The 72,089-nt window shown below is 43.2% G+C and overlaps 1 protein-coding gene across 2 annotated transcripts; it reads right to left on the bottom strand.

The window, feature by feature from the left end:
• Window positions 1-16,706: 16,706 nt before the first annotated feature.
• GPATCH2L (G-patch domain containing 2 like) lies at window positions 16,707-47,031 on the bottom strand (the record flags this gene model as incomplete). Of its 2 annotated transcripts, none has more annotated exons than XM_079536918.1 (9): window positions 16,707-16,903; window positions 21,847-21,938; window positions 31,495-31,580; window positions 33,731-33,785; window positions 34,554-34,618; window positions 36,549-36,628; window positions 36,970-37,146; window positions 40,008-40,072; window positions 46,370-47,031. In XM_079536918.1, the coding sequence occupies 9 exons, from the start codon at window positions 47,026-47,028 to the stop codon at window positions 16,707-16,709; spliced, it is 1,476 nt and encodes a 491-aa protein (XP_079393044.1). The 2 variants fall into 2 exon arrangements, with proteins under 2 accessions (XP_079393044.1, XP_079393043.1); XM_079536917.1 differs by lacking the exon at window positions 16,707-16,903 and adding an exon at window positions 19,523-19,644 and having other exon boundaries at window positions 46,370-47,028.
• Between the last annotated feature and the right edge of the window lie 25,058 nt (window positions 47,032-72,089).

Here is a 72,089-nt window from a genome sequence, read left to right as displayed (position 1 = left end):
TGGAAGTGGAAATAATAAACAGAAAAACACATGGTTGCAACACGTGAAAGTGAGAACATTTTGTATAGTAAACCATCCTGCTGGAGGTCTAAATAAAAAAAATATATGGTCTGATTTCAGGCTCCTTCCAAAAACCCAGGAGCAGACATGGCAACTGCAGTCATGCCTCTCAGAATCACTCAGCACAGCTCACTCCCCAGTCTGGCTCCCCTGAATGTGGCGGACAGGTGAATACAAAGATTTTGATAGGTTTGAGTGCACATCTTAATCAGCTGGGCCTATCTGGAGTTTGGCTGTAGATTTTTTTTGTTTGTTTTAAATGATTATTATTTCTCTTCGGGACTTCTGGACTCTTTGGGACTCCAGAGTATTTCAGCATCCTCCATCTCATCATTTTTCTTCCACTTTACTTAATAATGGACAAGAAGAAAAAATGTCACTGCTTACCAGGGAAGATGGATTTGTAAAGCTGGAGGGATTAGGGCAAGCTGAAAGCTGACTCTTGATATGACCACAAACATGACTGTGGGCTCAGAGACAAAACAGTGAGAAAGAACGATCAGTGTGTCCCTCATTTCCTTTGAGACAAGTTCCTCACATGTGTTATTTCCTCACCAGATATCTTGTCCCTCTTTAGCGATCTGAGCACTCAGCAAGTTTCCCCGTTAGCAAACACTCAGCCTCCCTCCTTTTCTCAGCAGGCTGCTGTAGAAGGCAACAGTACACAGTAGAGAGAAAATTCCTGTAAGCAGATTCCTTGTGACTGAAGCATCAACCTTGACCAGTCACTTCAGAGTCCCGTTACATCCATAATGATACTGTCTCCACCTTTCCCTTCCCCCAGCATGAAAGATGAGTGGTTGTGTGGAACGAGTCCCCGAGCTGTGATGGGAATCCGTCTCGCTTGGCTGCAAAAAATATATATATCCTGCTATGGCTGTGATGAATCCTTTCATTATTCATCTGCAATTGCCCTGCTACTGCTGCTGTTCCGTTCTCTCTCTCTTTCTTTTATAAATAAAAATGGAAACAGATTAATGACAAATGTTGACAGTGATTGCTTTTAAATAGCCATACCTGAACACAGACTATGGGAGAGAAGCAGTGGTACGGCAACATTAGAGGGTTGGAAAGATCAGGAAAGACTAAGTAAGAAATGGGGAAAATAGAGGTACTTGTTCCAAGTGGGCAAGTTGAGCAGCAGCCAGAGGAAAGTAGCTTGCTAGTGGTGACAGCCTCAATTTACTTCAACAAGTGAGCTCTGGATTACCAGAGCTATGTACCCAAAATACATAAAATAACTAACAGCAGTCACTTTTGCAGTTAAAGATAGTCTGGAGAGATGCTTGCAGTGACTCCATCAGATTATTCCCAGGATTACATGGTAATATGCAGAGGGACAGTTACACCCAGCAGACCTCAACACATAAATAGTAGCTGATAACTCAGCTCATCCTACTCTACTCCTGGAGACCAGGGAACATCAAGGTCTCTGCAGCCCCTGAAGCCACTTGCATTTTAGGAATGAGGCTCAGACAGGCAAACACAGCCTGCAACCAGTCAGGCCACATGTTAGCAGTTAGCGAGTGCATTCCAGAGAGACAAGCTATCCTCATGACATCCTTCTTTGTCCGTTCCCACTGCATGAAGAAACATGCCAAATCTTTTGCTCTAGTAGCTCTCTAGGAAGCTACGTTAATTATTACCAGCTAATGTTCCACTTCCTTACTGAAGAGAGGAGAGGAGAAGTGGAAGAGGTGGCCTTAGAAAAAGAAAAAAAAAAATAGCTCCCCTTTTCAAAATTTATTATCTTAACAAACTCCCTTGCAACCATTCTGAGCAGATGGGCTGTGATGACATAGGGCTCTCAAGATGCTGGCTCCTCATAATCAAACTATACAAATCCATGCACATTTTCTCTTGATTGAGTTCTCTTTGAATTCTCTCTTACAGGTGCACGGGAGACCTCCAATCTCCAAAAGGGCCAACTAAGGATGTGTGGCATTCCACACACAGCTCAGCATTGCAAAGCAGGGCAGGAAGCCGCAGCACATGCCTTAGTATTTAACCCAGATGTTGCACCTTAGACCCTCTAGGTGCTTTGTGAACCCTGCACAAGGAATCAGTCTCCTCTCCCCCATGGTAGGAACAGAGCCCATTTTCTTGTCTGTTACACCTACAATGCTCTTCAAGCCGGCTATGGATTCAGCTTATATTCACTATTTCCCTTCTTCTCTCTGCTTTAATTTCTTCCTCTTCCTCCTATGTATACAGCCCACATTCTCTTATCATTTCTGCATGCCCCTCTACCCTTCTGGTCATCTCCAGCAATTGCAGTCTCCTGGCCTAGGTGCCACACTTACTACCTCAAACACCACCTGTTCAGCCAAACATACCATGTCTGCTAAAAGCACCCTCTGTCAACACCATTTCCATGGCTAGCTCATCCCCCTGCCTTCAATTACACCTTCTACCTAGCTCCTCATCCCCCTCAAAATATTTGGCATCACACTTGAGCACAGAGATGCACACAGAGGCATTGACATCTACTCCTTGCCAGGCTCCCACTTAACAAAACCCATTTTCATCCTTCCCTCAGAATTGCTCCTGCAGTCTGTGCCAAGTCACCCCCATCCTTCTCAAAGCACACTGTTACTTGGACTTCTTTCAACAGCAGCTAATGCAAGACATTACAGCACAGAAGCTTATAGCAACAACCAATGCAGAAACAAAATCCAGATACATGAGAGAATACACTGTCAGCATTTAATAATGAACACTGATTGCAAATAGGGGGATGGAGTTCTCCATTCCTGTTTTTTCAGCAGCCAAAAGCCATCCAAGCCAAGAGACGCGGCCATTCACAAACCAGGATCCGCTAATAACTGAATGGACCTCACTCAGGGGCTGACTGCCTGCCCCAGGCCTGCTTAGTATCCATCTTACCCACCAAACAGACAGCCTGTTGGAGCATTCTGTCATACAAATACAAGGGCCTTAGAGAAGCAGGTTCAAAAGCCCTTTGGGCTTGCTGTGGATTTGCTCTGCAACCTTTGCAAAGTTCTAACTTCTGGAAATATCTTGTTTCTTGCCTTAAATCCCATCCCAAAATACTGTGGATCATGCTGGCGAGGGGCCTCAACATCCCAGTAACTCTAGAGAAAGCTACTGCAAAGGACAAAAGGCTTCATACAGTCACTGGAGTTGGAAGGAGCCCTTACAGGCCACCTGGTCCACCTTCCCTGCAACGAACAGGGACATCTACAGTTCTATCAGGTTGCTCAGAGCCTGGTCCAGTATGGCCTTGACTGTCTTCAGGGACGGGGCATCCACCACATCTTTGGGCAACCTGTTCCAGGCCTTCAATACTTTTATTGAAAAAACTTCTTCCTTACACCCAACCTAAATCTCCCGTTCTAATTTAAAACCACTTCCTCTTGTCCTATCTCCACAGACCTTGGTAAACAGTCTGTCCCCTTCTTTCTTATTGCCCACCTTTAGATATTGAAAGGCTGCTCCCAGGTCTCCCCAGAGCCTTCCCCTCCCCACGCTGAACAGCCCCAGCTCTCTCAGCCTGTCCTCACAGGAGAGGCATTCCATCCTTTGGATCATTTTTGTGGCCCCCTTCTGGACAAGTTCCAACAGGCCCGTGTTTCTCCTGTACTGAGGACTCACTGACTTCTTCAGGCAACATTCTCACTCACCAGAAAGGCTGGTTCTCATCATATACATTTCTTTCACTTTGCCCATCACCCATTACTCTGAACAGACAAATCATCCCCTAAGAGATCCACCAGAAAGACACTTGGGGTTCTCTAAAGCAGACCAGCTCTATCCAGCCGCAGTCCCTTTTTAGGAAACACATGCAGTTATCTCACAGGAAATGTCCCTTCTTACCTGAGCTAGAGATGGTGTAAAACCCCATCAGGAGCACCTGGGAGATGAGGAGCACACAGCTGCTGGTGTGACTTACAAGCCCGGCAAAGCACTTCTCGCAGCCTTGGACTGTTCAGCAAGTTGCTGAACCCCTTGAGAAAGTGGGGTAGCAGCCACAAGCCTGCAAGCAACTGAGCCAAAACGAAGTGGAGCTGCCTGCTGAGGGAGCCTTCCTCGCGGCCAGGCAGCCCCTCCCCCAGCCCTCAGGCCTGCTCTGCCTCTGGCACTCCTCATGCACACCAGCTGAGCCAATCAACTGATCACACCAGCAGAAAGCAAGGTTTTTGTGTTTGAGGTTTTGTTGTTGCTTGTTGTTTTCCTCCTGTTAAGAGGCTACTGCTACTCAGAGGGGTGACCCCGAGGAGTGCCAGGGAGACAGCAGGATGTTACAACCAGGCCTGGGAAGACAGGGTGGGAATGGTGGTAGAAAGTTTCCTCTTTCAGCTGTGATGACCTTCCATTTCACTTCATGGCACTACGCTTCACATTTCCAAAAAATATAACGTCCCTAATTTTACAGTCAGCTGTGAAGACTTTGCAAGATGTATTTGGATAAGAAAATAGCAACAAAATGGAAAGTCAACACCCTTCCAAGTTTCTACTTTCTGCAGGGTTTCAGCTCCAGCACAAACATTCCAGGTGTCGGAAGCCCTCTGAGTGCCCTGCAGCTGAGCTTCCTGACCCCATCTGTCTAGCTGCATATGCAGTCTACACTGCATGCTGCTGTAGTCTCCACTGTACTCCTCAAGTGGATCTTAACCTACACACCCTATTCCATCTCTCAGTCCCCCTCAGTACCCATCCTTCCCCTTTTGAGCCAGGTGTTGCAGTTACTGAGGACAGCCTCCAGAGAGTTCTAGCTTTTGCCTGGCTTTGGGAACTCTTAGTTCTGATGTTTGTTGTTTTTCAAACAAGAACACTGCTTTAACCATGAGATTTTAGCCTCACCAACATCGACCAGATTTGCACTCTAGGGATAAAGACAGAAGAACTGTGATCTACTGACCTTCATACTACATTGCAAAGTCCACCTTTCACTCAGGTTTATGTTTAATGAGATGACACAAAGAGCTAAGTAATGAGATATAGTATTCATGTGGATATAAACTGCATAAGCAAAGGCCTTGTCCAGCCTGTCTTTTCCTCCCTACTCTGCCCCTTGCGCCTCACAGCCAAACCCCTTTGCCCTTGTTCTGACTCTTCCCTGATCCTCCCATCAGGTGACAATTTGAATTTTAAAGCCATTTACACTCCAAAAGGGGCATAATCAGATTTTTATCCCATACTTTTCTGATGTGACTTTTTTATTATGACATCAAGTACTGACCCATAATAAGGATCTAAATGCCCGGTTTAATATCTATTACCAGTATATGCAGATGCATATAAAATTATAGTATCACCACATAACTACACATTAACCTCTTAAGCTCCATGACAGACAAACTCTCCAGGGAACACTGTATTCCAATTTTCATTTACCAGCAGTTGCTCAGTGACAAGCAGTAGAAGTTGTACTCATCTGTACCCCAAAACTCAAAGTACTTGCAGAATGACAGGGAATACTCACGTTCTGAATATACTAGGTCTGCTGCCTCCAGTTCCCAGCTTTTTGTGATAAGCATTTGATACTTTCCCATGAGAAACACCACAGTTGCATTTAAGTATGTATACACAAGTAGGTTGTAGCTTACCCAAAAACAACTTCCAGGTGTCAGCAGAGTTGTGTCTGAGCCACGTGGTAGCCACAATTATTGCTTTAGAAGAGAAGGAATAGGGTGTACAACATCATATCACGTGCCATCTTAAATGCTTCTGTAGCACAAAATATGCACTTTTGTTCAGGAAGAGCCCATTTAGCACAGGCGTATAGGTGCAGTGTGTAAGCAAGGGATAACGTGGTCCACAAAGCTTTATAGCAATGATACGGATACAAGTGCAGCTACCTGCCCCATCTCAAGATGTTTTTTGTGGAAATTCAAACATTCTGATTTCTGTGTTTCAGGTCCATTGCATCTGTTTACATCAGAAATTGGGAATTCAGCTGCAAATAGAGCCTGTTAACCAGATCTGACACAAGAATTCTAATAAACATTGGAGAAAGGTGGAGATTTTTTTGGTTTAAGTTTTAAGAAAAAGAAGAAGGAAAAGTGCTGATTTCTTAACAAGATTTAAACCTGGGATTCAAAGGAGAAAACAGAACAAAATACAGGACAGGCAAAAATCAACACTGTTCTTAATGCCTTTCTCCTTCCGATACAGTTCAGATTATTGACTCTGGTTCCAAAGATGACCTTAGGGCAAAAACACACAACAAAACTTCTGAGATGTCACTTTCTACTGACCTGGGCACTGACAGGCAACTCCTTAAATAACAGTTGGTTTTCTGCACTGTATAGTCATTGCTTTGGAGTTTAGGGAAGAGAATCAGAGAGTAACACTTGAAATGTCCATGCAAGACATTAGCCAACAGTCATATTGGCCTGTGGTGTTCAGGTAAAAGTATATGAAGTGTAACTGCTCAAGACCAAGTTTTCACCTACCTATTGTTCTTTCTCAAGTTGTAGTAGATTAGCTACTTCACAGCAGATCTTCTGCCATACTGTGCATTTGGTCTGCTCTTCCTTTTTCAACTCCTTTGAAGTCCAGGACCCAGAGAGAAAGCATATTTTTGGAAGCTAAACTATCCTGTGAAGAAATCCCAACACAAAGGGAATACATACCAACAACCCCTAGTGTAAAAATAAATTTTATAGTTGTATATGTACATACATACACATATGCATCTGGATACATATAGAAATATTCAAAATTGAAGAAACAATCTGTTATCCTAATTCATCCCTTTGTGCATAACATTACAATGTTAATTCAAATGATCACACAGTTTATTTTCAATCAGAATCAAGCTTCACAGAGCACCAAACACACACCTCTGGGGAGAGGAAGGTCAAGAACTGGATGAGATGGGATCTTACTCATTTACTGCTAAAGGCAGAAAAACCAAAGCAGGAGACTGTCAAAACAAAGCTATTGTGATGAATGCAAGTGACCAACAGCCTTGAAGATATGCTTGCCTGTTGCCATCTCTATGATGCCTGATCTCTATGATGCCATCTCTATGGTGCACTTGTATTCCTGTACATTTTCATGAGGTGTATATTCTCTGAGGTGCAAAAGTATGAAACAAAAAACAGAGAGACTCCAGCAATGAGCACAGTGTTCCTCACCTCACTGGTATGTTGTGACTGAATTTCCAGAATCTCTGGGCACTCACAGCTGTCACAGAAGTTAGAAAAAATTATTTGAATCTACAAAATTTACCAGTTCATTGGTAGCACATCCTGGGCCTCCCAAATTCAGAGACAATTCCTAATTATTGTTTAGATCTCAATGACTGAAACTCTTCTGTAAAATAAGGGTGACAATAATATCCAAATTTCTAGTGCATAAATAAATCCATTAACATTTTATATTACCATAGCAGGAGGCACCCTGAAGACACTAACAAGGAAATTACTTCTTCCCTCTTCAGAGTACAGTCTGGATGCTGTGCAATGAATACAGCCTGAAGTGTCTAAATGAAGAAAAAACAAACCCATGCAGCTGTACACTGAGTGAACCTAAGCTCTCCCACACTGATCGAGGCAGGAACCCAATGTGAAAGAGAAGAACCCCAACTTTTGCAACTGCTTGACTACACTGTACTGTGCATACAGAAGGGCTGGCTGTACTAATTAGAGCAACAAAGTCCACCTGAATTATAACCTGGTTTGCCAACATGTGCAAGCATGAATCATTTTTTTTTCTTCTTTCCCTTGTTAAAGAATACACTTGCTTAAATATCTAAACAAATGGAAACCCAGGAAGTTGATGTCTGGAGTCATGCAGCACTCTTACTGATGTGGTAAGGAGAATGGCCACCGGTTCCAGGGTAGCTCCATGGCAGCCCCTGTGCTGGCTGAGTGCAGAGCAGGGGCAGTCCCATGGATCCTGGAAATCTGTTCCACTACTCCACATTCCTACTCCCTGTTGTGTCCACAATATCCAAAAGAAGTAGAAAAGTAGAAAAGGTGCATGAAAGCCCCTCTGGAAGCTCCCTTTCTTAGGCTCTTTTGTGGAGACACCGGATAGTCAAGAAAGAAACCACAGAATTTCTTTCATTCTCCACACAGCATTCAGCATTAAGAGAATCTTCATCTCTGGCCTTCTGAAAACAGGAATGCAGGTGTCCCCAGGGACATGGGGAGACTGAGTGAAGTCCACATGTTTGCAAAGCATAGAGTGAAGCATGATGAAGAAAACTCCTAAGGCAATGTTGGTGAACCTTTTATGAAGGTCTCCAGCTCTTCAAATATGATGCTATTTTAAGGGTGTTTTATACATTCCATGTGTTTTTGTCTTCCTAAGGGCAGACCCCCTGTCTAAAACGTGCATAAGCTCTCCTCTTGTTCTCATCCTCAGATATCTCCCTGTTGTTCCCTCACCTGGATTGAATGAAATGAATGTCATTTAGCAGTCTGAAATTCTATTTCTCTTCAATCAAAAGCAACTACCAAGTATCCACCTTTACTGGAAAACTGCTTGACTTTAGTAGAGAACAAATCTTGCACTCCCAAATTTGAAATATCATTTATATAGGTGAGAAATCTCCATAAGTACATAGTTAGTCTACTTGTATTCCTGTGTATTTTCATGAGGTGTAAATTCTCTGAGGTGCAAAACGAGCATGATCTGAAAAATACCAGTAGCAGAATAAAGCCACCACTTCGATAGGACCCAACAGCCAGCCCTGCTACTGAAGTAGCAGGCTGTTACTAGCAGCCCTTAGCCCTAGCTGTAACCTAGTTACAGCTAGTTACCAGCAGCCCTTCAAATAAGAAGTTATTGCCCCATGCCTGCAAAACTAAGGGAGTGACAAAAGAAAAAAACAAAAAACAAAAAGTCAGCTTAAACAAAAAAAAAAAAAAAAAAGAGTTAAGAAATGCCCCAATTATCAAATGAAATATTTATTACTAAGAAACAAATGCAGATAGGTGGAAGACTGAAGCTGCTCTTAACTAACTGTGAATATCTGACTATATTTTGATTATTACCCACAGCTGATCACGTTTGCTGAACTGGGGTGCTTCTCCTAAGAAATTCTATTCTTAAGAGCTCTTTTCTCCTTTCTCCCAGCAAAAATCAGCACATTTCACCAGAAACACTTCTCAGTTCTCACAGGTGCAGCTTGAAGGCGAGAGAGGAAAATCACCAGCTTTACAAACTGGAAAACAAATCAAATAAACAACAAACAACCCACATGTAAGATTAAGAATTGGAAGTGGCTTCCAATGGATCTTGACCACTGTTTTAAAAATGTACCATCAGCTTGGGTTCCTGGGAACAGTTAATGTAGAAGGAGCTCTGTTTCATTCCTCGCACAAGCATGCAAGCTATCAATTTAGGGACACAAATGCATGCATGAGAAAATTCAACGTCCGCTGCTAATTTGATCTTTGAAGCTGCTGCTATTACTGGAAAATACAATGATGTAAATCAGTCTTAAAAGGATGCTACTTTTGGCAAAATGAATATATATCCATTAAAATATCAGTTGAGACTGACCACTCATTTAAATGAAATCTTTTTTTGGGACTTGGCAAATCCAAAGTGGTGACTTGGAAGTGAAAGGATACTTAAGAAACTCTGGAATCATTTCAAGCTCCAAACAGTGAGCATCACCATTGCCTAGACATGACATCATGGCAAATTAGGAAAAAAACAAAAATTACTGAGCAAAGAATGGACATGATGAGTTACCTCAAATCTTCACCCAAGCTTGCGATTCAAAGGAAAAAAATGCAATTCCTACAGACTCTCAGGTTGCTGTTTGTATTCAAGGTATTTAAAGAAACAGATGAGGAAGCAAAAAGATTATGAACCATGCCAATTCTGTAAATCTACTTGGATATCACTGAACCTTTTTCCACCTCTCAGCTCTCTTTGTATCAGATACAACAAATCTTTCATATATTGATTTATTTCCAGTTTCTATAATCAGAACAGAGATTCTGCAAGTCCCTTTTTCAGATAATACATCTTAAAGGCAAAAGAATACAAACAATCTTATTTACATTTCCCCCAAAACAGACTCCTAAGAATGCAGAATCCAATACTTATTAAACAGTTAAATGTTGTGACCGCATAAAACAGTTTTGACATATACTATGTGGCTCTTTAGAGTACAGCTGTTTGTGAACCTCTGAGTAAGTCTGGGACAGAAGGAAGCTACAATGAAACTGATGGTGCTATGGCAAACTGTCTGCTGTTGCCAGACTTGAAAGAAAATTCAAAGGCTTCACCAGTGTGTGGGGGCTCTCAGGTCAGGCCAGAGCAGTCTCGAGTCACTGCACTCTCACGTAGAATTCTGGCCAACAACAAAAAAATGCTAGCATGAGACATTAACATTACGTCCCCTTGGATGGGGGATGACTTGGGATGTGAATCATATAATCATAGAACAGTGTGGGTTGGAAAGGACCTTAAACATGTAAGCAACAACTCAAATGCGGCACTGTGCTATCATTGGAACATTACGTTTATTTTGGAAAAGTGATAGTGTGAAATATTTTAAAGTTGCACCCTCTCTACAAGGTCACTGCTCCCTACCATTATAGAATATATTTCCAGAAAATTGTTTCTTGCAGATGCACCATCTTCTCTCTCAGACGAGTGAGGCACGGCTCCTCCATGAGAAGAACCCTTCCATCTTGGTCTTTTAGTATGATAAAGTTACCAGCCATCACAGAAGGAAACCAAACAGACTAAGCTTTGAAGTATTCTGAATTACAAGAACTTTTTATCCAACACTGCACAGTAATACAGCTAAAGGAAACACAATGCATTTTGGAATTGAAAAAAATGGGTATTATTCTTACTTTATAGGAGCCCATGTGTTGAAAAGCAAAACTTCAGATTCAGGGTCAGCTGACTGAATATTTTATTGCAGTTATGGCACTGTTTGGGCAGCAAGGACTATGATATTTGGCTATACAAATATATGAAGCATGAATAGCAACAGGGAAGCAAGATTTCCTACTTCTGTAAAGAATACACTAGAACACAAGGCAGATTAATGTGGAATACTGGAGATGTTCATGGAGGAAAGGAACTAACAGGCTGAATGACAAGTTTTATACTGTGAGAATTACATGGGTTAATGGATTAATCAGCACTTGCTGACTGTCAACAGATAGTTGTACACAACAAAGAAGCTAGTTGTAAAGGAAGAATAGGACTCTTCAACCTTGCTGAAAAAAGCATAACAAGAAAAAGTGTCAGGCTGTTGACACTTAGAGAAAAGCACTATTCCAAGAGAAGATGCAATTTCCTAACTGAGGGGACAATTAATAAGAAAAATGACTACCAAGGAAAATGATCTAATCCTTGAAGTTTCTGAAGTCAGATTACACGTCCCTCCAAAATTATAATTAAACTCAGTTGCAGGAAAAGTACTATTGCTAAAAGGTTCACAGAAGTTTTCTTCAGTCTTGAAAAAACTTTATATTTTTTGAGACCAGACACTGGGGCTAACAGAATGTAAAAGGGACATATCACCATACAACTCATTTGTTTTTAAGTAACCTCTATGCATACAAATTTGGCACTGTGAGGAACAGAATACCAAGCGAGGCAGACCTCTGACCTGACCTAGTGCTGCTTCTCTTACACTCTTCATCCCAATTTCTTCAGAGATTACAATTAAATTAGAACAGCTCTGCAAAACCTCATGGTCATAATATGATCACACTCACAACACTGGCAGCTCTGCTTTAAAGACAATGAATGTACTGGATCACACATGCAGGGGTAAGCAATACTTTTTTGTGATTATTGTTTGCAGGTATATATATTTTGCATCTTTCTTTGATATAACAGAATGTATCGGTCCATCTTCCAATTTTACCAGTTCTCTGAGTTGGTACAAGACGTCTCCTTTCCAGGTATTCCAGCTGAATATCAACACACTGAAATCACACTAACAGCCACGTCTGCACTTGAGATGGAATTCCACCCTCATCAAAGCCAGGAAGCACATTTTGTCTCCACAAGTTGGTATGTCACCTGACCGCAGGCTAGACATGCATGGGTGTCCAGTGACGGTTCAGTCTCATATGCCTGTGACACAGTTCACTTCCTTAAAGAACAAGATGCTTTGGTGTAGTTAAGATTCTCTGTTCTCTCTCTGTGCTGAATTCAATTCTTGTACTGGGTAAATATTAATGGCCTCTGATAATTTTGCTTTCTCTACAGCAAATAGTCCGTTACGTTTTTTGCCCTAAGCAGCAGCATCATATTTTTCCTGTATTTTGTAGTACAAAACCAGAATGCCTCAATGCAAACACGAACAGGACTAGAATGCAGGAGACAAAGACAGAACAGTACAGTATCAAAGTGAGAACAGAAATTCATTCTCCCTTGATGGTCTCCTATCCAGGGCTGTTAAATCACATTTTTTGAACAAATGACATGTAACGGGTTTACTTTTGCTTCACTGAGATGCTCTCTGGCTAAGAAACTGTTCCTGAAGACATCAAAGCAAAGTCCTTATCTGCTTGACATAATTCCTTCTCAATTTCCAGTCACATACATCATGGCATCTTCTTTCTTCAGTACAGAAGGCAATTACAATAAAGAAGATTCTCAACGACTGTTCTTCACCAATTTCCTTCTCATTCTCTGCCCACTGAGCAGCTGACTGCAACATCCACCAAGTAACAGAGCGAGCTTCTACAGTTTGAAGGGCAGCACTAAGCACCTCAATATCATTATTCAGGAATGCTAGCAAGACACACCTCTGCATAGTACAATCATGAAGCTAATTTATCATTCAGGAGCACTAGTCCCAGCCTCCTAGGAGTTTCTCTCCAACTACTGTTTTCCTGCCTCCTTCACTCTTCACTGTACCTTACCTTAAAATCATAAATTCATTCCTTAATTTGCACCCTCCCCCCCCCCGGTATCTACCAAACTGGAATGTAAGCCTCACAAAAGCTCACTGGGCTACAAGAAATGTGCAAAGAATAACTACTGAATGTTCTCCTCCCAGCTCTGGCTTTCTCTTCCATATACATATTACATATAAACGTTCTTGTACATAAATAAAGCCCTCTTTGCATAAGAATGTCATTATGAGCTGGTCTTTATCACTTTGCAAACCTGTAGCAATTGCATGATGTTCCCAGTAACAGACGCAGGAAGCAGAATACATTATGCCGCTTTATAGAAATGCAACGAGGAGGAAATGGGATTGATAGGCTAGTCAGCCTTACCTCTGCCCCTCCTAGGTTTATCGAGCAAGTTCTGCAAGCCATTTCCAAGCTTCAAAGGACAAGAAGGTGGCTAGGAGAGGCAGTCAGATTTATGAGGTACGAATTTGACTGCCTTCTAGAATGAAATGCCAGCGGAGGGCAGTGAATGCTGCTTACTTTGATTTCAGCAAACCTCTTGATGCAGTTTCTCACAGCATCATTATAAGCTGTACTGGGGAGCTCTGCATGCACCCCAGTGAGGTTGGTGACAAACTGGTTGACCTGTCAAGCCCAAGGAATGACCAATGGTTTGAAATCTACATGGTAGCAAGGTATGAAAAGTGTGCCTCAGAAGACAATACTGGGATTGATGCTATTCTGTGTTTTCATGAGTGATGCGGAGAAAGAGACAGAACAAACTCTCAACAATAACAGAAAAACAGACATACTGGAGAGAGTTGCTGACATGCAAGAGGTACCACCCAGAGGGACCTTGAGAGACTGAACGAGTAAGCAGACAAAAACCTCCTGAATCTCACCCAAAGGCAGGTAGAGATTCTTGCATCTGGGACAGATTAGCCCTATATAAGACACTGGCTACTGGAACATCAACTAGAGAGGAAGACAGATCTGGAAATAAGTGGGGAGTCCTGGTGGACAAGAAATGGAATACAAGTGAGTATTGCGAAACAACACAACTACTTCATTCATCAAAGAATGCTGCAAATATTGAAATCTGAATCAAGCTACTGAAGTATGACAATGAATTTAGATAAACCCTGGAGTAATAAGATGGAACATGACATGTGATTCATTTAGGTTGTCTGCCAGTCAGGAGAATCAAATTTGATCAAGAACCTGATTGACCTACAAATGGAGTCTAACACAGAAATACTGAAGAGAGGGCAGCTGCAGGAATTTGAGTCTCCCCTCACTTTCAGGAAGTTGCAGTGGCAGGAAACACTATTTATCAAGACAAGGCCTGCTACGGTTGCTCTTCAGTAGTGCCACAGGTACATTCAAACTTTAAAGGCAAGTAAGACCTCCTAGGGAGCTTACAGTCTAAGCAAGGGCTTAACAAGATGAACAGCACTACTGACCTCAATAGGAAAATCTGATAATTTATCTTGCAGCGCCCCCAGAGAAAAATCATGTCAAGTCTGGTGTCTCTCCCAAGAGTGAAAGGCCATTAATTCCCTAAAACCTTACAACAACTTTCATAAAAGTTTTAAAATTGTCCTTAGATTACTGAAAAAGCAGAACTACTCCAAACAATCCTCAGAATATATCATACAATATCAGAATTGTTTTAAAAAGGGGGAGCACAAAAGGCCACCAATTAAAATTTCAACTAAATTGAAACATAAGTGCATCTGTTGAACAGACTCAAATCAAGTGAAGTTTTAGAAGATCCTTCTTGAGATAAAAGCGTCTGAATTGCACAAATGCTCTTTTAGGGAGACTACTCCTTGTCACTGAAACTGGCTGCAGGTTAGGTTACAAGGTTCCCAAAACTAAAATTTATCTGCACACTGTCATAAGAAGGTGATCACCCTTGCCTTGAACATGCTCACAAGTCCTAGGCAGACAAGACACTACTTTTCAGTTCCAGACTATAGACCTCTCCCACTAACCCCAAGCACCACTGAACCAAGCGCTTAAAGTACAAAATAAGACAATCCAGTAACTTTAAAACAGGAATACTCCTCTCTCCACAAAACCCCCACAGCCTGTCTCATAATCTGAACTGACCCCTGTACTCCTTTAGCAAGATAAAAGGGCTTTTCTTGATTTACATAGTTCCAAAATGTACCGCAAACAACAACAACAAAAAAACGTTTTGAGAGGGATTTGCATGGACAGATCTGACAGTTTGCTTGGGCTGCGAAACATAAATCCAATTTGGATCTCTCCCCAGGAATAAGCAGGTATTAGGGGATCAGAGATAGGCAGGATGTCTGTAATAGAACTGTATTTGTCAATCTGCATTTAGACTGAGCCATTCCATTTTTGTTTTGTATACGTTATGACCATTTAACATTTTAATACATAATTAAATATAAAATACCACCATATAGCCTTGCTATCAAATCTGTCCCTCAGCTACTCATTTATAAAATAGAGGTAAACATGGCAAAACAATTAAAACCACTGCAAAAACAGTAAAAACAGTTCTAGGTGAACTTCCACATTCAAAATGAATTTTAGAAGCTTTAACAGTCCTGTCTGAAAGCTCCACCCAGTGAGGAAAGTAAAAACAACGGTATGCATACAAATATATCCTATTGTTAAAAGACTTGAGAACCCGTGAGGTCACCGGTCCCTTGATACATCCTATACAGTTATATATTTTAAAAATGAACTTCAAAATATGCTGCAAATGGAATAATTGAAGTGTAATATGATACAGAATACAAAAAAAGTAGGGAGAAATCACTACCCATATATACTGCAACACAGAAGGTAACTGAGTATGAAGTGCAAGCATTACGTAGAGAACAGAATCTCTTCTGTGTATGCTGCAGAGTAAAGTACAATCATCAGCAGGTGGAGACACTTCCAACAGATAGAGCAGACTATACTTTCTGAAGGGAGCGAGAACATGAGACAGCTGTGGTCTGAACAAGGCCAAAAGCGCTCTGAATAGAAGTGATTCTTTGTTTTTTCATTCAGCTATCTGTTAACTTCAGTTGAAAATGTGCTGGGAAACGCTGACAATCACTTCTGAAGTTAAACACCAAGAAACAGAAGTTTGGTTTATCCTCTAACATACTTCAAATGTGTTGGAGGTCCAAGTTCCTTTCCATGACATCAGTTTGCACATTTATGTCCAACTGGTTCTCCCAAATCCTTGTCCAGGAAATTTAGGAAAGAACATGCAATACACAAGCAAGACAGAAGACATTCAGAAAAAGACAGAAGGAAAAGGTCAAAGGGACCACGCTGCTAGTGGGCCAATGGCAATTTCTGAATTGACATGCACTGTACTCGTTTCATTAGAAGGAACATGGTTCAAGTTCATACACACAGCCTGAAACATTCCGCAAACACAGAATTCTGCTTACGTATTTCAACTTGTTATCACTCTCATTACCCAGCCAAGAAATCCTCCTGGCCTAGAAGAAATCAGGGGATGACTTCTGCCTCCTTCAGTAGCAGTGGGAACTTTCACCCAGAAAATGCCAAATGCAGCAAACAAGCACAGAGTGCACAAAGATCCAAGATCTGAAACCCAAAAGATTCTGTACACAATCCATATGAATGAGTTGGCATCAGGTAAGGAGATGAACGCATAATAAATACAGCAATAGCAGGAACATTTTAAACAGTCACTGCAGTCCCAACGCTCGTTACCTGTTTTTAAACACAGATTCTGCCTGGATAATGGCGCACATCACGCACCAATACTGAGGATATCTCTATTGCCAAACAAGGTGTTTGGTGGAGAGTCAAACACGTCCAAAATCCAGCATGCTTTTACAGCTGCAATGCTTCCTTTTGGCTGTATCCATGGCTCTTCTCTGGCGGCATTTTAAAAAAGTTAGCGGAGGCAGCAGTTGTGGCTTTCTCAGCTGCTGGTATTTTCCCTGTCCACTCAGGGTTCTGGGACCTCAGGGATGGTGGTGTTGCTGGTAGGTCCGACTCTGCAGCATCCATGTGCACAGATAAAGTTGCTGGAATATAAAATTGCAGAAAAGGGGGAACAGAGGAGGAGAGTAGGAAAAGGAAATAAAAAATGTTAGAACAAGAGACTTCATGGCAAACTCCTCATATACTGAATTCAGTACTTATATATATATGAGGGTTTTATTTATTGAGTTCCTGCAAGTTCTGCTCCCTGCAAGTTCTTTGACGTATAAATACTTGATGGCATTAGCATCGTGGCCCTGATGATTTCCACATTCTGAACTTTCAGTTCCATTAGTCAAAGTTCTTACTGAAAAATCGAGAATTTCAAAGTCTCTGAAACATCGGCCATTTCCAGATTGCAAAGCTCAGAGAAGAGCTTTGAAAAGAAAACAGAGCTCACTGGTACTGACAATACCATGAACTTCCACATATATTCAACATGGTAAATCAGTTTATTAGAGCAAGAAGCTGCCTGCTATGCTAGGCTGGAATCCATTCTCATTTTCTCAACACGATCACTGGTTCAAAATGGAACAAGATACAACTAGCAGAAAAGATTCGCAGATCCACAGCTCAACTGAACTGTAACCCAAATTTCTAGAATGATTATAAGAAACCTGGAGATGTGACAGTTTACTTCCATTCTCAGTATTCTGAATCGCAAGCAGAACAGAGGAAGATAAAAACAAGAAATTGTCAGAAGAGTCTTTTGGGCAACCACAGGTTTTTCTGAACAAGCAACTGCTTCAGTACCCAACGCATCATTTTTGCCTTGTATTCTCCCAACAGATAATAACTGCTTGTGTACTTTCATTACAAGCTGATTCTGCTGCTCTGTAGTGGATGAATGATAAAAAAAGGCCACAGCAAGCCTCAACTAGAACACTGACTGCTTTGAAGTTTACATAAAAAGCCAGTATCAGTGGCTGAGGTTAGCAGTTAATGCACTTGGTAGACCTTGGAACCCAACAGTCTTGGTCATCTAAAACAGTGAGTCATTCATGCATCTACAACAACACAGCTGATAACACTACATGGCATGTTTTACTTTGAGCCTATTGATCTTCACCTGGAGGCAAGAGGAAATATGCAGAAAAAAACAGTAACAAAACAAGTGAAAAATCCTTAAATATTAATTACCACCAAAACTACACAAAGGACACTCACTAGCTGTCTCCCCACCTTTGGCTTCTCCTTATGAGGTACCATCACACTATGAGTAAATGTATTAGCATTAGCAAGAAACTGAGCAGCAAGAGTCACTAACCTGCTGCTACTCAGACTGTTCTCTGATAAGCAGTTTCAGAAGCTGCTGACACCTTTACAAATTTTTTAATTAATTTATTTTACAAGTATGAACGCATACAAAGAGAAACAAAATCTATTTAAGAAGATTTTTCATCCAGATTCATCAGTGGGATGCCTGAATAAAATGTTGGTTATTTGGTTACCATGTGCACTGCTACATATACAGGTGGCTGAAACACACAACCACAAACACTAAACACATCAATATAAAGTTGGACAGTTGTTCGCTATGTGTTTCATGACCACACACACTTGTGGTCTACTCTAACAAATGGAAGACAGACACAACAATCTTCTTGAGATCCCTTTCAAGACAGAGAATAATTACAATGAGAATAAGGAAATACTGTTTCTCAGACCACAATGCCACTGAGGAATTCACACAAAAAATATACCACAATGGAGTCTAACAGAATACAAGGACACTATCAACAAATTCTGATGCCCCTAATCTTAGATCACTGAAAGTTTGAAGGCCCTTCATCACCACAGACTTTCCTGCTGTCTAGGCACTGGCTTTTGGTCCCTGAATTGGACAAACTTTTGATCTAATCTAGTACAGCCAATGTTTCTCCAGATCTCCTTATTCCTTGGCCAAATTACATCAGTTAGACTTTTGATCTTACCCTGTTAAAGCATTACGCATTAGGAGTCACACACAGAGGTATCACGTAGTATAGAAAGCACTAACTTCATTTTCAGTCTCTCTCAACACTCACACAAGTGTATCAACTTATTTTTGATTACAATTGTCACTTCCTGAAAAACAAATGAATTTTCTGCCCTTTTCTTCCTTTGTCTCCACATGCAGGTCTTTTCCCAAAATGCTACTTTTCAACAACTCATTTGTGATATTCAGGCTAGTTAGCCTCAAACTGTGGCAAATAATGGAGGTTTAATGCTATAATGACAAAGATTGTGGCATTGCTGCGACAGTAGTTTATGTTCTTTGACATTCGTACAGAGGTCTCTAACAAAACGTAACTACAAACCCTCAAGTATTGTCAGAAAAACATGTGAGAAGACAACGGAATAAACTTAGTTTGCTTGGGTCTCAAATAAACACATCTCCAGCTCCTTTCTCTCATTCCTGCAACTAGAAAGAAGCCGACATCCGCACCCCATATTCCTTTTATTAGCATCTTCTGATTTCAGCCAAATTCAACTCAAAACTTTCAGTGGATGACGGCGGCGGGGGAGGTGACAGGGGAAGATTTGTAGCTGCATGTTTAAGAAAGAAGCTAAATTCATCACAATGACAGGGGAGAGTGTTGGCAGAGATTTGAGCTATTTATTCTTTTAGGAAAATCCTATAAAGAATGACACGAGGAAGCCTCTATCTGCAGTCTTGTTCATCACACTGGTGAGGAGTCCGATAACAGATGTATGCAGTAGTGTGATTTAGTGCCGGGAGCTGGCCCCTGATGTGTATTAATACAGCGGCAAAGCGGAACGAGCCCCTCTTCATCACTCATCTCTATAAAAGAGGTGGAATCTGAGATGGCCCGATGTTCGGCAGAGCAAGCCCATTTGTTCTGCTGACTGATGGAGCCAGCTCAGGCTGTGTCCTTCACCTCCATGGGGCACTCAGGTTGCAAAAAAGGAGATCACTGAAGCAGGAACTGGTCAACAAGTGAGACGAGAGCAGTTGGACTCTGCTAAGAAGCTATTTAAAAGTGAAGAAATCCAGCGCCGTGTATTTCTGCAGTGACAGGCATGGGCCTGAATTTTGATCTGCCCGTGTTCCATCTTTTGCAAAAGGAATAAGGCACCACAAACAGAAAGAGCTTCTGCAGTGAGAAAATGAGGCTGCCATGATTCCTCAGGGACAGGAAATTCAGCATATGGCATCTATGCAGTGATGTGTAGGTGTAGAAGGCAGAAAAGTCTGCATCTGTCCCACCAACATCCAGCAAGCATAAGATGATTCAGTTAATTCTGCATTACTGCAGAGTAATTCTGTGTTATTTCTTTGGGCATCAGTAATTCTGCAGTCAGAGCATCTTTAACAGAAATACCACCAAACTTCAGAAATTTCCAAGTTATGTGCCCAGGTTGTGCTCCAGCTGCAACTGAGAGAACGCTGTAGAAAGTCAGCAAGGATGCAGCTTCAGTTACCCAATCACAAGAGCTTCTTTCTGTAAGTACTGTAGAAAACCCTGACCATCTGTTAACGTTGCTGGAGATGTTTCTAAGCACGTTCGAAGACAGAGATCTTTGCCATTTCTGACTATTAATGATTTTGCAGCAGTTTTCTCTCTATGGTCAACACAAGCATCTTGTCCAGATTCCAGAGCAACGCTCTCCTTCCTTCATTTGTAATACTTTATTTTTTCCCACTCCTCCTGAAAGACTATCAGACCTCTATGCTATTTTCCACTGCTGAGTTCCAGTCCAGATGCAGATTCAGTTCCGTGAAAAATGTTCATCATGCACTTCATCTAATCAAATATATTTTAGATAATATTTTGAAAGATACAGGCACAGAAATAGAAGCTCTCCCTATAGAATGTAAGCAGCAATGCAGCACAGAAATTGCACTCTGAACTAAAAAACAAACAGACAGGTAACAGTGTCTCATAATAATGAGACATGAGCATTCATACCGAAAAAACCCAGTATACCAGAACTAAAATTCTGTGGCTACAAATATGCAATTTTATTAATCCTTTCATTACAGAAGTCTGAATACCCTAGCACAAGATACTCAAAAGCTAGAAAAGGACATCCTAAATCAACAGTCAATAACAACATTTTCATTGAGCAACAGATTATTAATTTTCATGTTCTTTTATCTTTAACATAAAACCTTTTAAACACTCTCCAATCCAGATCTCTGGCCTGGAAAGATGGCATAGCTTTCTTCCCTATTTCATTATTCTATTGTCTATCCACCTGCCCTACAATGAAACCCACCAAACCTCATTCCTCCTATTAATCTTCAGTTCCATTGGCTTTTATGGTTTTCATATCATCATTTTTTCCATCAGCTCAACCAACTCTTTGTTACTGGATTGTGCACTGTCTTAATGAGCTAGCTGGAAGGACACTGGTCATTTAGTAGCAGGAAAAATGTTTCAAGCAATGAGAGAATATAAAGAAGTCTCCTAAAGTCCTCTGTGTTCTGCATACACACTTTCTCAGATTCTGAAAGATGAATAAACCAGCTTTTTAATCACTACAACCAGAGTAAGAAAAAATGTGACTTTTTTAAGCTCAACAGCAAGACAACTCCAAGAGAATACAGCTCTTCTCACTGAGTGATCACGCAAAAACTGCCCGATTTCTCCTCCTGCAAAGTGCCTTGTGGCACCCTGAAAAAGCTACCAGCTGATGTCAACCCAAAACTGGAGGAACAGTACAGCATGCTGATCATCAAGTGCTGCACAACTTAGGAACTGAGGAAGGAACTCCTTCTTGACAAAACAGATTATTAACCACCACACAGTGAAGCACTAAGTTATGCTAGCTTCACATAGCTGCGTTATCAGACCTTTTTGTTAGGCAGCTTTTCATGCTACACAAAAAACACACAACATTTTCTCACAAGTTGCCTTTCTCACTTTTTGTTTTTAGTTTCAAATTGAGGTAATGCTATTTTTCACTGCTCTGACTTTGGCACTCTGCCCAAGAGGGACACGACTTTAGAAATGCTGACACACACACAAATCCAGGCTACCTGACGTTGGGCTGGACACGGAGGCTGCAGCTGGCTTTCGTTTCCTCTTGATGTCCCTTGAGCACGGTGGTCCCAGGTGTACATGTGCTTGCCTACAGAGAAATGAAAACAGCAAATTAAACTCTGTTCCAGTGTCACCTTCCCACAAGATTCTGGCTGATCATCTCCAGCCCTCCTCTGCCTCAGTCTGCCCCAGTAACCAAAATGAATCAAAGGCTTCCCAGGGAAGTTTCCCTCACACCTTTTGTTATCATACAATTAGGCTTCCATTTCTTTAAGAGCGCACACCCATAAACTGAGCAGAACAATTGTTATTTCCTAGCATTTAAAGGATATGGAATAGTAATCACTTTTAAATAACTCTTTTGCATAAGTAAAGACGTGATCAGGCAGTGATATGACACACCCTATCATTATTTCTGCACAAGTTTAAAAAAAAGGCTGCAAAATTGCCTGGAAGAAATTCCATTTGCCCACTTATTCAGGAATTATTTTACTACATACATATATTCAGAGCTGCAAAGAACATCTCAGGATATACCTATAGTCCAAATGACTACAAAAGTAAGTTCATAAATTTAGTTAGAAACTCAAAACTTTCATGCATTTTCAAAATTAAAATTTCCTTATAGATGATACAATGAAAACAGCTGAATCTGGCTTGCAATATTATAGACTTTCTGACACCTGAAAGAGAATGGAGAGGCATAAACTGTCCCAGCCACACCAGCTGACAACCCTTTGTCAGTTAAGAAGAAACCTGCCTTATTAGGAGCGGCTCAAATAGAGCAACTCCTCCAAGTTCTACATGTTGCAAGAAAGGAAGATTCATTAAGAAAAGACAGCCTGGAGCAGAAAAAAAAAGAAAAAAAATCAGCCCAGAGCATCTTCTCATTCTACAGAATGTTTATCCAAGTGCGAAAAACTTTCACAAGTTTTTCTACAAGATAACATGAGCAAGAGATCATTGCTTCATATTTCCATACCAAATTCCTCTTCTAAAAAAAGGTGTATCTGTAATATCATCTAATACAATTTAGGAAGCTGAATTTATGCAACTATGAAATTTGCTGCTGTACAACTGCACAGAACAGTGCAGGGAGCACACAAAAAATCCACGTACAAGTCAAAATTACCAATTGTTTGAATGCTGCTGGGCCTACCTACTTACCTTCAACAAGTATGAAGTCACAAAATAAGAAAGAAAAAACAAAATAGCTACCGTTCTGCATTCTCAACTGAAATTCCCAAGTTCTACGTGATTTGTCATCTTAGTTTGACATTAAGGCACAACTTGAATTTATTTTTTTTTTTAAACTTGTATTAAGTTTCACCAAGGGCCAATTTTTCAAATCATTTCTAGGAGCTCTCATCAATACAATGAGGCAGAAGTCTCCTTGCAACATGAACTAATGGCTTTCAAAAATACCAGCACACCTGGAGACTGCACATGCAAATCCCACCCTTCTACACATAAATGACTAACTTGTAAGTTAACCCATGTAGGCTAAAAGTTGCTTTTGTATATAGTCGTAATGGTGGCCATACAGTATTTTAGCACGCTCTTACAATGTATTCTCAAATATTTAAGCACACATAAATAAGGAAAAGATAGACTAATTCAAGTGGAACTTCAGGTTTTTGATTCAGCATCAATATTACAAAATAATACTACTGACTAGATGACTAAGTAGTTATATATGATAATCCAAATCATTATTACATCATAATAGAAAGGTTAACTTAATTTTATGAGCTTACCCCAATTATTAGCCAGCTGATCTTTTTTGAAGACTCACTACATACTACAGAGCAGGTATGCACAATCGTCTCCAGGGCACTTCATGCAATTTTTCCCACTTCACAAATGTTAGAGCTAGATTTAGAATAAGAGCTCCTGGTTATCAGATCCATGCTCAAACCACACCTATCCTTACCTCACAATTACAAAAAAACAGTAAGAAAAAGGGAGAGAATCTCGTAATTGTTTCTTGTACTGAAAACAAAGGCACACTGTACTCCAGCTGGAGACTAGTAGCAAGGACACTGAAACCGGCAGCCCTGCCTCTAACATACAAAGGCTTGGAGTTATAAATAGTCACCATCACACGTATTTCATTCAGGTTTATCCCTTATTGATCACCCACGCTCTAGTTAGTAAATCAGGAACCTATTGATTACTCAGTGGCTCTGACTGCCCTGGTGGTAAAAATGTCATTTTCAAGTGGTTGGTGTACTTTACAGGCACTGTAAATCTGCATACAGGGAACCTCCAGGTGGTAGATACTTTGGGAGAGGATGAAATGAAAGAATGCATACAGGAATGATATACCTCATTAAAACACAGGCAGGAAGGGTTCCTGTTACAATTCATGAATTGTTCATTTTCTGGTAGATACCACACTACTGGTATTATATTGGTAAGAAAAGAAATTGGCAAATCCCAGTTGTCTTAGTTTCAGCTGGGACAGATATTACCCTCTTGCTGGTATGGTTCTGTGTTGTGAATTTAGGATGAGAATGATGTTGTTAACACAAATGTTTTGGTTTAGTCCTAGAAGTTTTCAGCTTCATGTGTTGCCCTGACAGTGATGGGCCAGGGGCACACAAGGAGCTGGGAGGGGACACAGCCAGGACAGCTGACCCACACTGGCCAAAGGGATATGCCATACCATATGGTGCCATGCTGAACAATAAAACGGAGATTTGGCTGGAGGAACTGACTGTGCTTGGAGACTGGCTGGGCATCGGTCAGCAGGTGGTGGGCAACTGCACTAGCAATTTGTACATTCTTCTACCGTCATCATTATTACTTTCCCTTCATTTTCCATCCTATTACACTGTCTTTATCTCAACCCACAAGTTCAACCTTTTTTCCAATATTCCTCCCATCTCACTGTCAGGGGGAAGTGAAAGAATAGCTGTGTGGTGCTGAGTTGCCTGTCAGGTTAAACCACACCAGTTTATCAGCAAACTCATAGGAACAGTGCTGCCAGCAAAGTAAGGTAATGGATATGCACAGCACACCGTCTCACAGCAGACAGACGTTAACTATAAAGTGTGAAAAATCTGTGTCATGATGCAACCATGAATTAGTTTTTCAGAAAATGTAGATTTTAACAACTCCTCCAAACAGGTTAAAAATAACTCAGAGGTAGAACTGAACAGGGCCAAGAGGAAAGGATAACAGCAAATGCACATTGTAGCATTGTCACAAGCCTCCTTGTGAAGAAGTCAGAGGTACCAAGCATTGTGTGACAGATTTGAGCCTAAACTGAGAAAACACAACGGCACTTAATCTGATCTTACTGGCTTTCTATTTCCTCTGCTAGGCTTCTATATTTTGTTGAACACTGCACGAACAGTAACAAGAAAACTATTGGACAGTGGCTGGTGATCATAAGAAAAAAAAATTGCAGTGCTAAATCACCATTAAATCTGCTAGTCAACCAGACACTAACATGGAAATCAACCTGTCTAGAGAGAACCGAAATTCTGCTCCAGGAAGAGAAAAACAGAACACACCTGGAGAGACAAAGCACGATCCAAAATGCAGCTTCCCTGGTAGCTACAATATATCCAATACATACAGTAACACCACAGCTTCTTACTGACAGGAGCTGGCAAATGAGAAGTAACACATTAGAAACAAATGGTTTTATATAAAAAAATCTATAGTTTCTTTCTAAACATGTCTATATGTATATTTTAATCACAAGCTAAGGAATTATCCAGGAAATACGGACTTATCTTTTGCTCTTAACACAGTACTCAAGGTACATGGTGATTCTACATGCATCTCACACTGGAGAAAAATCAGGCTTTGCTCTGCACAAGGCTGGGATTTGTTGTTGTCTTTAACGTGTCAGAAGGATTTTGAATGTTTCCTTGCTTCCGGTTTCCAGATAGTTATTATATAACTGTTTGTTTGTTTAAATTAAGTGTAACTGTATATACTGGACTGCTACCTCACTCCTACAGATCAAAGTGACCGCATGCTGGACTGTCAGGATCATACAAGCTTGCCACTGTCATAGATATAAAACCCAGAAAATTGTAGGGTTTAGGACTGCCAAGCAATACAATCCACGAAAAACAACACAAAGCACAAGCAGTCACCAGTTCACAATGAATCTAACTGAACAGAATTAGGTCCTTCAAACCCTCTCAGTCTGTCAAATGCTGTCCTCTTAAAGCTCAGAGTAAAATACACCTCAATCTCAGAACAGAAGTCTTTGAAAACATCCTGCAAAACTAGCTGCTACAGTGTGTGGCCTTTTTGGAAACAGGTGGTGCATCGCACACTTGGGGGTGTAAATCTCTTACTGTAATCTCATATTATTCAGTTTCTCTCCTGACAACCTCTGGAAGAAGCAAAACTTCTGGAAGAAGTTGATTATATAGAGAATATTAGGTAGCCATTAATCTACTGTCACACAAACAAGGGTTGCTATTATCCTCATGTTAAAATAAACATTCAGCAGAGACAGCATCTAACAAGGGTACTACCGCTAAAAAAAAAAATGCCACACAACCCAAGTGCGGCTGCTGAGACGCTATATTCCCAGCAAACACAGGCCAAACAAAACATTCTTCCTGTGAATCTGGAAGCATTACCTGAGGTTTATGGTGGCACAGAGGAATTGCCAGGTCATGGCATGGATCAACGGTTGAGCACCAGGTGAGAAGGTGTGGCCAACCCAGGGAGCTCAGGTACAAGCAATACACCTAAAAGACCAGAAGGGTTGGAGCCTGGATCCACCCCTCTTCACCCTCACTTAAGGGTTAGCAGCCAAAGGAGCAGCATCTCTCCAGATAGAGGTTGCACTCCTCTTGAGCCACTGCTGGTCACCAGAAGAAATGAGCTAATTTTCTTTCTTTGTTATCTTCTACAGCTTTACAGTACACGTATCTCAGTAGAAGGTATTGTCATTACCTTCTTTTGCTACCCAAGTGGCCTCACAAAATTAAGAGTAGGAGCAGAATTTCTCCTCCTCTTTGAAACTACAGACTCAGATAGGCACCAAAGTTTGATCTGCACTTAACTTTTGTAAATCAAGTCTTGTGCATAAGAGAGTCTCCTCTGCTCTGCAGAACCTCATGGGACAACTTCTAGAGCAGATTTCCAGATTCCAAAGTCACTACAAGTTAGTTCACTTCTTCAATCATCTGAATCTAATAGGCCTTCATGCAGCAATGCTCTGTTCCCCTATGCATTCTAATCATGTAGCAGTTTCATTCACTAAAGTTTGCATACAGTGAACAGAAAGGAACACATTTTTTCAATCATTACTCAAGTAAGCATTCTAAGTAGAGATTATGTGATCCCATGTATTGTATTCTCTCTTTTCATATAGACCTATGCAACATGGGTGTGCCAGTAAGAGCAGATACTTAACATTTGCCTGACCTGAGTACACAGATCTGGTAAAAGCAATATACTTCATAGCAGAAGAAAGCAGTAATAACTAAACAAGATGCTGAAACCAAGGGGAACTCATTTATTTTTCACTCTGGAGAATTAGAATTCACCAAAATGGAAGCACTAGGCCTTAGACAACTGATGCTAGACTGCTGTTTGTTGCATACCCGTCAGAAGAATTCACTTATATCCCCAACTGGAATATTAACTGGAATATTAGTAGCAAAGGAAGACATGAAAGTGCTCTGGCTAAATGAAGAAAAAAAAGAAAGGGAAGAATGATACCTAAAGCAGCTGATGCATAAACATACATATAGGCATCTCAGGAAGATGAAGATGTATGGATAGATTGCATGGGATAAACTGGATACTGTCCTGATCAAGTGGGAGAGCATGAAATTGTGAAAATTCATTCAATCCTTCAGCTACCTCAGGAAAGGCCTGACCCACTTGCAGGCAATCTCTATATTTCCATATGCTTGGATAAGAGGCCAAAACACCAGGATCTCTGTACAGATACAACAGAATGAGGTTTGCATAGACACGCATATTTCTAGAGCTGGAATTGCAGACGTTCCTCAAATCTCCAACTGCATCACCTACTTGCCATCTCACCACGCACTGACATCCACTTTTCTTAAGACATTAGTTTTCACCCATAACCCTATTTTCAAGACTAAGCAAACAATAAATGATATTATGGACAATTTATTGCCTACCCTCCCGTCTTATTCTACCTGTTTTACAACTCAAATTGAAGGGAACATTGGTTCTAGACTCTTCTGGAACTCACCCTGCCTCAACAGAATTACACCCCACGAAACAACAACCTATCACATTTTTCCACTGACAGATTCACTGACTAGCCAAAGTCTAATAAAATATTCTGCTTAAGCCTGTACAAAATTGTATCAAAACCAGCGTTGCCAGCAGGAGCAGAGAAGTGATCATCCCTCTGTACTCAGCCCTGGTGAGGCCACACCTTGTGTACTGTGTTCATTTTTGGGTCCCTCACTACAAGAAAGACACCGAGGTACTGGAGATGTCCAGAGAAGGGCAATGAAGCTGGTGAGGGGTCTGGAGCACAGGCCTTATGAGGAGCTGGGACTGTTTAGTCTGGAGAAGGGGAGGCTCAGAGGTAACCTTATCGCTCTCTACAACTACCTGAAAGGAGGTTGTGGTGAGGTGGCAGTCAGCCTCTTCTCCCACGTAACTAGTGATAGGACTAGAGGGAATGGCCTCAAATTGTGACAGGGGAGAGTCAGGTTGGACTTTAGGAAATACTGCTTCTTTGAGAGAGTGGTCAGGTGTTGGACTGGGCTGCCCAGGGATGTGGGGCAGTCACCAAGCTTGGAGGGGTTCAATAAATGTTTAGATGTTGTACTGAGGGACACGATTTAGTGGGAAATATTGGTGACTGGTGGACAGTTGGACTGGATGATCTCAGAGGTCTTTTTCAACCTTGATAATTCTATGATTCTATGAAAATCCTCTTCAAGTGGAGTTCAAGATAACAATTCTTTTCAGACCACTCTTTCTCCCAGAAAGGTAAGTGGGTAGAAAGGAATGAAGGGAGGATCACTTGGGCTGTCCATGCCAGTCTCGTCTTGCTTGCTTTTAACAGCCAGCATCGTCAAGCAGAAACCTTAACAGACAAGACATGATTAGCAAACGCTTTGTGCTCTTAAAGGAGAGTAATTATAGGCATGTGAAAAAAGGAAGAGATCCCTGAGGTACTCTTACTTGCATGCCTCCCAAGAGGCAGCAGGGCCATTAAAAATTCCATGATGAAGAGGAAAAACAGCCTGGGAACAGCCAGGAGGCAATACAGCAAATTAATACACCAGTTGTCCCTTGGGAGGGCTGCAAGAAAGCAGGAAACTCTCCTTGCTTCACAAAATAAAATTATACCACTAATGATAACAGTCACCACACACACAAAACTGCTTCTAATGATGGGTGTGAAATTCCCAGCGCTACGCACACACTTTGAATGAATCTCTTCTCATCACTGATATAAAGCAAGAAAGGTAAACTTGGAAGTGTACAATTCACACAGCCATTCAGACAAGACTTCCCAAAGAACATTCCACACAGAATCTCCTTGACAATGAAAAGCCATTCCTGAACACCTCTATCTGTGCTCAGGACTTTGGCTAACAGCTCTGCCTAAATGAAGCACTGTGTGACCAATCACGTGCTGCACCTCGAGATGAAGTGCACCAAAATCTACCACAGAGGCAAAGAAAACACTTCCATGGCACAGAACAGGCTCCAGCTGGTAGTTACACATCCACTGGTTAGTGGGCATGGTAGAGAGCAGCTGGACCAGGTGATCTTCAAGGTCTTTTCCAACCAGAACAATTCTGTGATTTGTGATAAAAGGAATTCAACAGAAAGGTATTTTTCCACTGCACAGAGGGCATGAGATTAAAGAAACTGGATATCCATAACATCAAAACAGGTTCTTCTCTAAAACATTTCACATTGCTCTCAGGACATTAGCCTTCCCCACCATATTCCGACACATTTCTGAGTAGAGTTTCTCCAGGACCAGATGCAGGCTGATAGAACTTGCTAAAGAGCAAGCTATAGGAACTGACTCCATCCATGAAAAGAGAGGAAAAGTAATTGGGAAATACCTGAAGAACAGCTCCTGTTAAGAGAATGTTCCTGTGAAGGAATTTTCCTCTGTGCCCCTGGCAGCATATCTATGTAAACATCTCACACTGGAAAGCTCACTCATACATGAGACCATATAGCATTTTTTAATTCTTACCATAGTTTTGCACTCCCTCCTCCCCAGATTCTTTCACACATTAATAATATTTCACAATATAATAAGAAGCTACTTTTTCAAACAACAGACACTTATAAAAATCCACTCACTGCTGGAATGGGACAAACTACTTCCCTATCAACATTCAGTAACGAATCATTAGGATTATGTCAGCCACTTATTCTCTATAGGAAGGAGCCAAGCTCACACCGATAGGATAGCTGGACTATACATACAGTAAATATAAACAAATATGATCACTCCAGCTTCAGAAACATCTTGTCACAATCAATGGCTTTGGAAAAGGCCTTCACTGATCATTATAAAAGGGAGACAGTTTGCCCTGTTCAAATTTGAGAGCTGTCGAGATCCCCTTTCTGAAGAACAAACAGAAAACAGTTGGTCTCCCCTGTAACTGTTTCACAAAGTGGAACAAGAAAGGTTACCTTCACTGCAAATGAAGAGACCAACCAAACTTCTTGCTTCACAGGCACTAAACATCCCCAGACTGGTGCAAAAGCACCAACTTGCTTACGCACAACCTTCCAAACTATTTTTGTTCTCATCCATATGAATGTTTAAGAGCTGATTTCTCTCCCCCCCAAACCTTTTTAGCTTTAGCATGCTGCCTACAGCAGCATGAGGTCATGGTGCGGTATCACAAAATTCCCTGCAGAAGCCAGAGGGAGGAGAGGCTTTGCTGGGTAGATGCCAAGCTTTTGCTCAGACACACACAACCTCAGTACATTTTTCATGCTCTATTTGCTAATTAACAAGGGGAAAAAAAAACCCATGAAGCTGAAAGTCCAGACGGTTCTTTCAGATTTGGTCCTTTGTACAAGCACGTAAACAGAACTGTGTCCCAAGCAGGACCATGCTTCCTTGTAAAGTGGAAGAGCTCAAGGGCACCTTACCTTTAGATAGTCACCTGCAGCACAAGAACAGAAGTCACTGCCAAGGACAACTCTTGGATTTAATTTAGGATTATTCAGCAGAAGGTGCCTGAACAGCAAGTTAACCCCAACCATGCAAACTCAAATATACCTCAACATTTGGGCAAATGCTACAGGAACGCAGAAAAATACCAAGCCATTAGGAGTCACCTAATCTTGTTCTGATTTTAATACTGGACAATAATACTACACCCATTCATACCAAAGCAACAGAGTTGCAGCAACTGAATGCACAAGCAAGAACAGATTACATCTGTTTGTAAAAACACAGTATGTCCTGCCTAGGTGCCTTCAATACACTCTAAGTGCCTACAGTACTGAGTGTGCCAGATAATCTGCACTGGTATGTTCTATGCTAAGTTTGAACACAGGTTCCCTAGGGAAAAGTGCACTAACTTCCATGCCTGTGACAACTGTTCAGACTGCATAGTACTAATGAAGACACACATGGAAGGGAACCAAGACAACCCAACGGAGCAGAGAAAGGGAGTTACCTGGCAGTGCAGTGTGCTGGTGAGCATCTTCGGTGGGAAGCATCAGCAAGCACATCCAGAGAGTACAGAGGAGATAATGGATTGAACTGGAAAGTCAAGAGATTTTATTTAAGCAAACCATTAAAAGAAACAGTCTCCAGATACAGCTGCTCAGACCTATTCCCTACAGCTGTTCATACAGCATAAGAACACCTCTCTGAAACACCAAGGGATGAGGTTAGATGAGAACTGACTCTCAGTTCAGACAATGGCCTTGCACAGGGTGCAAATCTCATAACCATCTTCTCCCAGCAGACAGCCCTACGAGCACACTTCTTTTTCAACTCACATTATTGGAAATGCTGATTGACTGAGAGCATGCTCAAAGAGCTCTACTGCTGCACATGAGTAAAAAAAATCCATCTCCCTCTAGTGAAGCTCCTTGTCCACATTCATATTGTAGAATGAAAACTTAATGCTATAAATAAGGAGAGCACAGAACTTCCCAACAGTCTCAGTATTCCCCTATATTCACACGTGTCACTGAAACAGAGCTCTAAAAGGCTCAGGTCCACCAGGGTCTGCTCACAATGAGCTCAAAATTCATTCCACAGCAAGTGAGCTGCTCCTCTCAGTTACAAGCTTTACTTGCAAACTGCTTAAAACAATTTTCTGAAATCATGTGTGGTCAGGCTAATCTTACATCCTTTGTACAGCATACACTGACAAATCCTGAAGCCATCAAGCCTGTGAAAGACAGTTTATGGTGGAAGATGCAGCCCTGCATTTTTTTAAGGGATGGGAAAGACATGGAACAATCTACTCAGTGTAGAGAGCAAACCTAGCTCAATATGCAAATAGATGGCTTAGGCTAGTAGTTGCCCTAGGGTGTCCACATTACAGTTCCATTCAACGTCTATTTCTTTATAATTCACACCACAAGCAGGAAAATTCATTTCCACCTGTTTTGCAAAGTGCTTGACCGATTCCCAGAATGTTTGCTCTTATATTACTAGGATTACTGACGCATTTTTAAATAGGGAAAATCCACAGCTGTAGCAACTCTTGTCATAAATGTTATATGGAAGCCTAGAATTCAGTATTAGGCCTTTATCTTCAAACTTTCTGATGCACTACAAAGCTTCTGTTTTCAGTGAGCTGCTCCTTAAATTGGGCTATTAGTTTACCATCAGTGAAATAATGCTGCAGCTGCACCATAGGGGAGAATCATCAGTACCTCTCTGTAGCTGAAGCAAGTTCAGTTATGAAAAATAAAACTAATTTATATTGGTCATTTACAAGCTGAGTTATCTCTCTTATCTTTAACAACATAAAAGTGGTATGTGAAATGCTGTCATTAATAAGAAATGCACAGTTGCACAAAGGCCATAAAATTATCTCTTTGCACAAAGATTTAAAAATAATTTCTTGCCATATGTATATCTATAGTCACCTATAGTGTAAAACAATGTTTGGTCCTAGTGTTCACTAACCAAAAGTCAACTAGCAATAGAACAGAAGGGTAGGAACACCACTACAGCACTACCCTGTAAGTGGGAGATCTTTTTTGCTAGCCACTATCTGGAACCTGGAGTCTTACATCATGAATAAAACAGCCTTCTACCACTGAAGGTATATAAAATTTACAAAGGAAGAATACAAAAGAAGTGCCTACACCACAGATTCATTCACTTAAAAGAGTGCCCATTCATTTCTTTCTATTTCCTGTTACATCTGCTATTTAATTACAGCCAGATAACAATTTGTGTTTTTAATTTTCTCCCCTTCTCTGTTGATGAGACTATCAGGAAGGAGCTTGAGCCAAATAAGGCAAAACAAAGCATGTGAAAAGAGAAGAATGTTCTAATTATCATGGAATTCTGTGAGGCCAAAGTTTCTCCTGACAAGAGTCATTCTCCCTCCCACAAATTATTGGAGAGGAAGGCAAACACTAACCTGAAACACCGGGACAACAAAAGGAGCCCCTGAGCTATTCAGACAACATAATGCCAGAGACATGGGTTGCACTCAAATCCAGAAGACAACAGTTACCAAAACAAAAAGGGACAGAGCTACTGGAATAGGCTGCCCAGAGATGAGGTTGATGCCCCATCCCTGGAGACTTTCAAGGCGAGGCTGGACCAGGCCCTGGGTAACCAAACCTAGTTGTGCACATCCCTCTTCATTGCAGGGGAGTTAGACTTGATGATCTTTAAAGATCACTTCCAGCTCTAAAGGTTCTATGATTCCACATTACCTCATGTGCTAAGGCCACGGTGTGAGGGAAATCAGAAGCCAGCATTTTGTTCTTTCTAGAGAGAAGGAAACCAAGAAAATAAAAAAGGTAGAGCATAGACAGCTTACCTGGTTGCGATCTCTCTTCCCCATTGATGGTAACCAAAAACTGGAAGGAGGCAGAGTTGGAAGGGCAGGTGGGAGCCATGCCACGGAAGGAATGAACATTGAGGGGAAAAAAGAGGATTGAGGATGAGGAAAAAAGGGCAAAGGAAGAACAAACACGGAGGGAAAAAGAGAGATTAAACATCACTATTAAAAACAACAAATGCCAAATCCAAGTAAGAAAACTGAGGACTGACAGCTGCTGAAGGCTGGACCCACTGCATTGCAGGTGGAGAGGAGCTACATCTACCTAATTATAGCCCCACAAGAACAGCATTAGAAGGATGCCAAGGGATAGGCACCATCTCTATTTCTATTGCTGACTCTAATTTTAAAACACAGTTTGGGGAAGGAGACATAACACACCCAAGAAAGAGAAAGCAAATTCACTACTGCCTTATCAGCATTGTTTCTGCAGTCACAAAAAAAACTGACTGCAACCAAAAGGGCATTTGAGCAGTTTCTGCATACTGGGGCAGCCTACTAACAAAAGGAGAGTCAGCGATTACAAAAAAGAAAACAGAAAAACTGTCAGTAGAGGACTGTCTCCCACTCAGCAGTTGTCTGTATTCTTTATTTACCACAAAATTCTTCACTCCCTTCAGTCACAGAAGGGAAGAGGATCCCAAAGTTCTTCCTCTCCTCCCAAAACCTTACACAACAGCTGTTAAGCGCCTTACTCTTTCTGGCGTGGATCACTAACATGACCTAGCCTCTCAGTGCCCACAGTGCAGATGGAGGTCTCCTGAAACACAAAGAGAGGTAAAAGGTTGCAGACTCATGCAGGGAGCAGTCATGGTTTACTGCTGCTAATAAAAACAAACATTGCTGTAGCAGCTCAGTCTCAGCTAAACATCCTCTCCTTTTAGAACCCCAACTGAAGGCCAAAGACCATTTTGGTTTTATTTTATTATTGTTATTGCTGTTTTTTAATTGTTTTAGTGACTACAATTGCTTGCACAGGGGTGCACCAAGGACTGGACCAGCACAAAGCATACAGCACAAGGACACAGTTAAGAATGGGGAAAATGGAAGCAGTTTACACTAGTCAGCTGGGCCACATGCAGGCTGAGAGACAGAATACTACAATATCTTACTAAAAAGAATGTTCCTCACAAAACTGAATCCAGTCTCTCCAGCCAAAGGGGAAAGGGATCCATCAAGTACAGGTGAAAGAAACAAAGAGGAAACATGAAGTTCTCCCTCTCTAAAAACAGCAATTTAGTAGGAGGACATCTAACAGCTAAAGGAAAGGTGTATCCCAGGAGAAAGGGCTTACTCTGCAAGCACATTTTTTTTTTCTCTGAGTGATGCTGCCTTGTGTTATGTGCTTGATAATGGCATACACACATAGCCTGACACAGCAACTGTTCACATCTGCATAGCAACTGCATCAGAAAAGTGCTTTGCAGAATGTCTGAAAATGAGGATAAAGAATGCACAGGTAAGATTCTCCAGAGCTTCTGACAGGTTACATAGGCAAAAAACATTCGAAGTTCAGGGGGAGTAGTAACAGCAGGGGTGAAAGATGGGCTATTTGTTACAGCAGGAAAATTATTAACTTAAAGTGCAGTAATGTTTAAATTTACGGTTTATTACTGTGTAAATTACAAGCCGTACTTTTGATAATTAGCAGCTCGCTGGCGGGGAGCTCTGAACGAAACTCATTATTTATGATTACAATTTAGAGAGAGATGGGGAAGGGGGAGCAGTGACCTCCGCTGCAAATGACAAAGATCCCTTTAAGGTGATGAAGATGAATTAAACAAGTAAATATTATCTTTCTCATTTGGATCATTAGAGGTGCTGCCAATAGACCCAGGTGGCCTGAGGAATCTACCCAAAGCTAGTCTCTTGCCAGCTGATGATTCATATTTTAAGCCCCTGTTATAACTAAGCAAGGTGAGTGGAAGGAAGAAGGGGCAAACAAGGATCTTTCAAGTGTGACAACAGTTTCTGAGGAAAAAATCACACTCACCTAGAAAGCAGACCCATGCGACACTCCTTAGAGATAAACAAACTCTCTAAAGCCAGCCAACTAAGAATATAAGCCACTACATTCAAGAGCACATCTCAGTAAAACCTAGCACAGGCCACAACCTCCACCCTCGTTAACATCTTTTATAGAAGACAACTGCACTCCACACTTCAAGATTCAGACCAGATGCCTGCCTCTTTTAGACAGGTATTTGCCAAGTATCATTTATTCTTTTAAGAACAGGATGAGCTTTTTTTTTTTTTTTGCTGTTTGCCCTACAAATAAAAGACCTGGTCAGTGGCTTTGGTACACTGTGTATACCTACAATTTCACCCTCTTTCACTTCAGAGTCAGCTTTCTGCCCTTGTAGGTGTTACTGGTACAAAAAGGTCTCATGCCTCATCATTTTGCTCTACATTCTGTCTAACTCTTCTTCTATCATTCATCACCAGACCTCCTTTTGTATCAATTTTAGCACTAACCAACTCTCTTTGACCCATTACATCTGTCTTAAAATCTATATTCTCTCAGTCAGCTTCCAGCAATCAAAGCAGTTTCACCAAATGCAAGAATTTATGAAATAAAAATGTACAGTGCCCCCTTTCTGCAGGAAAGGGCCCATGTACTAACTTTGAATAGTACTCTAGTTCTAATCAGCACTGGAAATAAAGAGGTACTATGTTGCAAAGGGCAATACCTTGCCAACAAGCCTCCTTCGACCTTTCCGCAGACAGCGGGCAGCAGCTCCTGGAAGGCGGTTCAGGCGAGCGTGAAATCCTGAAAAAAAAAAAATAAAAATCAAACACATGAAAATTGAGGATTCTTCCCAGTAAAACAGCAGGAAAAATAATTGGTTTAGTGGTCAAATCAGTATTTCCACCTCTGTTTCTCAATAGTAGATATGCCTTTTTATTCACAAACCAAAATCTTTATTTAACAAAAAACAGAACCATAAACAGAACAGAGGGACTCTGAAGGATAAGTTCTTTGGTATCTTCTCCACATCATTACAAAACACAGATCATCAAAAGCATTTTACGTTGCAGCACCTATGAGTGAAATTTACTCTTACCATCACAGCAGAAGATCAAAAACACCTTATTCCTTATGGAACTCACCTCTTTGAGCTGGTCGTGAGGGCAAGAGAAATGTGGAATCTGAGAGCTTGTCCAGGCCTGAGTCAATCCGTTCCACTTCAGAACGGTGGTCAGCTCCCCACTTGGGAAGAAGGTTGGGGACAGTAAATCCTGGGACACACTCTCCCTCATAAAACCAATCACTCTGCTCATCATCTCCTAAATAAACAGATTGAAATTATCCACAAGAAAAAACAACGTGCCCTGTGACTGTCCCACACACTACTACAGGTAGGCATTTTTGGATGTAGAACAACAGCTGAAGTCCATTAGGAATTCACTCCTGGAGAACCTTGTATTTGTATTCTGTTTCAATCATTCTGTGACTATGGGATATCACTAAATGCTTTAAATTATCCAACTCGGTCTACACAATTTCCCTATAGAACAAAGCCTTCTTTATAGACCTGCCTAGGGCAGCTTTAGCACTCTGTTGTGGACGCATCTCATCAACCTTAGTTCAATGCTGCGTGATGTCTAACGCACATCTCTTTCTGTCACAGTAATTACTTCAGAGAAAGAGAAGGCACTCATTTGGCACACTGTATAGGCAACCACAGGAAAAATCTCACAACAGGACAGCAGGCTCACTGTTTTGGATAAGCAAAAGGAACATAGTCACTGATGAAACAGATTTCCTAGCACAGTAGCTAACAGGAATAAACAACGTTGTCAGAACCACAATCTTCCCTGCAAAAGTAGAGCACCAACAACAGAAGTAATTATGAAGGTCTCCACAAAGCATGGCCACTAATTAATACAGCTGCAGTCTTAATAGTGAACTGCCTTAGACACCATTCGTGGTAAACCTGCTGGCCAAAAAGCCCCTGGAAGTAGCAGTAGCCCCTGGAAGTAGCACACGAGCAACATAAAAAAAAAAAAATGGAAACACAACAAAGAAGTTCTTTATGATCCCAACTAAGAAACAGTACTGTTTAATTGCAAAGTACTTCATCATGCCTTAAAATACTACTAACACACCTGACCTAGGGAAAACATTTGCCTACCATTAAGACTCAGGTATTTCCAGTCGCTCTCCTTTCTCTCTTAGCCAAGTCACATTATCTGTGACTGAACTCCGTTTTATCTTCAAAAAGAAAAAACCTTCATCCTGGTAAAACTCTTGCAATCTTACATGTAACAGAAAAAGCAGCACCCATAACCAACTCCAATCATTAACAGCTAGGACAGCCAGAACACCTCCTCCCAAAGCTATAAGCATGTTTCATCAACTGACGTATATTTATGCACATAAACATACACACACACACCCCCACACTTCCACCTACCTTTAAGCAAAAACCAAGTAAGGTTGTCTAGTTCTTTTTAAGTGACCATACTACATATGAAAATATCCCCAAACTTTTGGCTCTATGAGCATAGCGCACCTCAAATCACTTCTTCCACAAGACAAACATTAACAATGAAGATCATATGCTGATACTTCTTCAAATTTCACAACGAGAGATTCATTTAACAAAAACTTGCAATGAAATTATAAACTAGGACCATTTTCCACTCACTGAAACATACTGGAAGCTGGAAAACATCTTGGCCAGCATAAACTACTTTACAGCATAAACAGTTTGAGCAGGCAGCGGTGATCATAAACTTCTTACAGGTATGCATATGTGCAAACATGCACAGAGCCTACACCAACATTGCTTTCAGTGATGAGCTAAAATTTCAACCTTTCAGTCAACACACAATGCCATCGTCTGATATGTAAGTGCTCACTAACTTCAGCTCTCCCAGCAGAGTTAAATGCAAAAACAGGGGATGAGAGATTTTTTTTTTTTTTTCCTGTTGCTCTTGAAGAACAGAATACTGGAAATCATTATTTCTCAGCAAAGGGCAAAGCTGATCTCTGAAATTCCTACCCTAGGCAAAGTGTTAGAGCCACCTCAGGTCACAACTACACACCTCAGATCAGCCCTACAGCCTAATATAATCAGAAAAAACGTACACATATTTGCTAGCATCATGTTGCCCCTCACCCAGACACTTGGGTCAGTAACAAGTGGAAGCAGTATTTCTTACCGAGTTTAGCGCTCACATATTCCCAGGAGAGATCTCATCCAAATTATAGCTTTTGACATATGACAGAATAGACATCAGCACAAGCTGCAGAGACTTACAAATCTCCAGGGTCATACCCCACCTGCTCCAAATACAACAGTCCCGTGCCTACTGCAAGTGCTTTCACACTTACTTCTACCTTATCTCTCATAAACTGAACACTTCTCACTGATAAATAAAATCAGCATTCGTTCCACACCCAAAAGCCCTAAGAAACCATTTCTACAATAGACCTTGAAGATACTAGGCTCAACTAATACACACAACAGCAATGCTCTTCTTAGCACAGTTCTTTAGATGACTTGATAGTACTGATTATTTTGGAGTTGTTTCTTACTTCCCATTGGGAAAAAAAACTAACAGATAGGGCTCTAGTGGTAACTAGATAACAATTAAAACATCTATAGAAAGACACTGTGAATTTTACTTTTTTTTTTTTTTACTATGGAGAGCTTTAAATTTCTCTTGTCTTTCTAGGCCTTGCCATAATAGTAGTTCATTGGGGTTGGGTTTTTTTGGTATACTAAATGTTATAGATCTGATATGAACGTGAGAAAGAACACTTCTTTACTGTAAGTGTGACGGAGCACTGGAACAGGCTGTCCAGAGAGGTTGTGGAGTCTCCTTCTCCAGAGATATTCAAGACCTACATAGATGCTTTTCAGGCAAACTACTATAGGGGACCTGCTTTATCAGCAGTTGGTCTAAATGATCTCCAGAGGTCCCTTTCAACACCTATGATTCTGTGATATACAGGAGTGTACTGCTACCAAAGCTGTACCTTTATGACCCTCAGATCATTTTGATAACTTCTGGCACCTCACAGCCACTGGACTTTTACCCACATTTTCTTCCCTGTCTGGCTTCAAATTCAGATCTTTCTTCAGATCTGGCAAGGGAAATTCCCTGTAACATGAGGAATATTTCAGGACAGTTGTTACCTTGGCGGCCCTCATCATTGGTAAATAGTCCGGTATCACTGCTGCTGCATACACTGCTGGTTTCACTGGAATAAAAACAAACAAATGAAAAAAAAAAACATTGTTACAATCCCAGCAAATACCAAACAAACATTTTACTAGTTTATCTGAGCTCACAATACTTTACATCACAGAAATTGGGTATCACTGCATTTCGTATACATGGCTCGGTCTAGCATGGGTCATGGTGGCTCCCTGTTAAATCCTAGCAATGCTGTATCACTTGACAAAAAGCAGAATCTTGTATCTAGTCTACTTCTAAGGTATCAAAAAGTAATTAATACACTGACAATTGCATGGGGTACTAGATTTCATAACCTAACTATGACACTGTCTGGAATCTCACTAGGAAATTAAGTGCAGTTAACTGCCCTGGGGTTACTTAACAGATACTCAAAAGCCTCTTAAGTTTTGTACTTCAGGTTTCTTCTTCTCAAACGTGTTACCCAGCTACATAAGGCTCTCTTCAATCTACAGCAACTTTTACCTCCTTTGCAGGGAAGAGAAGCAGGTACGTTTTAACTCTCCAGCTAAAAAGCATAGCATGACTTGCTGCAGCTGAATGCCGCTCAGCACTGAGCATTTTGCATTTACTGAAGCAGTTACAAGGGACTTACTCTTGAATCAAGGAATTAAACAAGAAATTAATGTGTTGACTGTAAAATTGGATGAATATTTGCACCAGAAATACACACGCAAGTCAGCCCCAAGCATCTGACAGCTCTACTACTGATACTAAATCAGTCCTCAGGCACTTCATAGAAAGGCTTAGGTTGGAGGGACCTCAAAGCCCACCCAGTCCCAACCCTGTGCCATGGGCAGGGCTGCCCCCACTAGATCAGCCTGCTCAGGGTCCCATCAATCTGGCCTTGAATGTCCCCAGGGACAAGAGGCATCCACAGCTTCACTGAGCAGCCCATTCCAGCACTTCACCATCCTTTAAATAATTTCCTACTACATCAAACCTAAATCTCCCCTCTTTTTGTTTAAAGCTATTCCTCCTTGTCCTATTACTACTAGACTGTGAAAAAGTTGGTCTCTCTCGTGCTTGCAAGCCCCCTTAAGTACTGGAAGGCTACAATGAGGTCTCCCTGGAGCCTTCTTTTCCCTGGGCTGCACAAGCTCAGCTCCTTCAACCTTTCTTCATAGGAGAGGTGCTCCAGCTCTCTGACCATCTTTGTGGCTCTCCTCTGGACCCTCTCCAACAGCTCCTCATTCACCTCGTGCGGGGGCCCCAGACCTGCACACAGTACTCCAGATGAGGCCTCGTGAGGGCAGAGCAGCCACACACTGCTGCCACCTCTATTTTGATGCTGTCCAGGATTGGCCTTCTGAGCTGAACTGCACTTCAGGTAATACCTCCTCCAATTTAGCTGAGAAATATCATACCAAGTGGTAACTACTTACTGCCCTTACACCCCCTTAGTACTAAGGTCTCATAGGAGATATGAACGTCAATTCAGAACTAGAACCAAGCTCTGATTGAGGAGCATTGTTACAAAGCTCTCTGGCCTCCTACAGGGAAACTGAGTCATGCTGACACCAATATCAACAGAAAACCCCTTGATTCACAAAACAAAAGGATGAGAGATCATAAGAAGCATCACCCCAAATAAATGCAGGAACATAATTAAACGTTTTCAGTTTCATTATGGTATTAAATTTTATTTTTTATTATGTTACTTTATTATTTAAACGTTATTAAAAATTTTGGAGCACATTATTGCTCTTGGAAAATATACTCTTGAGTACAGCCAAATCAATTCATCATGCTGGATATCTATAAACTCTGCATCTTCATCATTATACAAAGGTCATATAAATTTTTAAGGATGAATGGTTGGTATATCATTCCCACATTTCAGTATGTAAGTTAATATCAAATTCCAACTCAATCCATTACAGTGTGTGGTTGTCCATTTGCCCTCCCACATATACAACAAAGCAATTAGGCCAAGGACTGATAACCACGAGTCATTTGTTTCATTCCTAGCTCTCCTACCAACTCACTGTATGACCCAGGGCAAATCTCAGGGTGTCTGCTTTCTCCTTTGAAAGCCTGGATTAAGAGACCTTATGAGCAAGGATTGAGTGACTGCTTCACATGGGTTTGAAGCATCACCAGAGAAAAGGTGCCAGAGAAAGGAAGAAGCGTTACGTAAGATTCCAGATCACATTAACTGCACTTGAAGCCTTCTGTCATACTGACAGCTCCTTTGCTCCTTACAGATACACGTTATTGCCAATGCCTTACTTGAATCAACTTTCATGGATCCCACTTCACCCTCTTTACAATTTCACACTTCAGAGCTGAACACAAACTAGACTCCTCCACAGGCCTTTCTACAGGTCCAGTAAGCACTGATTAATGACCTCCACTTGCAAAGGAGGCTACTTACCTTAACCATGAAATAATGAATCCTATTGATCCGACAACCTACTGCTATAGAGTGTTATTGATCACCCAATCTTTGGTTAAAATGGTCCTCATTTAGCAATTTCACTGTTGCAAACACCTGGAGCAAAGCATGCTTATAATTAAATAGTTTGGGGGAGTTAAAGTGAGAGGTGATGGACAGAGATCTCAGGTTTACCCCATTTATTCTTTCTCCTGAGCTATTGTTTGTGTCAGGAGGGATATTGATTTTCTATAAAAATAAGAAAACAAGAGGCACCGAGGGGCTGCAGAAGGTCAGGCTGGGCTGGAGGAGGAGGGGAAGCTGAACACTCTGTCTCTGTCATTTGCCTTCCAAGAGAGGAATTTTTTCTTTACCAAGAGATTGGGTTTCAATTCATCAGCTTAGCCAGGCTCTCGACTGCCACTGCAGGCTGTTAGGAAAACAGCCCTCTTCCAGTGAGTAAAGGCAACTGCACTACACACTCAAGAAGCAATGGCTACAATCCCAGGCCAATACACATCAGCAGCAAACCAGCAAAGTCACACAGAGCCACTGGGGGAGGGCAATGACCAGCTCAAGAAAGTGAAGTTACATCACTTGAGAGTAGATCAGACAAACCACAGAGCTCTCACTACTAAGCACATCATTCAAAGTCATTTGTCAAACAACTCTTGACCATGATTTGCTCTGGCTTCAAGTTAAACCCAGATCATTCTGAAAGCGCTCAGCTTAGACCAACAAGAGGAGCTTCATCACTCAATATATAATTTCCCTATGCTTTACTATGGCTGCAGGGAATCTCAGAGCATTAGAGGAGAAAGAAGGGCATGTTACCTTAGCAGTTAATTATCACCCCTGTACAAGCATGCAGATGACTATTTAAACTAAGACCACTTGCTTCTTGTTATCACAATTACCAATGTCAGGCTTTGAGTCGTGCCATCACCCAACCTAGAAACGCGTTCCTGCACACCTTTCCTCCTCACAGCGTACACTGAAATTTGGCAATTTCAAATATTTCATTTCACATACACTACGTACATGCCTACAAGCAAACTTCTCATTAAATATACATTTCCAAAGCTTTCTCAGTGAATCAGTTTATTTCCTGAATACAGTAGGCTTCTGATCTGACTTAGAACAAGGAGCTCTCTTGAAAGCAGAGAAAATAGTGATTATTTCATCATTTAAGGAGATCTACTCCTACAAAACACAAAAACGAAACAGCCTCTAATTGCAGCAGGGGATGTTCAGAGCGCCATCGGAGGAATTTCTTTACAGAAGGGGTAGCCAGCACTGGAAATAGGCTGTCCAAAGAGGTGATTAAGTTGCCATCCCTGGAGATATTAAAGAGACGTGGATGTAGAAGCGACAAGGTTTAGCAGTGGAATTATAGTGTTAGGTGGATGGTTGGAGATGATGATCTTAAAGATCTGTTCTAACCAGAATGATTGTGATTCTATGAACAGAAATGGAACCAATACAGTATCAAGTTGTTCCATACATCACTAGATCACAGTGGACTGGTTCCAGGTACTGCAAGCTTTATTAGTCGCTTTCCCACCTTGTGATGCCAACATACCATCCTTTCTCATAGGTATCCAATTTTCTTCTCTCTTCCTCAGGCTATGCTTGTTATACAGCTGTATGAAATACCTCTCTCATGGTAGCAGAAAAAGGAGCAAAGCAGCAGTAGCAGAGCAAGAGTGAGGTAAGCAAAGCCAGTTTCACTTTGCTAGCAGCAAACCGCTATATTTAGAGCAGCAGAGACCAAGCGTGATCCTTCACTGCTGCAAGGGGCAGTCCACAGCAAAGAGGGTTATGTGTGTTTTTCTCTCCAACTTGAACACTCTTGAGTGAATCACAGCACAGATCACATTTGTGGTGTTGGAGAGGTCAAATATTCTGACCTCTGGATCTCTGAAGAGAATCTCAAAGACTTGGCAGCAGAAGGCAAACAGCATACAAACACTTGTACAATAATTTGTTTGAAAGCAAGGTACACCTGAGAACAGAACAAAGTGATATCCTCAGCATGGTCCTCAAGTAATAGTCTGACAAAGCTGTTTATTTGCTCTTCCAAATTCCGGCACAACTAAAGCCCAGATGAAAGCCTGCTGGTTTAAGTTCAAGTTTGACATGATGGAACAGACTCTGACTGGTAGAAAAAAACCCTCAAGGAGCTCTGTCCATCACTGCCACATCAAGTAAGGGCATCTCTCAGTCCATCACTAGTGACACACAACATTCAGGGGCTACTCAGCACACTTCCTTTTCTGGACTGCCAGCACACAGCACTGAAAAGATAAAAGTGTTTTTAGCAACTAATACCAAAAAAGGCATTCACTAGCATCTTGAAAAGGCACCTCTTCCCTCCTTTCTTAACCTAAAAAGAACCACTTTTCAATGGGAAAAAAAAAAAAAATCACTTTTAATGCTTCTTCTACCCTCTTAACAGTTAGATACAATGCTGGTTCAATGAAAATGCACTACTGATCTCTAGGACCAGCACAGAGAGAATGTACTACAGCCTATGCTTTTCACAGCCTCTCAGAAAGTACCTGTGAGGAGTTTGCACTTCCAGTTATTTTCCACAAAGCCCTCAATAACTGTATGCCACCTGTTCACTGACAAATTGCAGTAACTAGACGTAACGCCAGAACACTTAAATGAACCCAAACACATGAACAATTACACCAAAGCAAACAATTATACTTCTCAAATTCACTGTCTCTGATAGAGTCTATTGCAGTGAATACTTGTGAAAAGCATATCAGACTGTAACAAAAGTGGACTGATCGTTTCCTCAGTACATTCATACAGCTTCAGCAGTTTCAGGACTTCCTGAGACAAATCTTCCACTTGGCCTGTAATGCTTATCAGCCCCTAGAAAATCTACCCTCCACATCCCCCTTTCGTATACATACAAATCTTGATCTCCAAAATGTCCCACAGCAGTTTTATGAAAACAAACAAAAAAGTTTTCTATTGAATGTCTCCTGCTTCTTAAACAATGACAGTCCCTATCTCCTTTCTGTATGCCATTTGTTACAACTCTTCCATTTGACTCACAGCAGTTGTTTCTCTTCTAATCCGAAAAAATCTTTTTGTAAAGCAGGAGTTTTAGAACACTGAACCTTCTATGCAGAGAATAAAAATCAAACTCAAAGGGAAAACTTCTCAAGAGTGATGCGCAAATTCAGATCATGACATTTACGCTTCTCATTTTCAACTCTCGTACAAAACTGCATCATTAGTTCATCAGTTCTTCAAAACTGGACACAAATATAAGCCCGACTTCACAGTTCATAGATTTACCCTGCAAATATTCCATTTTACCCAACTTCTTTATCTTCTCACTACTTTCCTGCCACAGCCTGCAGGAAAGGTTCTGCCTGTCAGCACCTTATTCTAAATCCATAGCAGAAATGTAGAACTGCAATGAAGATGTTTTGAATGAGGTTTACACAGTACCTGCACAGAGGTCTAGCATTCATTGTCTGATCAGTTCTCTGTTACTGCTTATGGTAAATTCTGAAAACAAGAAACTGCAAACAGATCATATCAATCAGACAACATAAGTACCAACAGTGGATTTATCCGCCAAATGTCAGGCCACAAGCATGCCACTTCGTAGCAGAAGGACCACAGAATTTTCAAAGAGCTGCTTGTAATACAAGCCAGAAACGTAACAACTGCTAGCTTTTCAAAGAAAGTGTTTGGGTCATTATCACGGCACTGTCAGGAAAAGACTGTTGGGAAAAAAAATCTGAACTTTTAAAGTAGCTGAGGGATTTTCCCTACTCAAAAAAAGAGAATAGCACTGAATAAGTTTGGAAAGAACTTCTAAAGGCAAGGATTTGTAAGTAGCTGCAAGCAAGGAAGCCATCTAGCTCTAGCATGGGAAAGAAACAAAGACCTCACCATTCAGACATATTTTCATCCGAGCCTTGCTTCTGTTCATCAGCTTCACACTCCATCCTCTCCTTCCTTCCCCCCTTGCTGAGGAAGGGCCTGTTCTCTCCCGATTCACAAAGGCCATGACTAGATGATGTCCACGGGGCATTTTCCTTCCAGCGTGAAAGACGCTGTTTCTTGGCTGACTTGAACCTGCAGCCCCTCTCATAGTTCCACTCTGACACCCTGAGCTTTTGCTGGAGACTGGCAGCCACTTCTGATGTCACGCGTTTGACTTTGCGGCGGCGCCTAAGAGGCCGGCAGGGTGCATTCTCTGTAAAGGAGTCTGACTCATGCCATGAGTGTTGCTTGCTCCTCAGGGTGGCACTGAGAGCTGGATGTCGTTTGACCGCTGCCATGTCATCAGAGTCACTGAAATTGGCTGTCAGCACCTCACGGCAATCCTTCACAGCTTCATCCAAGCTGGACTCAGAGGCCTCACTGTAGCAGCAGGCGTGCTCTGCCTGATGCGTGAAGTCTGAGCGTCGTTTGCGACCCCGCCTCTTGCGAAGCTGGCGTCGCTGCTGCCGTGGGCTTAGGGCCATCTCTTCCCATAGTTCGTCCAGCTTGTTTTGCTCTGAAGTCTGCTCTAAGGCTGAGGCCAAGTCATGCACAAGTTCATCCATTGGCAATGCCTACAAAAACGACAGCAAACAATTAGCACCAGACATAAATACTGTCACAAACACACTGCTAGACTACAGCATACTATAGCAGAGTTACACACTTTAATTGCCTGGGAGAAACAGTGCAATATAACTGCTGCTTCTTGGGCTAACATTCACTCCTTCCTGTTGCAGGGGTTAAATCCCACTTCTACCCATGGTGGTGGAGATGTCACCACTGCAGCAGTTGGGTCAAGTGCTCTGTATATGAAAAGGCCTTACGTTTGTATCTTTTGCTTGGAAGGAATGTGTTCCATTACATATCTTAAGGGTAAGAGAGCCCGCAACTAGTTTGCTACCTGGTATGCCTATGTCAATTACTGTAAGCTACAAAGAAGGGTTAGCAGCTGCAGCAAGCAGATTGAAGTCTTCCAACAAGTAGACAGGCAGTAAAGCTATGCGCAAAACGGAAACCAAAAAGGCAGTCTGCAAATCAGCTTCAATGCAGCAGCAAAACAAGACGCACGGGGTCCCACACTCCTAACAGCAGTGTACGCGACACCAGGACCCAGCTGCCAGGGGCAAAATCCCCAGCCCTTCCACCTCCGTACTGCCAGCAAGCCCCTCCTAAGGACTTGGCCAAACTCCGACACTGCCCGTGACCGCCGGGCCGCCCCACCGCCGGCACTTTGGGCTCTCGTACTCGGCCACTTCGCCCAGAACACCCGCGGCCCCGCTCCGGAGCAGCACTTGGCTGCCGCAGGCCTCCTCCTCCGTCCAGGCACCCGGAAGGCCGCACCATAACGCCTCTCCCGCTCCCTGCTCCGAGAAGCCGGCGCTCTCCCACACGCCGCCGGGCAATCCGCGGCCCCGCAGGGCAGCTCAACGCAGCCCCCCGCGCCCCAAGGCCGGAGCGGGAGGGGCGTCTCGAGCGCCGACGCCCCACTCCGACCCCACCGCCGGGCCGCGGCCCCCGACCCCACTCACCGGGCAGCGCCCGCTCCGCCAGCCCCTCGCAGCGCCGCTTCCGGCCTTCCCGGGCCACTTCCTCCCCGCCCTCCCCGCCGAGGGGCGGGTCTGGTGCCGGGGGCCGGCCCGGCGTGGGGCGCTGCACCGCCCCGCAGCGCGGCGGGTTGAGGGGTGGCGTGCGGCCGTGCCCGGGCTGCTGCGGGCTGTTAGAAGCCGTTACAGACCGTTGCTTAGCGAGGAGAGGTGCTTGGATAGGCGTCCCTGCGCAGGATAGCCGCGTTCTTTCATGAGTCCTTCCATTCAGCCTTTTCATAGAATCGTAGTCCCAGATTCGCTGGAGTTGGAAGCGACCCTTAAAGGCCATCTAGTCCAACTCCCTGAAACGAGCAGGGACGCCTACGGCTCGGTCACAGCGCTGAGAGCCCCATCCAGCCTGACCTTGTCTGTGTCCAGGGACAGCACGTACACTGCATCTCTGGGCAACCTGTTCCAGGCCTTCACTACCTTTATTGTAAAACCTTCTTTACACCCAATCTAAATCTCCCCTGTTCTGATTTGAAACCATTTCCCCTTGGCCTGTTATCACAGACTCTGGTAAACAGTCTATACCCTTCTTTCTTATAGCCCACCTTTAGATACTGGCAGGCCACTTCCAGGTCTCCCTGCAGCCTTCTCTTCCCTGTGCTGAACAGCTCCAGCTCTCTCAGCTTGTCCTTGTATGAGAAGTGTTCCATTCCTTGGATCAGACCCTTCTTGGCTGGGGATGACCATGAGGTGTCTCAGTGCAGTGCCACATCAGGCAGGAGAGCTGTCCACGAGGCCCTGTCCCTGCAGGACTCGCTGCTGAGGTTTAATATCACCAAAACCACAACCATACTTTCCCCAGATGAATATCCCACCTGTGTTTGAGTATTTCACCCTACAGATCACTTCACAGCTCTAGAGTCAGCAGAAATCAGGCCCGGTGCACAAGGCCTCTCCCGATGCTGGGCGCGCAGGCATCCCTTGATTTAGTGGGTGTATGTTATCACTTGCCATTGGTTTATGAAGTTCTTATTTATGGAAATATCAGTCCCTGGCTTATCTGACCCCTGGCCTGCTTGTGAATGAAAGTAACACATGCCCTGCTGAAAGCTGGTGTTTCTTATTGATTTTTTGAAGATTTGTGCGTTGGTTGGTCCCATTGCTGGAGTCTCAGCCCATGTCTCCACAGACCATTAGCTGCTAATAGAAGCTGAATGTTCCCAGCTCTTGCCATGTGCTTCTCCTTTTTGCTGCTTGATTTTTTTTCTTTTTAATTGTAAGATGCTGGCTATCAGTATACTTGGTCCCAAAACTGCATTTTATACTGAATTTGTGTATCTGGATTTGTATATCTGGAAATACACTGGACTTGTACATCTGGATGGAACTCAGTTTTGTTATTTTCTAAGATAAATCTCTCTGTGCAATTTCCTTGTCCTTAAATCTGCACCTCCTTCCGTCACAGCATGTGCCTGTTATCTTCCCAATTTATGGATCATCAGCAGCCATCAGAGTCAAGCCAAGTGTGACCCCAGTTCCATTTTCTGCAGCATTCCCTTTTGTTTCTCGTCTTTCCGTTTATTTAATCCATGTGGCAGCATTCATATTCAAGGCAATATTAGTTCATTTTTCAAGTCATATTTTACAAGGCAGTATATGAAAGGATTTGTTGAAGCCCAGATATATTATGTACATGGCATTCTCTTCATTTGCTAATTTTGTAAATTAAATCAGAGAAAGTAATCAGGTTTGTCTGACATGACTTGTTCTCTATAAATCTACGCTGCTGCTCGTTGCTCAAAGATCTATTATCCTTTGCATTTTTACATTTTTTTCCTGCTTCTACTTATTCCTTTATGAGGCCAGGAACAGAAGTTTTACTGAAAAGGTGATAATTGCCAAGATCATGACTTCCTCCCTGCTTCCCCCTGATACCATGCTTGCTTTTCCCCATTTCCCTGGCACCCCCCCAGTTTGTCAAAAAGTAACGGTAAGAAAATCCTTACGTTTGTGGCTGATTCCTACACCTTCTGAAATGATCATCATTCAGCTTCACTGAGATCTCTCCTTGCTGTTTCTCCAACTCAACCTTTATTCTGAGCTGTAATTTTAACATTTTCATTACCTTTTTGTTGTCTGAGAAATTTATGTGGAAAAGAAATATTAAAAGAACAAAAACGGCCATTTGATAAATCATTTTTATCTCATTCCTAATGTCTGTCTTCAGTTTAGTTACTTTCTCTGCACCAATTCATCTGTACTTGTCTGTCCTTTTGTCTTTTTAACCCCTTCCATTGCAGTACCTCGCTCTATTGACTGCAGCATTTAGTTTCCTATTTTCAGTACAGAGGTTTTCTTTTTACTCTCAGATCCTAAAATCTAATCCTGTTTTACCACTGCAATCCTTTTCCATGCTTCAGGACATAAAACATCTACAAAATGTCTGGGTTACAGAGAAACTCCCCTGGTGGGAAGGTTATTCTGTAAACATCCACTTCAGAGCTTCTTACCTCTTCATTTCAGCTCTGTGCTGGCTGTAGTACTGAGCAGGATAACAAATTACACAAACAGTTGTGCAAAAGAATTCCTGTGCTCACACGTCCTGAGGAGACAGCAGCAGATGCCCACTTTAATTTCTCTTTTTCTCCATTCATTTTCCCGAATAGTTTGGTGCTGTTCTGTTGGTCAACAAGAGTTTTACAAATCGTATGATTTTTAAAGCACCTGTCAATATTTTTGCAAATTTCACCATTTCAAACTAACTTCCAAGAGATGTCAGCAGCCTTTTTCCTGACCTGGGAGAGATAGGGGATGTTTTTCTGGGAAAGTTTTGGTGGTAACAGAATTGCTTTTGCCTTTTGCAAGGGTCACAGGAACTAAAATGGTGCCAAAACAGGGCACTGGTGTGTATAGGGAAAAAATGGAAAATTGTCATTAGGAGTTGGTGAAATATATTGGGGAAGAAGTGGTAATCTGGTTTTGAGCTGTTTATGATATTTCTGTTCTGTCTCACAAAGTCCACTCTGAAGTGGAACAGTGACTATAAATTTTGAATCCTTGCCTGAGTTCAACTTCACCCCACATCCCCGGTGAATTATTCGATCCCTCTGTAGTTTGCAGTTTTCCTGCACAAACAACAGGGACTGTCCTATTTTTCTCAGCACTAATTTTGCTTGTAAAAAGCTGTAGGGATGCAAAATGTTCAGGACTTGTATCCTGAGTGGATTATTAGCCTTTCCTGGGCTTTGCACATGCAGGCATCTTTCTCCTGCCCAGAATCTGTAGTCACCAGCACTAAACTGTTGCTGGGACTTGATGTGAGAGAGAAGATGCTGCTGGCGAGGGACGTTCCTGAGGTAAGCAGCGAGGGAAGGTCTGCGGGATGCTCACAGCAGGGATGGCCTGGTAGGACAGGAAGAGTAAAGGGGTCGTTGCTGTACCCCAGCAAACATTCTGCATGGTCCCATGGTGCTTCTCAGCAAAACCTTCCAGGGGTTAAAAGGAAAAAGAGAGAGACAGAAAGGGGACAAGAGACAAAGGGAGGAATAAAGTCAAAAAATGTGCCGTGAAGCTTCTTGCAGCAAAATGCAGAGAAAGTCATTTCCAACTTCTTTCATCTTGGAGATGAAGCCACTAAATAAAAGGGCAGCGCAGAACACAAGGGCTTTTAATCTGTCTCATCTCCTTCATAATAACTGCAAATTTTCCCTGGGCTCCTGGGAGTGAGCCTCTTTCCTCTGTCTTTGCCTTATCTCCCCCCTCCATATTTCACAGCCGGCGCGGCTCCCCTCACTCGGCTGCCCCCGGCCCAGTCTCCGCGAGGCCTGTGGGAGCCGCCAGCTCCCAGGGCCTCATTGTTCCCGGCTTGGGAGGAAGCTCAGAGAGGGAATTGAAGGCAAGTCAAAGGGAAACAGCATCATCGCTGCTTCATTAATGGGAACCTTTCAGCAGAAAACATATCAGAGCGAGGTCTTTTCAGAGGCAGTAATTAGCAATTTGGAGCCTTCCCCCCTCAGGAGATGCAGCTGCGATCTAACAAGTGGGAGCAGTGCTCGCCTCCTTTTACGCTTCATATTTATTGTTTTCCATTTTCTCCATCTTCCTTCCATTGTCCAGCCTCCTCCTCGCTGCCAGATAAGGGCCCTTTATTAATCGCTCCCTTTTAATTCTTCATTAATGATAATAACTTTCTCTGGCGCATGGAGAGGAGTTAATCTTTCCTGGGTATTGAGAAAGGACAGGGCTGAAAGGGAGGGAGTGAAGAAGTGCACGATGGACAAGGCTGCGCCGCCACGTCTCCCTCCCACCCCACCACCCGGAAGGAGTTTCTGAAGACTTTGCTGTTGAGCTGCAAGATGCCCACTGGAAGGCTTTGGGTGGTCAGTTTGGATTTGGTGGGCCGTACCCTGGCTCAGAGAGCAGACCCTTACCAGGAACAGGTACACTTGGGGCAGATGGAGGGGCCTTCTTGGTGTCTTTGTGAAAAAAACAATGTCTCCTTTTCACTGATGGACTGTGTCGACTTGTCTTGTAGGAGTGTCCCCTCAGGCATCTTAAAAGTCCAGTTTCCCAATAGCCAACACTGCATTTAAACAGTACTTGAAAGTAGAAAGGAATTGCATGTTGGAGGCTCTGCACAAGACAAGACCTCTCTGGTGCCTCCCCCCAGCAGTTGGCAGAGCCCGTGTCTGTGCCTTGGCTCACTCCCATCTGGAGGTCCAGGCCATCACTAGGGACATCTGTGTGAGGTGACCGCTGGGCTGGCTCAGCACTGGCAGCCTGGTAACAAAAGCAGGATGAAGACAGCAGGGATGGGAGGAAGCTGCCATCCAGGCTGTGGACATGGGCACAGATCTGTAACTGTTGAATACCAGCCACAAGAACACGGCTAGGGAGGACAGAACTGCAATATGCTTATACTGCCTCGCTTCTCCTCCTAGAGTTTTATACCACTGGTTCCACAGGGCCCCTGCTGGTAAAGGTCACACAAGTATCTTGCCTTCTAGTGGTAGACATCATCCCTTCTTGGGTAGCTGGATATGCCACCACCCCATTACGAATATTTTAGTATTCCCAAATACAAAGAAAAGGGGACGAATGTTACTGTTGTTAGGATAGGGGGCTCCACCACCTTACCAAGGAGCAGCAGGTTGGCAATGCTGGGAAATGCTGGGAGAAAGGAACAAATGTTCCTCCTTCATAAGAAGAACCCAGGAACTTCAGTGTAGATCTGCTTACTGTTCTGCACACATCAGCTGCTATTTCTGTAACACGCTCTGAGGCCTACATTTATGTTCCTCTGAGTAATGTTTTGGTGTTCATTTAGTCCCAATAATCAGGAGCAGTCTGTCCTGTGACAGACCTCTGCTTAATTTGCAGTGATCCTAATAGACTAAGGTCTAAAAGAACTTTCTATCTCTGAACCTGAAGCAATATAGAAATGAGGGCTGACCAGTCTGCAAACATTGCATTTTGACGTCCAGATGCGTCAAGCAGCCCCTGGAATGTTGTTAAACATGATTGGCTTTTAAGGTTTGTTGTTTGTTCACAGCACCTCTGCATGAAACTTTGCTTCCACACAATGAATGGAAAGAAGTACTTCAAAACATGCATCCGTTCCTCAGATTCAGGGAATTGGATCTTCCCTGGTCTATCAGTGCTCCCTTGCACAGTGGAGATAGAAAGACCAGAGGTAAAGAGAGCCAAGAGGTATGTGGAACCTGATGCACAGGAGAGCCAGCCTTTTTACAGTATTGTAAAGAATATTTGATACATATGACTTGACAATTGCCTTTATTTCTCCACAGATCACTGGCTGCTGTAGGACTGTAATAGTCTTGGATCTTACAGATGGCTGCCTGTCCTCCGTTCTATTGCTGGTTTAACAACGGTGGCCTCTGAGCCACCCACAGGAGCACTCATCAGTCTGCCAGCAGAACTTGGGCCCAACTAAAAAGAAACATACTCATCATGGCAGCAAAGAGCTGGCAGTAGCACTGGTGATGCTGGTGGGCACTGGGCCATCATGGATGTTAACGCTGTGTGGCAGAAACTCAATGCTAGCTTGCTTCCAGCAAGAACAAGAGGTGTTTCACAAGTAACGGGCCTCAAACAGAGCCAACTGCAGAGATCACCTACAAGGACTGGTGAAGCCTCGAGGAGAGTGGAATAATGCCTATTTCAGTTATAATAACTGCAGGTGTTGCATCCTGAAAGTCCTCTTGCTCCTCTCCTGTTGTCCTTGCAACTTATCATTATCTTCCTGTTGCAGTGAGAACAACTGGAACACAGGAGCACAGCATGTCCTCTTAGATAGTGCTGCAGGGCATGTCACAAGTCTGCATAAAGCAGCCAAGAAGGGTTGCCAGAAGGCGTCACTGGTTGTATTGTCATCCCTAATTTGAGGAGAAGATGAAGATGTTCTGCTCGCTGTATGTGAGAACAGGGCTGGCTGTTTCAGCCAGGAGCAGTCGTTGGAATAGTCCTGCATGTTGGTTGGTCTGGGCTTAATGTTTTATCTTTACACAATGAGATATTATGCACATGGGATCCATAAACAAGCAGCTTTAGAAAGTAACCAAGATGACAACGTTTCCCAAGTCACAAACGCTACTAAAACATTTGCACGCAACAGCAGCTGGATCCCTGTTTTAGGCTGGACTTAAGGTTCCCCTGCCCTGCAGATCAGCCTACAGCCAGGACTCTCCCCCCTTGTCTCTGTGTACTTGCTTATCCCTCCCACCACTTTTCTCTTGCACTACGTATTTTCCTGTTCCTTGAGTCTTGAGTAGATCTGCTACAAGCCCCTGCCCCCTGAGCAGATCCTGCTTGCTGCCTTGCCTGCTGGATTCTGTGGCTTTCTCTGGCTGTTCCCAGCGCTGCACCCAGGCAGCCCTCCTACCACCTCATGCAGTGGCCAGGGGAGCATGCAGGGCTGACATTGCCAAGCCTTTTGGAGGTTTAAGTGCGCTTCATGGCAGGGAAGAAGGCGGTAGCATGGATCTGCAGGGAGGGGGAGGGGAGCAGCCTGACAATCCCCTTCGAATTATAAACATATCCTCTTTAAATACATTTCTAAGGATAACATTTGTATTACTGCGTCCTGTGGCTGCTGATAGGGCCCTGCTTATCGCCTTGGTCTCTCCTCCTTTCTCTGGGCCCTGCTGGGAAAGGTCCCTATCTGGAGCCGAGCTGGCAATCCTCTGCCAAGCAATTGTTTCAGTCCAGGGGAAAAATTAATTTCTGCCTATCGTTAATTGAGAGAATTGTGTGGAGAGCTGGGAGGGAGGCTGGCGGGGGGAGTGGGGGATGGAGTGGGGAAGAGAGAGATCGTGTTATTAACAGTGTCCCTTTCATAACCAAATACCCTGATTTCCATCAGTGAGATGAGAGGCTCATTACAGCAAGAAGGTGATTAGAGAACTTGGAAGAGCTATCAGGCTGAGCAGGAGAGTGCCAGAGAATTCGGGAGGGACTCCCAGCAGAAGGGCAGCTGCTCCAACCAACCATCCCCTCTCACCCTCACTGCCTTCCCCTCCACCCCTCCTCTCCCTGTTGGACCCAATGACCCCCTTCACACATCTCTGGAAAAAACTGCAAAGTTCCAAAGATCAACAGTTTTAGTGGCTGAAGAGATGCTTTGTGTGGTGACAAAGCCTGCACAGTCAGGACTGAAAACCCACTGGAGTTGCTGAGGTCCTAAAGGCCCAGCTGACAGTCCATTTTAAATGCCTTGCACTAACACTCAAAGAGGTTCCAAAAATGTTGGCCTCCCTCCAAGCTACTTGGGGAGGTCACGTATGGCTTTTCAGAGTATCTCTCATGAGCAGATTCCTCAACAGGTGGCTAAAAACTAGAGCTCTTGACTGTCTCACTCACTCACAGAAATTACACACAGGTGGAAGAAAACTACTCCTGATGTTACCGTGAACCAGTTTTTACACCGCTCTTTCCATGCACGATTCCTCTATTTCCCCCATTTGAGAGGTATCACTGTTGTGATACAGCCCACCAGCCCCCAAGCCATCTCATGCACCATGTGTATGTCTTCATGAATTTGCTGTCCTTCAGCTCACAATCGCTCCCTTGACAAATAGCTACAGAATCCCCTTGATTCCTGACATTGCTAGAAATAACTTTCTCCCCCTCCGGGAAGGTAAGCAGCCTTGAAAATTCATCCAGCCCACATAACACAAGAGGATGGGGCTCAGATAAAAAGTTGAATTTCTCCTACCCTACATATGAATGATACAATGGAAAACATCCATCACTTTAATTTTCCTTCTTTTTTAATATAAACCTTCAGCATCCCAGACAAATTTGCAGTGGACAGGAAGATAATAAAGATTCTACTTAATTAATCTATGTAACCCATTACTCCCGTTGTTAACATTAGTTAGTGCTTTAGTTATGAGGATTTTTCTGTCATTAGTCTATTTTCAATGCTGTATTTAAGATTTACAAAAATCCTGCTCTGAAATGACAAAGGGATCTTTGGTAAGTTCCAAACTGAAGAGAAAAAGTGTAAGAGAGAAGCTGAAGTTTCAGCTATGCATCTATAGATTGAAAAAATTGCAGGGACTGAACTCTCCCTTCCTTTGATGAAAACCACCCCTCTAAGGTAGGAGTGAGGGCACAATATCTTAGTCCTTAGACTCCAGGAAACTCACTCCAGCAGAGCACTCACAATAAATAAGTGTGAAAATAGAAATGCTTTTAAATGAGCTTCTTTTCATCTGAATCACACAGGAAAATGTGAAGGCAAACAGAAGTGTTCAGTTTCACAGTACATATAACTCTCCATAAAGTAGCACAAACAGCATCTCCTAAGTCATACCCCATGCAGATCTCCTACCTCTTCTTAGCCTAATCCCATCTACCCACGACCATGTGTTGAGCTCCAGTAATCTCCAGCTCCTCTGGGATATCCAGACAGTATCCAAAGCAGACCCTCCACACAAGGCAAAGCCTCACATTTTAGCACTAGGTTTCATTCCTGTCAAGTACCTGGAATGCCCAGAAGGAGACTCTTGGAGAGCTAGCTGGAGTGCAGAGTGGTCACCATGATCCATTCAATCCTTAGCAATTCCCCTTCAATCACTTACCCCCACGGGACAATTGCTAGCAAATGACAAATTTTTAACACATAGTTAAGAGCAGACACAGAGCCAGACCTAGAAATAATTTGAAGTTGGAATGATTTGAAAGAATCTCTACATTCAGCCTTTCCTCTTCAGCAGTGTCCATTTCTTGCTGATTTCTTGTGGAAATCACCAGTAAAATGGAAGTGGAGAAGAAAGCCTGTCATAGCTCGTGTTGAAATTCTAAGTTAGCCATGTTGTTTTCTCCTAAAGATGCTGATGGCTCAAGCCTTGAAATTCTATTACAGTCAACTAATAAATTGATTGGTAAATTAACCCCAAATCCATACATAGCTCCAGTCTAACATAATTGATAATTAGGCTTTGTGCCAGGTTCTCAACTAATCTGACTTCTGGCCAGACAGGCTCTGAAAAGGGGAAAAAGAAAGAGAAATGAAATATTACAGTGATATAAGATCTACATGATAATTTCATTAAATGGGTCAGTAAGAAAATAAGATGGAAGTAGACAAACAGCATACGAAGAGAAAAAAGTAAAAGGAAGTTAAGTGAGAGAGGGTGGGAAACCAAGAAAGTACCTGCAGCTTCAATGCTTCTGAACCAATGACCGATGTTCATGTATATTTTACTACTTTCTTGCCCATCACCCTGTATCTAGCTTCTTGCCTCTTTCTGTGAGTCTGCCCACGTGGGATTTAAAAGAGACAGTGATTATTTTCATTATATCTTTCTGTACTATCATGAGTTACACTGGATCTCATACTGAAACAGCTATTAAAAAAAAAAAAGCACATAACTGAATTCCACCAAAGCACATGTAAGTATTTCAGCAAGTAAGAAGAAAGCCCCCTCCCAAGTATAGTCAGTCATGCTGAAGTCCTGCCTGCTGCTCACGCTGCTTGAGCCCTGCTGGGTGACACTGAGGACCAAACTGAAGTTGAGTAGAGTGCTCGGAGAGAATGAATGAGGCAAAGGTGATAGTGCTGAAAACCAGATTTGCTGATGATCTCTGGTGTTCCAGGTAGTCTTAGGGCAGTACAAAGTGGGACAGGCCCTGCGCTGGCACAGGGCACTTATACCTCCCAGCATCTTTCCTCCAGAATATCAGCTCAGCCCAGAGAAAAATTGGCAATCAGACAAATTAACTGAGTGAAAGAGAATGTGACACACCTGTGCAGAGGGGGACAGTCAAACGAGCAGAGCTACAAACAGAATATGAGAGAATTTCAGGAAGAATTTGAAAAATAGGGATGAGACTACAGAAAGAGGAGAATAAGGTGAATTAGACAGAGAGAGATGGAGACATGGGTCACGTTTGGAGGAAAAAGCATGGGGGGAGAAAGGCGGGGGCAAAGTCCAGGCACTCAGCAAGTTCAGAACAATCTCCATTCTCTACAGCGCTTTCTGTTTAAAAAAAATAAAAAAGGAATGATGGAGAAGGGGAGAGAGTCAGACAAGTTTAATGATGTGTGTTCAAAGCTCAGATTGGAAAAATGACAGAGAAAAGCAGCCTGTTTCGGCTCTAATAAATTGTTCTTTGCTGTAAGAGACGCCTGTCGCAGCATTAATACAGGGCCCTAATACACGGGTCAGGGTTAAGTAATTTTCTCCGGCAACTTAAGCGAATAATGAAGCTGGCAGCGGCTAGTGGCGCAGTGGGAGAGATGGCCCGGGCCGCCGGCACTTTGTCTTCATTTATTATGCCAGCTCTCATGATTTGGGTACTGGCTGCAGCGACGGGAAGCCTCCGCCGAGGAGATATCGCTTCATTTCGGCAAGGTAATGAAAGCTGGGATGGGGGGAGGATAAACCAATTTGCTGGCTGACACGGGAAGGAGTGATTTGCAGACCTGGGTGAGGGAGGGGGGCGGCCAAGTGAGAGGAAGCACAAGGCTAAACCAAAGGGGTGTTCAAGGCCCTTCTCTGAGATAACAGCACCACGTACTCATGGGGAGGGCAACGGAGGACTGAGAGGGAGGGGATGGTGGGGCTGGAGCGCAGCAGATAGCAGACGCCAAAAGTGCCTCTGGAGCAGGGAAGAGCCACCAGAAAAGGTAGTGAGGGTAGGAGAAAGGCAGAGATCGGTGGAAGCAGCAGCAGCAGGTTCAGGCACTGTGGGAAGCTGTCAGGGGAGTAAAGAACATGAAACAGTAGGATAAGGAAAGAAAAGCAGAGAGCAGCCATTTAATGAAGGCAAGCACAAGAAACAGAGTGAAAGGAAAAGAGGTTGTCCTGGTGCTGCGAGGAAGAGAGCCTCCTGAGCAACTTGTCTGAGCCATCGGCACTTGCAAACTCACTGAAGTTCATCCGCGCCAACCTCGTTATCCTTTTCATGTTGGAGATACTCCAGATGAAGCACAAGGCCACCCTGAAGTCACATCACTTTACGGAGAAGAGGGAGCCTCTGTCTCCTGGACTCTGTCCTCACCACATGGACTTAAGCAATGCTGCTCCAAGCCTACTTTTCAAAGCAGATTAGTAATGATCAATTTGATGGCTTAACACTCCAAACAGGGGTGTCACTCAGCCCAGGCTGGGCATACTGTCTGCTTGCTCATAGCCCCCTCTCAGCACCCCTGCACTGCTGTTCTCTCTTCTCAATCTGAGAAGACACACTCCCAGCAGCTTGGATGCTATCTTTGTTCCTGCTCCAAAATACCTGTATCTCTAAGAGCATATCCCCACTCCCAAAACAGCAAGGCGAGCAGAGCACTGCCATAGTCAGGTCTGGAACTTGTACATTTTCCTCCCTTCCCCCTCCTTTCGATGTGGGTTAAGGATTTCCAATAAGGACCAAGTGTTGGAGGCTTAACACTGCAGTCTCTAGAGAAGCAGGCCAATTTCACACTAATCTTCCTCATGAAGGGAGAGAGCATCGGAAGCAAGAATTACATCAAAGAGAACTTAATGCTGAGAAGCAGACGACAAAAAGGAGCTGCTTTCAGTTTCAAATGAATACACACAGCTGGATTAAGAGATCAGGCAGCTCAAAGCCTGTATCACAAGCTTTGGTACCCAGGATTTAGCCAGCAGGGAAAAGTTCTGATCTGGGGGCCCTTTTGAAAGGAGAGGAGGGTCTTTATAGAGCACTGCAGGTATTTGAAAAGAGCAGCGTAGAAGACAAGGCAGGCTGGTCTCCTGGTCTGGCCTCCACTGACCTCTTGTAATAAATGTCATGACAAACTCAGATAATGAGATGGGCTCATGCAGCTTCCCTGAAGCCTTCTTTTGGTAAGCGAGTGGCTACCCTGTTATTTCCCCCTGCCCCACATGTTGGGAAACATGAAGCCAGTTAGGGCCACCCTGCCTACTTAGTCTGGGGCATTTCAGCTGTGTGGGGAATAGTCCTGATCTTGAAATGCAGGCAATTCAAGTGCAAGTAGCAAAGGCTCCCTGCAATATACTCTCCATAGGAAAGGCAAGCAGGAGCTGATTGCAGTAATGTGCCTGTTGCCCCATTTTAAGCGGCACTGAAGTGAGTCCCAGTGTGCTCCCCCCTCCAGGAGGCTGACAGGTGTAAATCCCACGATGAATGAAAGCACCGATCTCTATAAAGCTGGTGTCTTTCCATGCATCTCTGCTCTGATTGACTTGTCGGCTCTCTAAGGCTGACTATCAGCTCTGTGCTGCCTCCAATTCCAGGTGTGATTTAGTTTGGAGATGAGAGGTGACAGTTAACATTGGTACTCGTCAGCGTAGATCAGACACAGTCACGCTGTCTTCTCCTGGCTCATTCACTCACCTCCTCCCCTATGCTCCCACCCCTCTAGTGTCTCTCACTCCTACCTGTTGCTCTCATCCTCCCTGCCTACCCTCATTCAATCTCCATTATATCCTTTGCACTCCCTTTTATCACCATCGCTAGAGCTCATCTTCAGGAAGTTGTTCTCTTTCACTCCCCCTTTCTGATTCAGCATAACATACTTGTAATGCCTTCAAGAAAGCTTCCCTTTTGCAAAGACTAGGAATAGCTGTTTTGGTGTGTCCCTTCCAGTCCCCTCTAAACTCCAATAAGTAGTGCCTTGAAAATATTCTATTTGCCAAGCATAACCCATTTCTCCATTCTCTCATGAGTTGTTCATCAAGTTGAATTTCCTTGAGAGTATTTGCTGTTTTGTATTCACCAATTCCATGAAATGAGTTTGGGCTTGAAAACAGAAGAGGGATTTTATATTTGGTATATCAGATTATACCTTACTTGTTTGGTTTGGAAAAACTCCGTATGGTGCATAAGCTGTGACATCCTAGAACAAGCCTAAAAACAAGGTTTCTGACAAATATTTAGATTTCACATCTGGAACTCCTCTTTGATGTAAAACTTCCAGTTCACAAAATACGTCCTGACAATGCCTACTGACTACAACTCTAAAAAGGAACACAGTGGAAAAGAACCCCACTTATTAGAGTTAATAACTGCATAAATTCTTCAGTGTAATCACATAGCTCTCTTAGACCAAGCAACTTACTGTACATTCCTATTTACCTATTATTTCCCCACTTGTGTTTGGTTTTAGTACTTTGTAGTTTCTGTGATAGGTTTTCTTTAAGCCACACTAAATAAATAACTGCTCCAGCATGATCAAATGGGGGATGACTCAGAGGACAATGCACTGATTAGGGTCAGCCTCCTCAATTCCCATCATTACAACTTTCAGTAACTTCTGTAACCGATTCTCAATGAGGTATGGTTTTCTCTTTTTCAAACGGTGGTCACCCATCATCACAGGTTTCAATGTACCAGAATGCGATCATGAATTTACAGATGGCAAACTGAAAAAGACTGCATGGACAATGGAGAACAGGCTAGGAATCAAGAAAGACCCCAACAAATTGAAGAAAAGGTCTAGAAAATAAAGGAAGCAGGTCAGCCAGAGCACCACACTCAGGCAGAAATAACACAAGTAGATGCAACTATACAAGTAAAGGGAAGGGGCTGCAGAGACACAGGACTTAATAATATTCTTGCTGCTATTAGAAATGATAAAGGAGATGGCCTAAAAACTCCCTCTCCAATCTGAATAATCATCCATACAAAATCATGGGTTTGGAGAAGTATCAGATAGGTAGCAGCACTGTAGAAAAGTGAAGAAATAGACTCAAGTGGAAGACAAATCTCCATGCAAAGCTGTTGTAAAAAAATAAACATCATACAAGTCTCTGTAAACAAGCCTGAGAGGTACTGAGCTGGACTTCTCTGCCTTTCCTTGCCCCTCTCTGAAGGTGTAAGTTCCAAAAACAAACAAGCTAAGAAACACAATCCAAACCCAATTTAAAAACAAAACAAAACAACCACACACAACCATCCAGGAAGACACAGGGAAGCAGAGCAAGAGTGACTGGAGACTTAGAAAACCTGTCCAGCAAGACAAGGTTGTAATTAGGTTTATTTGGTCTAGAGGGAAAAAAAACCAGACTGGAGATGATGACAACCATCAAATACATAGCAGAATGCTTTAGAGAAACAAAGACCTTGGAGAGTAGAAAGAATAGCCTGAAAATGCATGAAGAAAGATTAAAAAAAACTGGGAGAACTTTCTAGCTATATATGTGGTAAAGTCCTGAAAGAATGTGATCTGAGATGAGGTAGCAGTGTAATCTTTCTTAAAGGCCAAGTTTCAGGTAAGCATTTGGGAGGAATCACATAGGTATTCAGGAGTTGGATGAGATGAATTTTTTTCACTATATTTTCTCCAAATCTGGAAATACACTGATAACACACTGCTAATGCTCCACAGACTACCCATAACTCACATAGCCCCAGAAATAAGCACACTGCTGAAAATCTGCAGTGGAGCCACATTAACATGAGAATGACAACAACATGAGGCATTAACGAAGTAGTGAAGTTACTGTCTACGCTTCCCAGCATAGTTATGACAAAAATGAAGGAGAGAGGAAAAGAAGAACACCACTATATATGTACTATGGTACTGCTGAGAATCTGAAGGAGCGTATATTCTTCCTTGCATGAAAAGCCAAGATGCAGAATTTGGTGACTGCAAGTCATCTGCTCCAGGTATTGTGGAGTTTTGAGATTCTTTCTAAGCTTGATTATTTTAATGACAAAGAAAGTTCTGAGCCCTTGAGCTTCAATGAGGTGTGACAGCAGTTCTGTCCAGACCTGGTGAGATAGACAATATTGAAGAATACAATTATCCATTAATTCAAACTGGATGAATATTCATTCTTAGCTTTTTCAGTGATATCTTTCCCTTACCCATAAATTATTCCTCTGGGAGAAGATCTGCCTTTAGAGCCATACCAGTGTGTAAAGAGTGCTTATACAAGAAGCTATCAAGGTTGGTTCCTTCATGTTTGGTCTACATTGGATTGATTTCATTTTGTTTACTTCATAAGTCTTGTTGACATCTATATGTAACCACTAACCCTTGTAACCTGAAGTTACCATGGATGAGATATATCCCCAGCCTTCAGATCACCAAAAAGTTGCAGCTCTTCCTCTTGACATCACCTTGAATCTGAAGAGCTGTCCTTCTCTACACTATCAAACAAGGCTAGTCAAAAGCACTAAATGGCACAGTATACAGCTGTCCATACCACCATCCTCAAACTACAGAAGTCAGTGGTAGGCATATCTGCCTGTTTTACAAACTCCTTGCGACACACCAGTGACGGCCACACTTAGAAGCTGAATACTGAACCAGACAGACTACTTGTGTATTCTTTAGAGGTATTCCAGCATCCCTCAATTCTGAGAGCACAACAGCAGAGTACTGCATGTTCTTCACCACATTCCCATACACAGTCCAAAGTTTTAATGTTAAGTTTCATGTTGCTATGTGGTGATAGATGCCATGTTACCTGAGGATCACCGAGACAAGTATGAGGCACTGAAAAAAATGGAAATTGGAACTGCTCCCAGGTATACTCTTGGAAACTGAAGGTGGGGAGCTTTCAAGTCCTAGCCTACAGAACACCCTGGTGAGGTGACCAGAAAACTGGAAATTCAAATTTAAGTGGTGGAACCTTAGGAAAGCACAAACAGAATCCACTTAAAAAAAAAAAAAAAAAAGCCACACACCCAAACCTGACACTCTGGAATTAACTTAAATCAGATCAGAGACAGAAACTGCCCCTTTAGTGAGCTCTCCCATGGATCTGCTCAGTTCTTGCCCAACAGCTCTGCAACACTGAAAATTGACCACACTCAAGACTGCTCTCACTGCTAAGACATTTCTCAACATCATCTTAATTTATCCAGTTCCCAGCTGCCATCTAGCATTCTTCATCCTCCCATTGTCAGAATCTAAGTTACTTCTCTCTTTCACACAGGTATGTGACAGCTGTCCTCCTGCTCCATCTAAAATCCTCTTCTCCAGGCTTGAGATACGTGCTTTCCAATCTGTCATCTACTTTCTTTCTTGATTTTTCCTCTACAGAAGATCCCATCTCTACCTATGCCCAGAAGGGGAACAATCAAAGGTACAGCCTACTATCTACTCAGCCTTACATTGCCCAAAGAAGATTCCGAACTGGGAACTGCAGATGGAAATGGGCAGAGTCAGCACTGAGTGACTGAGCCTTCCAGCTTCTGTCAACTCACCCCCCCCAGCAGTTCTTGCAGGTCTCTCATTTCTCACATATGAATACTCTTTTGCTTGCACTGTGCTGTCAGTGTTGGGATGGAGCAGCAGAAGGAACGAGCAGCACTTTAAATGTGGCCAGAAGCCTCTCCAAACAGAGGGCTACCTTCTGACCCCGACAGAGATCCCCACAGCTTTCCAAATGCCCTTTTCTCTCCATCCTGCCCCATGGAGCCCAGAAGTTCAGTTCTGAGGAGCAGTTTGGCTTTTACACCTCCTACTTTCTCCTGAAAATGAAACTCCCTGCCTCCTATATCTACACTCCATGCTTTTGCCATGCATCCATCCATTCCCCTTCCTGCTCCAGCACCTCCTTCCCCACCTCCAGCCCGAGTGACGATCCATGAAAGCCCTCAGCAGTATGTCATGGGAGTGATAATTACATCCCCCGCTTGCATCATGCCGCCTGCTGCTGACCTCTCACCCCTCCTCTCTTTTAATCACCCCTTGGCATCAGTCACTCTGACAGGGCAGCAGCACAGGCCACGTGACCTGTCAGCCTAGGGACGTGACTTATAGGGCCCGACCGGTGGACAAAGGGAAGGGAGATAGGCAGCATAAATCTCCAGGGTGAATAAAAGAGAGTGATGGGGCACTCTGCTGGGGCCTGCGTTAGCAGATTCTTGGCCTCTTGTTATTCAGACCAGAGTTATGGTGATGAGGAAGTGGCCGAGAGTGACACGCACTGGTCCCAATCAACCTTGCGAAACCTGCAGAGACTTAGAGAAGCCTTAATGTCATGCTTGGCTGGAGAACCCCAGTGAGGCTGGGCGAGGGCCTGAGGAGCAGCCAGGGCAGTCACCAGCCATCAGAGGCATCTGACCAGCAAAAGCTTAATCTGTCAGGGCAAAGCACTTAGCCACACAGAACAAGGACAAGGGACCCAATCTCAACTCAGCGTAGCTGGGACAGGATTTGCACATCTGAGAACTCATTGCTGGCTCAAGACTGGCTTCCCCCCTGTTGCTCCAGGCTCCCCCAGTCTTCTGCTCACTCACAGGCTCCCCTTCCACCTATTCCCCTGCACTATTCATCTATTGCTTGGTAGGATTAAATCATCAGTGCGTGAGACTGCTATTGCCATTATGAACATACAGGACATTCGAGGTTTCCACAAAACAGCAGACTTGCATCACTCCTCTGTCGGGAGAGTTGCTCCTCTCGGTACTGCAGAGACCTTTTACTTCTGTATGGAGTGCAGTAGGGTTTGTTGTGCACTAATGCCTGTTACAACACCTGCAGTCGGACAAAGAGCACCCACGAGGACATACATGGACTGCCACCTCTGTGCAGTGACAATCACCATCTGTGATAGTCCCCACAGATCATCTCATCCCCTTCATACATCTTCCTCAGGAGGGAATGTGACAAAGGAGGATCTGACATCCCCAGCAGTAACTTCCCCAATACCACACCTTCAGGAAAGAGAAAGAAGCCCAAGAGCTTGAACCTAAAAGGTATAGAGAAGAAAAAAAGCGCAAGGACGGAAACTGGAGGCAATTTTGAATGTACTAGAGGAATTATAAAGAGAAAAACACCTGAGAGGAAGACAGGGAAATTTTAAATGCACTGCCTTTCATGTTTGAAAACCACTAGTGGTGTCTGAAATTGGAGCACTTCAGTGGAAAGTCAAACATTATCAATGACTTTCCTGAGGACTCTGAGAAGCAAAGTAATGAGGCCCATCTCCAGCTTTAGATACAGTTGTTTCTGAGTCCAGAGCTAGGAGGGATTTGACTCCATAAGTATCTTTTATCTGGAAACTACCATGTCTCAGGTGATCAGAAGCAAGAACTGTGAAAGCACCACAGGCAGAGGGGGAAAGCAATATGCTTACCCTGCTCTGCTGGTACATCCTGTCCTGTACTGAAACTGGCCCCTTCACACCTTATCTTACAAAGCCTGATGGGCACAGTGAAAACTCCACAAGGCCAGCTACTGATATTGGGTATTCATACTGTGCAAATCATCACCTGTTACCACTTGCTCTTGCCCCACACTTCCCACCCTCTCTTGCCCAGGGCCCCATCCTCTACACGGTGATTTCTCCCTGGGCTGAAAGCCTCGCAGCCTGCTGCCTCCTTACCAGCTGGGTCCCAGCCTCCAAGATGGGAACATACAGCTCCCTACCCTCCTCCCCCCATCTGCCTTTTAACGATGATGGAAACTGCTGTCAGCACGCAGCGACAGTAATAAACACTCCTCTTAATAACACAGGGTGTCCCTCTTATTAAAATGAATAGACTTCAGTGGTTAAGCCAGGCTGCTTGCCTCGCAGACTGGTGGGAACAGCAGCCCTCAAGCAGAGCAGTTTATCTGCCGTAATTATCGCAGCAGCTTTGACTGCAGGACATCCCTTGTTACAGCACTGTACTGTCCCACAGGCAGAGACACAGGTACGTGGTCAGACCAAGGTAACAATACACGAGACATGGAGAAACACAGATAATTGCCTGCGTGCCTGCAAACACCTACAGTAAGTGCTGAGATGTGCAGCCATGGAAGAGCAGAGTTAAATGTATTTACAGCTAGGCTTCAAGGCATCCTGAACCCCACTGAAAACAGCAGCAGCAGCTGGTGGTACCCTGTTTCTCTCCTTCAGAAGATATTAACACACATACACAAACCACTCTACACTGAATGCAAATAGAGAGGGGCAAATGCTTGGTCCACAAATAAGAATCTCCTCCTCCACCAGCTTGTGATATCACTGCTCAATCTTTCCTGTTCCCCAGTCAATGAGAGGTAAAGGATAAATGCGTCTCAGACTTCACAAACCAATGCAACATGGTGAAAGGAGTTAGTGGCACTTCTCGTGTCTGAACTCTCTGGGTTTCAGATCTCAGCTGATCTGTTCCTCATCCTTGAGGAAGCTGTCCATTTCTTACCTACCAAACTCACAGCATCTGTGTATCCCAAAGACCATCCATCTTTCACCCTACATGCTGTGGCCAAACACCAAGTTTGGATCTGTGGGACAGGCAAGGAAACCACTTAATAGGATGCTTGCTGGTTTTTCTACAGGTATATTTGGATTTGTTATTGGACATCAGTCTCCATGCACACTTTCTGGGCTGGGAAATCTCTACCTATTTCCACAGCATTTGGAATCACTGAATCATTAAGGTTAGAAAAGACCACTAAGATCACCTAGACCAACCATCAACCCACAACCACCACAACCACTAAACCATAGCCCTAAAAAACTATGTCCCATTTACTAAGCTGACTAGTTCTACACATGGGCCCAGAACAGATCAGGGGCTAATGCATGGGGAAGAGCTCCACTTTCCTCCTTCCAAGGATTTTCCAAATGGGAAAAACCTACCAGAGAGACAAATGGCAGTAGCACATCCCAACATCCCATGAGCATTTCTCTGGGCAGTGGAGACTTTTATCCTTACAGAATGGAGCACAGAGTTTTTGCATCACTCTTCTTCTCCTTCAGTGCACTAGGGCAGCTTTCTGCACCACCACCATCATCCGGGCCTCAAGCACCCAGAAACACCCAAGCTGACCAACCTCATAGTTCTCCTCACAGAACTGGCCATAGGCAACAAATCTAGAAGTCGTCAATTTAGCAAATTTATCAGTTGGGCTGAATCAAAGTAATTTTATTCATGCTCAGCCAATTGGCAGGACCATACCATGAAGAACCAGGCTGAGGTACATCTGTCTTATTATCAGAGAGATAGTGGCACCTGCAAGCTCTTCCTAGAAAACACTTCTGGCACAGCATATCGCAACCTCGCAGGTTCTGTTGGTGTTTGGTACAGCAATAGAGCAGTGCAGTAGATAGAAAAAAAAAAAAAAAAAAAAAAAGAAACAACAGATGAAAGAACCGGCCTCTTTCAACCAGCGGCTTGCTGGATTCAGGAGTGAATGCATTACAAGAAAGCTGCAGACCTGGTGTTTGTTCTCATACCCCAAAACACTCATGTCATGGTCATATCCCGAACTGTCTGTATTTCTGCCTAGATGAAGGTTAGCAAGGATGTCTTTTGGAGAGCAGCTGACAAATGCAAAACAAGACAAGCACATCATTAATCTGAAAAGCTTCTAAAGAATCATTAGTCACTCAAAAATGAATCAGTATCTCTACATACTTGCAAACAGACTACAACAACATTGTCAACATTACTTCCAAGTGGGAAAGCTCAAAAAGCAAATGGTACCCTGGGCTCCATTAGAAGAGGAACGGCCAGCAGGGCCCCCTCTACTCTGCTCTTGTGAGGCCCCATATGGGAGTACTGCGTCCAGGTCTGCAGCTCCCAGTACAAGAAAGACAGGGAGCTGCTGGGGAGGGTCCAGAGGAGAGCCACGAAGATGATCAGGGAACTGGAGCACCTCCCCTATGAAGACAGGCTGAGGGAGCTGGGCTTGTTCAACCTGGAGAAAAGAAGGCTGCGGGGTGACCTCATTGCAGCCTTTCAGTACCTAAAGGGAGCCCACACACAGGAGGGGAAATCAACTCTTGGAAAGTGTTGACAATTGCAGGACAAGGGGAAATGGTTTTAAGTTGAGGGAGCCAAGATTTAGGTTGGATGTCAGGGGGAAGTTCTTTACAGAGAGAGTGGTGAGGTGCTGGAGCAGCTGCCCAGAGAGGTTGCGGATGCCCCATCCCTAGAGGCGTTCAAGGCCAGGTTGGATGGGGCCCTGGGCAGCCTGGTGTAGCATTAAGTGGGGAGGTTGGTGGCCCTGCATGTGGTAGAGGCATTGGAGATTCATGATCCTTGAGGTCTCTTCCAACAACTTGGCCAGAAAACAAGGAGCCAGGAGAGGACCAGTTCTTAGCCAGCTCCTCAGAGAATTCAGACCACTTTCAGAGCAGGTTCTTCAGTGGGTTGACAGAAGGCAATAGATGCCAGCTGGCTGCAGCACTGAGCAGGGCACTGGGAAGAAGTGGGAGCTGTGGACAAGCAGGCAACAGAAGGCACACTGCAGACAGAGACTTTGAAGCAGTGGTCATCCAGAAAAACTGAGCCTCGAGGATTCAGCCGGATGAATTCACAAGGCTTGCATGCTTCAGGAGTCTGTGACATGTCAAGAAGCAGATGAAGAAATTATTCTGAGCAAGTATATTTTTCTCCCATTGCCCTGCAGACAAGCACATACAGATAAAGAGAGACCTCTAGTGATGCTGGAGGGACTCTGCCTGTCCTCCCCTCTGAGCGTCCCTCACAGCCAAAAACAAATGTCTCGATTGCTCTGACTGCTGCAGCAATCACCTTTCTCCCAAGCCAGAGGAAAACAAGTGCTGATCACAGGGAATATCCACTGACCCACAGAGGTGAAGAGGTGGTACTCAAAGCAAGAGAGTGATTATGCCAGACTAAGAGTGTCCAGAACTAATGCAGATAAATGAAATGGATTTGGGTCTTGCCCACACTACCTCTTGAGTTATAACCACTCAAGTTCCAATACAGTCCTGAACTGGGCATACAGTTCACCATGAAGAGGACAGGTGGTTGTCAATGTTGGAAGATAATGCGCAGTTGGGTTGCAATTCTGAATACGTGGCTGAAGTTTGCATCTGGGAGGGAAGAAAGCTGAGCTGCTGGCAGCTCAGCGTGGTCGGAAGGAGGAGGAAGAAACAGCAACTTCTGGCTGAGTCCCAGTCACATCAGGAGATGCTATATTCCCATTGCACAGCCCTGACAATCATAGCATCACACATACAGCTCCAGGACAAAAGAGCATTTTAGTTCTTGCTGAATTCAACTTCACAGCCCCAGCATTGCATGTCTCAGTTCAGCCCTAGACAGGATGGACTGGGCACACTCAGAATCACAGAATCATACAGACATGCTCACGCCAAGCTCCCCTAGCACAGCCCAGGGAGACAGCAAGCAAACACCATTCACCTTGACTCTGGCCAAAGAAGGCTCTGTGTCATGCCCAGGGAAAGAGTTTCTACATCTATTCAGGCACAGTAATACTAAATTAAGTTTTCCAGTATGAAGTGTTAGAGGAGAAACACCAAAAGAAGAGGAAAAGCTGAAGACACTCTTGGCTATGGCAGAGACGTAGCAACTGTATTGTGCAAAGTCAAAAAGCAGACAAATACACTCATCCTGTAGACCCAGGGCAAGAAAAGGGCTCCTGCTGCCTTTTTTGCATCTCAGAACCTTGATTATTCAGTTAGCAGCTTACATAGTCCCTTCCCTCCACCCTGCAGTTCCTCCTGTTGGCCAGCCAGCATGTAAATCAAAGGAAAGCAGCTCTTTTCCTGGGCTTTCTTTCCCTTGCACTAGTCCAAGCCTTAGTGACCTCCTATTGGGAGGGGAGGGGGTAGTTCACCAGGGCTGTCATATTTTGTTGGAATGTTTTATTTTCTGTGCTGAATGAAGAGTAATTGTGGAAAGGAGGGAGAGCACGAGCAAAAGAAAGTGCATGCGCTGCCAGCCAGGCTGATGTCCTTGTCCCACAAGGTTACGGATCCATTTTAGCTCGAATAATAATAAAAAAAGCCTCACAGAAGCAAGGGATTCATAAAACAAAATATGAGCTGGGCACTTGGCAGCAGCTGCCCACAGAGTGAGAAGAACAGGTTAAAGCTTGGAGGCAGAAGAGCTCTGAATCCCATTGGCAGCTCAGCAATCCCAAGGAACAGACAAGGTTTGTTATGGTGTGCACATGCATGCGTGCACATGTGCATGAAGAGAGAGGTGACAAACCTGCTTTCTCTTTCCCTGCCTGCTTCACTGATGTTATTTCAGATATTCAATCCCACAGAACTGAGAGGGCACTCAGACTGAGGAGTGTGCAGAACCCACATGCGAGCAAACACAGGTGAGAGCAGCTCGCCCAGAAAGCTCCCCTGTTGCCTTGCTGGGTCCAAGCACACTGCATGGGCACTGCAGAAATGCAGCTTTAACTACTACCGCACAGGATGCTTGCAGTGAGCATTTCTGTCCAATTTAGATGACAAACATCATCCAATACAGAATACAGCCCACACCTAAAAGAGGAAAGTCTCCCTACTAGAATACAGAAAACTCTGTAGACCTGCAAATTTGGGACAAAATCCCAAGAGGCATGTGAGTACTTCCAAGTGATAAATAAGGCCCTGAGGATTTTTTTGGAAAAACAAAAAAAAAACAAAAAAAAACAACACAGCAATTCTACATTTATTTTTGTGCATACTAAGTGAGCTCTCATAATAATTACTATTTCTTTGTTGTAAGATAAATGAATGATGGTTTCCTACATTCAGAGGCTATGTTGCTTGTTGATTTCTGGTCTGTCAGTACAGACACTTAGATCAAGTTTAAAGGGACAGAGATGAATCAGGACTACCTGGTACTTTAGAGGAGTCCATTGTCAATAAATGATGAGTTAGCTAAAAAGAAGTGCACTGAATATGATAGAAACTGAGCAAGCA

This window comes from Tetrao urogallus (assembly GCF_951394365.1).
Source record: "Tetrao urogallus genome assembly, chromosome: 6".
NCBI lineage: Eukaryota > Metazoa > Chordata > Aves > Galliformes > Phasianidae > Tetrao > Tetrao urogallus.
Note: the sequence above shows the minus strand (reverse complement) of the source record. Positions and strands in the feature narration are given on the sequence as shown.